This window comes from Chiloscyllium plagiosum, unplaced genomic scaffold (genome assembly GCF_037043375.1).
Source record: "Chiloscyllium plagiosum isolate Xiang-an unplaced genomic scaffold, Cpla_swu_hap1 HiC_scaffold_11, whole genome shotgun sequence".
In the NCBI taxonomy this organism is placed as follows: Eukaryota; Metazoa; Chordata; class Chondrichthyes; order Orectolobiformes; family Hemiscylliidae; genus Chiloscyllium; species Chiloscyllium plagiosum.
In genome coordinates, this window is record NW_028270149.1 from 40,064,171 (window position 1) to 40,136,259 (window position 72,089).

A 72,089-nucleotide genomic window follows, 5' to 3' on the forward strand; every position below is an offset into this window, starting at 1 on the left:
AGGAGGAGCTGGCCCATAAAGATAAAAACATGATCTAATTCAATAATTTTTCTGAAAATAAAAATCATTGAATGACAGTATTAACAAGATGTATTTTCACAGCATCTTTAAATAGAACTAAAAAACATTCAAGACACTTCACAGAAGGATTATGAATTTTGAACATGCTTGAAATGAGGCTTTGAGGTGCATCTTAAAAGGATGAAGGGGAGGTCCAGATTTAAGGAGAGGATTCATAAGTTATGGCATAGACAGTTGAAGACAAGTTTGCTATATAATTTGGGATTACTTGAGGGGCCAGAATGACAGAAATGTGATATTTGAAGGCTGTTGGAGACAGAGATTGAGGGGCAAATGCATCGAAAGATCAGAAAAAAGGTTAGAAATTGACATGTTTACAAATGAAGTCTCTAAAGATTTTTTAAAAAGTCAATAAAATTAAGACAGCAGCAAGAATAAATCTTGCCTTTCCAAATTCTGTGTGTTTTTGGAAGGAGCAAAATATGCAATACCCTTAGGTATCACCCATAGCAACCAAGAGTGTGGAAATAATGGAACAAACCCAGAAATTGGTGGAGAAACTCACCAGGTTGTGCAGCAACTATGGGAAGAAAGTAGAGTTAAAGCCTTGAGTCAGTTGACTCTTCATCAGAGCCTCTAATAGTGGGAGATGAGGCAGTAGGATGGAGAGAGGTTTGTTCAGCAGCCAGGTTCGGTGCAGATTTAGCCCAGGAGACAAGATATGGAAGGGGTGGGTAGATAAGGAGATAATGGAAAACAGGCCAGAAGAAAAGCCTTAAAAGAGACAAAAACTAAGTGCAAGAAAATGGGCTAGTGCAGCAAATATAATGTGACAACGGGCATAAGTATGTGAGAATGGTTACTTTTTACTCAGTTACTCAATGTCATAACATGACCAAATGGAAGGTGGGTAAAGAACAAGGAAGGCTCAAATCAGGCTCTAAATTTACCAAAACTACTGTTGACTCCTAAAGGCTGTAGGGACACTCACAGGTAGACAAACGAGATGTTCTTCAAACTTGCACTCGGGCACACTAGAAAACAGTAGCAGGCCTGTGAAACTACGCTGCTGTGGTTTGAAGTGGCAGGCACCTGGAAGCACAAGGTTATTTTTGTGGATACAGCATAGTTGTTCTGCAGATCAGTCACCCAATCTGCGTTCACTTCCCCATGTGGAGAAGACCGTATTGTGAACATTGAACACAGTAGACTAGATTGAATGAAGTACATATCAATCACTGCTTCGCTTAGTTGTTGTCTTGTGACTTGGATGGTAAGGAAGGTGGCATTACACCTTGAGAGATTGCTTGGGAAGGTGCCACGTGGATGTGAGGAGACATGGGCAGTAGAGGAGAAATGTGCCAGAATGTTCTGGAGGGACTGACCAGCATTCAGCACAGTTCACCCGTTTTGTCACTCGAAGCTCTTCCCATCTGTTTCAACATTTCCTCTGTCCTGGCCCTCCATCCACGATCTCCCTGTCTACCACATCTCTGTCTCAGCATCTTCTCTATCTGTAAGCCCAGGTCTCACCCACTCTGGCTTCAGCAGAAGCAACAATCTCTCCAAGCCACTGACAGCTCTGATGAAGAATCACCAGACCAGAGATGCTGTTCTATTTCCACTGAAGTTGCCAGACCTGCTGAGTTTCTCCAGCATTTTTCATGTGTTTCAGATCTCCAGCATCCACAGTTATTTGCTTCATTGTAAAATAATTGTCTCTTTTCTACATGGATATGATGCATCTTCAAATAGTGTGAGCAGAATGCAAAGAAAATTACCCCACCCAAAGGGCTGAAAGAAAACCAATAGGAAAAGATTGAAAGGCCAACTTCATAAAAATACATGAACAGGAGGGCTTGCATTATCTGCAGAGAAAAAGCATCTTTACAGGGCACTTATCTGTGCATCAATTGGGAAACCCCACAGCAGTTAACCATAAACCCATAAATCCAGGGCAGTAGGGATTTGGGCCTAATCTTTACATGGCATGCAGCATGGAGCAGCAGTCGGGAAATCGCACCCAGCAGTCACGAGGCGGGGATACAGTAACAGGAAGCAAATCTATTTTAGGCGTTGGTATAGTTGTGTTTGGTGCTCAATGCACAAAAGTGACTGCCAACTTGCAGGGAGACTGCCAAAGCTAGATGCTCTCCTATTTTCAGAGCCATAATGTGTTGGCAGTGGGTTAAAAACACTGACTAGTAACAAGTTTGTATTTCTTATGCTACAAGAATTAGGCGAGAAAAATCAATGGACTCTGCCTCTCTAGAACAAAGACCCATGCCAATCTACATGCTTTTATGAACCAGTAAAGATAAAGAAACAAAATTTTGGTTTCCCCAACAAGAATTATCGATATATTTGCATAAATTAAGGTCTTTTTAAAAAAAAGAGTAAAAAGCTGCTTCCTCAGAAACCAAGTAGGAAGAGAATTAAGTGGATGGTTCTGTAGTACAATCCCCTTCCTCGAATAAGTTTGGGATGAAACACCTCTTACTATTATTAAATACCGATCATTAAAGTAATTTCATCCATTTCCTTATGAAATTGGACTCAACATATAAATATTGCAATTTAGTACTCATGTCAGCAATGCAAATATGTTAATTGCATGTGTTAAGTTTCTGTAGCGGAAGCAGTAGGAGCTTCACTACAAACTGACCTGGAAGACAAAATGTTGATATGGATGCCCAAAATGGAAAGAACCCAAAAATAATGATAGTCACCTGTACAAGTCCAGCAATTTACAGTAAATATTCATGATATTGCATCAAAAATAACATACAGTTACCTTTTACTCAGTTATTGATTATACAGCAGTATTGATACAATGCTGGGGAATGGTAGCATGATTTCTTGTTCACGATATTTGTTTTGCAAAGATCGTAGTTTATTAAAATCCATATCTAATTCTTACGTTAAAGAAAATGAATGTGATGTGTGCATTAAATTTTATATAATGTATGAAAATAAAATAGCATCCTTAATTTTGATATTCCATCATACTGCAAACATCACCAGATATTTGCATATTGTCTCCTTGGTCTTGGTGAGAAGATTGTGAATTGAACAAACTGAAGCCCAACAATAGATTTCTTGAGCCACACCAGTGATCCAGAGAACTGCCACTTCAGTGCTGAATTTTTATTCCCATGATACAGAAAACAAAACATTTGACTAAAATTTAACTTCAGAAACAGGCATCCTTTCAGAGGCAACCATGAAGCCATGAAACTACTCAGTCACAACTTTGAATTCAAGCATTCTGAAAAATGTGTACATTTAGGGAAACTGTAGTTTCTTAGCATTTCATAGAGTTTAAATTCTCATAGTATAGGACATCTAATGGCCTATTCCTCAGCTGCAATGAACAGATTATTTGATTTTCATGTTTAAATGGTTGAAAGTAAATTCAAAACAAATGCCAGAAAAGATTAGTTGATGTAGAACAATATCACATCTTTTCAGTTCTGAAGTGGTTGTTTGAACGTCAATGGTGTATACAGTAGCGTAAGCTGTTGGCTCTTGCACTGCCATCTGCTTTCCCACTGAGGCCTTAAATTTTAATTGCAAAAAATGTTTCATAGATCAGACTTTGCTGTTAACTTATGAAAGCGCTCAAAAAATTCAGCTGCATTGTCCACCCATAAACCTGGCCCAATTAATTACAAAACTCAACCAGGGAGGCTGAGCAATGAGAAATACTAAATCCCATAACAAGCAGCATGGAGGATAAAGACAGGTAAACACAATCAAGGGAATTCCAAACAGGCTTTATAAAGACAGAAAGAGGTCAAACAATGCCAATTTTAACCAAAACATTAACTTGCACAGGGAGAAACACTAAATGGACAATGGTTCTTAATGAACACTCCACATCGGCTTTCAATGTATATAACGCAAACATTGTAGATAAAGGAATGTGAAATATAAAACTGATAAAGACTGGAAAAACTTAGAAAAGGGTATTTAGCATTCTTTAAACTGGATAAAATCACCAGGTTTCGGTGAAATATATCCCAGGTTTCTAGAGAAAGCAAAGGAAAAACAGCAAAAATGCCCATGAAATATTAATATCTTCTTTGTTGAAAGAGTAAAGGATAACTTGACCAAAGACAAGTCAGCCTAGCCTCAGTAGCAGGCAAATTATTAAATGAATTGAGACATCGTATAAATCTGAATTTAAAGATGCATGAATTAATCAAGGACAATCAACATAGATTTATTAAACGTACTGTCTGACTAGTAACTAAGTTTAAGTAATAAGAAAGGTGGAGGAGCAGATCATATTTTGTCTAGTAACCAGACTTCAGCTTTTATAAAAATATACAATTCATGTTAGGCACAAATTAAAACAAAAAGCTCTGAAGATCCAAAACAGGTTCATTAGCAGGATTTAAAATTCACAACGCTTTTGTGACTTTCAGGCTTGTTCCACAAAGTGGACTCCCATCAGACTCAACACTGGACCCCTTGTTGTTCACAGTCTAGATCAAAAACTTAGGATTAATTTAGGTGGAATGACTCAACTTTGAAGGTTATATAAAATTTGGCTACTTTTAGATGGCAAGAACAAAAGCTGTACATCTAGGGAAGTGTTCAACAGACTGATCAAGTGGACAGAAAATTTGCAAATGGAATTCAATCTCGAGAAGTGCTCAGTAATTGATTGGGTGAACACCTATCAGAAGTGTGTAAGACAGTAAGGGACTCAAGGCAGTATGTTGCTTTCCTTTACTGGTTGAGACCCAAAATATTAGCATTATTTTAATTGGTCAATATAAAACTCAAATCTAACAACTTCATTTGGGAGGCTTCAGGTGATCAGTCTGCCATTTAGTCTATAGAGGAGACATGGGCTTATGCCCAAAACGTCGATTCTCCTGCTCCTTTGATGCTGCCAGACCTGCTGCGCTTTTCCAGCAACAGATTTTTAAGCTTATAGAGGAGACATGCCTTCGTAAGGTGCAGAAATGTTTGTATCTCTCCACAAATGCCTAAGGGGCTTGTCACAAAATGTGTCAACAAGCGTGACTGCCTGAGGGCCTTAGCCTGTCTTGAGCCTGTAAAGCAAAAATCATTCTTACATGGTAGTTCAAAGCCTGCCAATAAACAGATGCAGTTTGTCAGAAGCAACTTCTTGCTTCCCATTCTTTGATTCAAAGAATGGTCGCTAGTATATCTTCCTCAGAAAGGCTGCACTATACAGGTTGTTGCAATGGGAGACAGGCAGTGGGTGTTTAACAAGATCACCATTAAGTGGTGAGACATTAGCAGCACAGATTATTTCAATTACTGTGTGTGTTTTTAATCAAATTGCAGATGTAGGGAGGTCTGATGGACAACAGCTTGGGAGGGAAGTTGAAAAGAGGATTCTAGTTACAATCTGCATCAATGGATTTAATATCAAAACTTGCGCATGTGTGAGAGAGAGAATGGGATGACAGGATAAGTGCTGAGGTCCAAGTGGCTATGATAGCTATGCCCCATGAAGATCCAGCAAGTTTGGCAAGTCAATAGTTTCTACTTTTAACCTTGTTGCTGTTTTCTTCAGATTTTCCAGGAAATACAAAGTCCTATCCAGTACCACAAGTATATCAGGTAGAAATCATTCTCTAGACTCTGGCCATCCATTTAAACATGTAATACCGTTCATAATGACAGTCTGGAGGTGTAACACACTGTCTATAATTTGGAGAAATGGAACCCAAGAGGCGATTACTACAAAGTTCCTGCAACTTGGTAAAATATTTGAGAATCTTGACATGGATGAAATGCAAATGATACAACAAATATCAGCACAGAATAAATTGCAGGACATGTTTCCTTGCAGGTCATTGATAGACGCCAAAAGTTAGAATTACCATTGGAGTCTGTTGGTCAGTTTATTTCCGGCACTACTTCTTGACCGAAGAGAAAGCTTTCACCATTTGAAAAACTAGTTGGGAAAACCCCCAATGCAGATTTGGAGTCAGCGATGTAATCTCCAAGGTAATGAAGTAGAAGAAGGCATTCGACAGAGGACTTTCAGCTAGTATGGCCAACAAATGGGCTCTTCTGCAACTTGAAACTATGTTCCATTCATTAATTTGTATAAAGAACTCAGATCTTGTTACTGGAGATTAACCCTTTCAAATACAATATTTTAGTAATAGCTAAAGCAAACAGTATTAACAAACAAATACAATTCGAGCAAAAGAAACATTTTCAAAACTCAGCAGGGAGGGAAAGAGGAAGAGGTTGGAGGAGAACTGTGGATAACATTTGTATTGTACAGCTCCAAATTTGATAATCATCCATTGAAGCAGTGTACTACACTCCTATTAAAAGCCATGTAGCAAAGTGAAATGTCCCTTCAAACAACTTGCCTTCAGGGACTTACTGACACCTGCAACCAATTTCAATCACCATAATTTGCAGTAGCTTTTAAAATTTGATTTATCATCAAACTTCAGATGCAAAATTTTGAAGGGACCAAGGAAATTACTCCAGGACAAGATCACAAATGAAAACGTGAAAAAACACAGGAATTCATAAGCGGCGTGGTTCAGTTACTTTGTGACAGTAAGGTCATTCACTGGACACTGACGTCAGGGCCAAATAAGACAAAGATGCAAACATTCAGATTTATCTTAAGAAGCTAGCAGAGAAAACACATTCAAAATTGATATTCGAGAGGGAAATCTGAAGAAGGTTGGTGATTTCTGCTGACAAGAGTAACAAGCATGAAGAAACCATATTTATTTTGACAGTGCTGGGTGGGAAAAGTCCTCAACAAGACAGCTTTACTAAGAATAGCATATAGAAGTCCAATGAAGGAGCAAGCAGAAGACATGGAATTAAGAATACAGCTAGCAGGTAAATCAAGCAGCGTATATAATAAATCTCTTCTGGGGGCAGATGGGGGGGGGAAGCAAAGCATGTGAATTCACTTGTGAATTCAGTTTTCCAACCACTTTAGCCCACGAAATACACTTCAAACATGGGTAGTAGTAGTCAACTTAGTCAACATAATGCACCCCAAATAAGATTTAAAAGTAGTGTTGTTTGAGGTAAATATTACAATACTAGCCTTTTTTTTAAATAATATGTGCACATCCAGTCGCAGTTGAGGCCTTGGTTTGATACATTTTCCAAAAATCAATCGAAGTTGACAAAGTTCAAGTTAGTTAATTCTGGATTTTGACTTTACCGTCAAAATTACAATCAAAACCGCCAAATTGTAGTAAAAGGTCACCTGATTCACTAATGTTGCTCACAGCAAGAAACCAGTCACTTTCACCTGGTCTACTCAATAAGTATCTCCAATCCTACAGAAGTACAGTTAACTCTTAACTGCATTAAAGTGACCACATGGTCACTTCTAGGGCAACTGCAAATGTGTGTTAACTGCTGGTTTAGTGACGATGTTTTGATCCAGATTTGTATTTCCAAAAGGCATTTGACAAGGTGCTATGAAAGGTTCTTAAGTAAAAGCTGATAAAGACAGAGTAAACCTATCAAGACGGATGCAGGATTGATTAGTTAACAGAAAACAAATAGTATGTATAAAATTAGTTGTTTGTAGGTTTGCAAGATTTAGCAAGTGAAATGCGACAGAGATCAGTGCTGGGATCTCAACTATTTATAACTGATCTTGATATTTTGGATGAAAGGACTGAATGATTGCTAAATTTGCTGATACAAAAAGGTAAGAAAGTAAGTTGTGAAGACATAAAAGCCTGCATATCCAGAATTAAAACTGGCAGTATAATGTGGAAAATGTGAATTTGCTCACATTGACAAAAAAACGCAAGAGTGTGTAGTGATCTAGTTATTGTAATAGAAGAATCACAAAAGGTTAATATGCAGCAAATGGTTAGAATGCATGTAGAATATTGTCATTTACTCTAATATTGAAATTTATTGAAACAGAAGCTTGCATATTTTGCTTCAGTTGGACAGACCATGCTTAGAGAATTCCAAATTCTTGTTATCCCCATGGAACAGCAGCACAGACCACCAACCATTTACAAAAAGACAGATGACTAAACAATTAAAATCCCAAAATACTGAAGTACCACATGATCAATCAGAGCAGGGGAAAAAAATTAGGTCTGGATACAACCTCATGAGTTTGCAGATCCACTATTTACAAGGAGTGAGTGTATTACGTACAATTTGCTCTCTTCATTTAAAAAAGGATATAAATCTTAAAAACAGTTCAAATGAGGTTGATTTTATCAACTGATTCCTGGGATTTGAGAGGGTTATACTATGAGAAAAGGCTGGACAGATTTGGCCTCTGTATGCTGGTGTTTAGAACAAGAGGCACTCTTAATGAAGCATAAGATCCTGTAGCTTCTTTACAGGATGGTCACTGAAAGGTTACTCTTGAGGAAGCAACTAGAACTGGGCAACAGAATTTAAAAATAAGCATTGCCCTTTTAAAATGGAGGAAAATAAAGTTTCCCTCAGAAGAACAATGTGCTTTTGGTATTCTCTTCAACCAGAGGGTAGTGGAGGTGGTGATCATTGAATATATTAAAAGATGGAGCAAGATAAAATTCTTGAACATGGTCAAAATTGATCAAATGCGCTTGAGGGGCCAAATAGCCTATTCTTGTTCCAAGTCCTATGTTTGTACGTAATTTTCCGTAAGAAATTCAGGAACATCACATTAGCTAAAACTTTTAAAACTTAATTTAAATGGTTAAGTTAACTGCAAAAAGAAGCAATACGCTTTAAAAGATGAACTGAATTCCAGAAGTCTCACCTCAGGAGCCCTTTCAGACTATGTGGGGACACAAGAAAAAAGCAGGGAAGGAGGAAAAAAAGGAAACTCTTAAAATAAGCAACAGATGAGGTGTACAACAGTCTACTCTAGATTGTTGTTAAATTTGCTTACACATGCAAATATTTTTCTTTGATGTTCCTGAATACTCAATCCTAATATTTAATCATATCTGCACGTACATATATTTGACCATATTTCAGCACATGTTGTACATTGCATTCCAAAGCAGCATTTCTTTTAAAGATTAAGCACGCAGTCTCCAAGGTTTCAAAACTGAGTAATTTCACAGACAGAAACTTTGAAATGACCATAATGACTTAAAGCTCCCACCCAACAGCTGGATATTTAATATCCAACACAAGTGACAATTAGTCAATTGACCCACATTCTCCAATTTTATTGTTTTTTCTGTCTCTAAAAACCAAATATGAGTACATTTCAAATATAAAAGCACATCACCAAATTAAAAGTTTTGTTTGCAAATGACATTACCATGAAAGGGCTCTATTTCCTTCTGTCTCTTCCTCTAGACAAAGAGATCAGGTTTGCAACTTAACTGATGATAACAGAAGTTCCACTGGATTTTGAATTCATGCTTTCCTTCTAATCTCGAGCAGCATCTGTGGAGATGAAGCAGAGTCAATATTTCTGGTCTAACAACCCTTCATCAGAACACTGATGGCACCCTGAAAGGTCACTAGACCAGAAATCTTTACACTACTTTTTTCCCTACAAATGCTGATAAACCTGTTGCGTTTCTCCACCAATTACAAATTTGTTTCCAGCATCTACGGTTCTTAGTTTTATTTCCTCCTTATATTTCAGCATATATGCAGTCAAAAATATTTTGTATCCATCAGTTTTCTTCAACTACAGCATTCTGGTAAGAACACATTTTCGATTTTGCATTACACATAATTAAAACCTTGTAGAAGTTAACTGTGCTTCCTAATGCAAACCCAAGTTTTAATGATAACATCTTCCAAAACCAAAATACACTTCATGGGCATGAGACAGCACATCACTTTGGTTCATAAAAACAGAAAGCTAAGCAAAGAAATTACTCTTTCAAAAAAAAGCATATCATTAGCCAATTAACTCAGCAAATATAAAATAATCTATAGGGAAGTACTTAAATTGACAAATAAAATGCCAAGTCACTTTATACTCAGTAAACACAAATGAATGCAGTCGGAGCACAAGTTAAGCAACGTGACAAAATGAGTTAATCTGCCTAGACAGTGGTAGACAAGTAAAATTTTTGACATCACCAAGATACATTTAACAGACAAGGGTAGAGTGTGGGGTGCTGGAAAAGCACGGGAGGTCACCATCTCCAGCATGTGCAGTCCTCACATTCTCTTATGTGTAACATTCAGGTAATTGCAGAAATTTAGATGCCGAAAGAAATATATCCTACATACGTATCACATCACTTGTTCCATTCCAACTCAATAGCACCAAACCAGAGGAACATCTGGCTGTATTCACAACTTAAGTGGCGAATATCCGGTAGGTTATCACCCAAATTGGAAACAACAGGAGAAGAAATCTGGTAGTCAACTATACAGGAAATGTGAAAAGGTGAACTAAGGAATTAAACTTCAGGGTTACGACTAGAACAGAAACGTGGAAAGCCAACCACTATAAAGAATTGTGAAAATGTAGTGAGGTGAATATTTCATTGGTTCTACTTAATAAATCGCATGAAGAACAAACATACGTGCAATGAACAATTCACAAGTGTAGGCACCAGCTTGTCACCACACAAATAGTTCCAAACAAGTCAAACAACTTAGAAGCAAATTAAGTCTGTCTGGAATAGGAAGCAATACGTCTGACTGTGATGAAGACCTTGTGGAAAGAATGAATTCTAGTCTAAAGTGCAAAAACTCACAGGAAGAAATTAAGCACTAGAGTAGTTAGGAAATCAAAACATATTTGTGATGATAGGGAGACCTAAGACCGAACTCATTGCATATTGTCATTCACTCTCTCAGAATTTTGAGTATGGCTGAAAGATTTTTTTAAAAGCTTTTTGTCTTGCTGCCATCAGGAACTGGTATTTTGCAAATGGTCATGGGAAACACCAACATTCATACTGGTCGAAGGTGTGAGTGCTAACTGATAGTGAATGCCCCCATTAATGCTGACTGACAGTTAAGTACTAACCTTTTAATTTTAAATCAGGCAGGTTGATTGATCAAGTAAATTATTATTCATGGTCAAAATATTGCCTTGAGAAAATGCCACCCAGTCTGTTAAACTGAAACAGGCAAGGTGTGTGTACCTGTGCAAATTATTTCTATCTGTAAAGGAAACGGTGCCTTGCATTAAATTACACTCAGGAGTTAGTACTTTCCATCAGTTCAAGAGTCAGTTTTCATCTCTAATTGATCTGGCAAATCGTCCCATTGAGTGCAAGGCAAAGATCTTTGTCAAAATGTAAAATTCTCATCCTTGCATGTGTGGACTCTGTTAACAATGTCCCATGCTGCATCAAATTCCACTCATTCATCACTACGATCCTGGTTGTACAGCACTCAATTTAAAAAGTATACTAATCTGGTTTTTCAATCCCTTCAAAACATCTTTCTTGCCTCCCTGCAACCTTGTTACTCAACTTGATCTCTTACCTCAAATTATGGGTTCTTGAGCATCTTCTTCCCCATCTCTCCCCTCATTGAGTCACAGCAGTCCTTGCAGGAACTACATATTGAAATCTCACCTTAAAACATGAATTACCACATCCTACTATTCCATTCATGCTTCAATCGAGTCCCTTGGAACTTATTCACTTACTAAGAATCACAACCCAAGTTAAAATAATTTCACATTTGCAGAATAGTTGGTCAAGTTCTAGGGCAGAGTAAGTTGAACCAAACACGTAGCACTCATGTCATCCAGCAAAAATAAATAAAGCGTGACAAATAAATGAGGAAGGGAAAGTTAACAGTACAATCACCTCATAAAAACAAAAATGTTCTGAAGAAAAGTTTTGAATTATTTTATGCAAACACAACAGTGAAGGACTAACTTTGTTAACAGCAGTGAATACCTAGTTATCAGCAGGTATAAAGCAATTTGAAAATTAAAAGGTAAAAAAAAATCTGCTTACATTATTCATGAGAGATGTAAATAAGGTTGGACAAAAAGTCAATTAAAGTTGAAACATAATGGGCTGAAAAATTGGCACTCAATATTGAGTCAGGATTGGAACAGAACAGAAAGATGGAAAAATATGCCATTTTGCTGACAAGCTCCAATGGAACAACGCAGGAAATCCTTGAACAGCTTCTGATCTAGTAACTAACATGACAAAATAGCTCAGAAGTGGCTGACTCGAATCAGTGTCAGAGACGTACAGCATGGAAACAGACCCTTCGGGTCCAACTCGTCCATGCCAACCAGATGTCCTAACCTAATCTAGTCCCGTTTGCCAGCACTTGGCCCATATCCCTCTAAGCCTTTCCCTATTTATATAGCCATCCAGATGCCTTTTAAATGTTGTAATGGTACCAACCTGCACCACTTCCTCTAGCAGCTCAATCCATACATGCACCACCCTCCACTTAAGAAGCTGTCTCTTAGATCCCTTACAAAAACTTTTCCCATCACCCTAAACCTATGCCCTCTAGTTCTGGACTCCCCCATCCAAGGGAAAAGACTTGTCTATTTACCCTATCCAATGCCCTCATTTTTACTGCACTCATTCATCCCTCAAGCTCCACTGATGAGGACTTCAGATCTAGCTATTAACTTATTTTCCTCAAGTTCACATTTTCTCAAAGTTATTGTTACAATGAAGCAGTTACACAATACTGAACATATTTTCTAATAATAACGAAAACTGTCTGCAAGAACCACAGTACCACAGAACCTAGTAACAGAACAAAAATAGTTAAAAAAAGGAAGAAATTATTGCTTTCCTTATTTAAAACAAATCTAAACATACCTTAATTTGATAAATGCAAACGAAACAAGAGTTGGGATTCATTTCTTGACGGAAGTCAACGATTATGGAAAACAAAGCTATCCAGGTTATCCAAAAGTAAATAACTTGTTGAATGAGACAATCTGAAGTTTGAAAAATCAACAGGTTTATTAAAGTTTAAAATAGCATCATGTTATAATACAGAATGAGGTTTTTCAGAATTGAAGGTGGTAATTCAACCCATTGTTGTATGCCCGAGAGATATTCAAAATCTATTTCCAATTCTCTTTTTCGCCATCCATTACCATTCATTTCAAATATTTAAAACATCACCTTTAAAATGCCACTGCGGCAAATCACGACATGGGTGGAACTTTCAAAAAAAAAAAAAGATTTTTTCAAAACCTTTCTAATAAAGGAAGTCTAAATCTGACCCCAATGCCAGCTCATCAATCAAAACAATAATGTGTTCCATTTAGGATGGCACTTCCAGTCATCATCCATTGAAGATTAGATTTCAAGTGTCCCCAAAATACAATTTCCCATCCCTCATGTATACACATTGACCAATGTTGATTCACTCTCCAGGTTAAATGTTTTGAGTTCAACCTGGTGGAACAGGGTGGGAGCACCCTGACTAAATGGAGAATGACTTGTGGCCTCAGCTCTGTGGATACTGGAATCTCCTCCCTGGTGACCAGTCATCGTAACAATGCAGTATGTATCAGTCATTGTGCGGTGTCAGCGCCTTTTCAGCTGGTCCACCAATATTTTTCACATTTTGAATAGATGTGTTGTTCTGATGCCCACTACATTGCACAGATTTTTTCTTCAAACACAGTCAGGTTCTGCTCATATGCAGCTTGCCATTTTACCATCACCTTTACATGCAATTCTTCCATATTGGAAGTTCCCAATACTACATGCAGATTTCTAACTCCAGCCTAATCATTGTATATGAAAACCTCAGCAGGTACAAAGACTATGAATCATATTGGAGTGTTTAGTTTTATCAAACTATTGTTTTTGGTGCCCTTCTTTTGGGTCTTGGGTGTTCATTCCTCCAAAAGCTTCAGCATGTAATTTCAATTCATTTTCTCAATCCTCAGAATACACCAGCTATTCAGCAGACATTCTAAAAAGCTCAAGTGATCCTCATTTGCTGAACTTTCATAGGTCTTAGCAATTGTCATATCATCCAAGCGCAAAGATCTAATTATATGGAGGGTTTTGTTTTTACAAAATGTATACTCAACTATAGCTCTTGCATTCAATATATTCAAACTAATTACAGTTGAAACACCTTTTAACCCTCAAACACTCTATCCAAATCAATTTCACATCCACATGAACTGCACACCAAAGTCCTTGAAACAAATATGGCCACAAAATTCAAGTAGATTAGATTAATCCTCTTGATATCTCTCCTTTTCAACGAGTGGCTACGAATGTGCTAAACCCAATTCAACAATATCAAATCTGCAATGGTTAGCCTCTATGATGTCATTTGACAAATGGTCAATTTAATCTCACATTTTTTGGCTTTGTCGACCATCAGAAATCTTATCGACCTCTTACTTCTTAAAGAGACATTGACTAGCTGCATTTCATGGTATGATTTGCACATTTTATTAAAATATCCCAAAAATATATTATTGCTTGCAATCCACAGGAATAGACAAGAACGTATGCAATCAGCACCCAGAGACTTTTCTACCTTGACTGCCAATTCAGACTAATTCCTTTCCTACACCGATTTCCAGCCATTATGCTTTCACCTTCACTACTATTTGGAAAAAACCCAGCCGAAATAAAGATATCAACCCTTTCATCTGTCATAACCCCTCTCAGCTCAGCCATTATATTTATTTTTCAGTGTAAAAAGCCAAATATTTCCACTTACCCCTATCGTGATTCCGATGATTTTGTGCAAGTATTTTGTCTCATGTGAAGGTTTCCTAGAGCACCAACTAAGTGCCATAACTTGTGAAGCCCGCCTATATCTTTATTTTTGAAAAGCGGATATGGCCTAATTTTAAGACCTGCTTGTCCTCTTTAAAATTTCTTGATTTTTAAAAACCATACTAAATAACTTAACTGCCCTCTTAGCTCTGCAGGCCTCCTCACCTCCCTCCCCACGTCAGAAGATATACATTACCTGGATCCCAGGAGACTTCAGGGTAGCCAAAATTCACAAAATCACAGATGTATGATACTGAAATAATTCTTCACATCAGCTGTCTCATGCAAAAAAAAACTGCAGACAAGCTCCTGTACTAATACATGTGTTAATTCATTTTCACAACGAAATGCAAAAATAAGGTAGAACATACGCTAGGCTGGGAGGCATTTTCCTCGACAGCTGGTGGAAACAAGTGGCAGTTTTGCTGAGTTAATCTTGTTCTGATATTTTAAAAATAAAAGTTTTGTTTGGAACAACAAATTTGATGACATCTCTTTTTACATTGATCACTGACAAGCGCGTCAGGTTGCAATTACCAAACATAAGCAGTATAGGTATTAGAAAGCACAAGTTTAGAAATAACAGGTCATGTCTAACAAGCTACTGGAAAAACAAGAGTGAAACATACCTGGTAGATCTCTTGGAATTTCAAAAATAGTGAAATTATTATACCAGATTTAGGTTCATAGCTTTGTTGACAAATTCAGTTGGCTGACAAACTTCAATTCAGTAACAAAAGCTAAGGCAATGAATAGAAAGTATAACCAACGAGAAAAAAAACCTGGTATTGCTTCAGAATAGTCACAATTTGTGAAGGCATAAAATGTCTGTAACATCAGCTTACACTTTCAGCAAGTTTGGTAGTTTGGGCAGGTTATGCTTAATGCCCTTAAAGAAACAACAGCCATGTTTGTAAAACAGGCACAGGTTTGGCACATGGATGTTAATGAAATGACAATTAAAGCGACAATATGATGTAGTCATCCATAAAAGGTTCACTGACCAAGGCAGAACAAGTCACAAGCAAGCAAGAAGCCAACTTTGGAGGGTAGGAGACAGTTTTAGTCAGCCCAGTTCTATTAAATATAAAAATGCACAGAGAAAAAAAAAGTAAATTTTCAAGCCTTGTTTAGAGAAACTTATGAAAAAAAGACTGAAGTGATAGAAGATGGAACTCAGCTCTTCAAAATATGTCAAGAATACAGATAAGCAAGATTAACTTGCAGATATTGGGCAACGTCCCACGTTCAAAATCCGTAACTTATTTAAGGCTGTGGATACATTGTTTGAGCAATTCTGATGAGTAAACTGACAATTTTTGCTTAATCATACTCTCAGCAAGAAAAATCCAATAGACAGCTGGAGGGAAAAAAATGCATAATGTTAAAAATTACAGCAAAGTTAAAAAGGGTCAAGATACTTGACTCTTGATGCAAGGTACTTGATGAAACAAACTTGATGAAACAAACAAAATCCAGGCTATCCTCCAAGCAGCAGTCCAGCCATTTGCTGGGAACTAAGTAGAATACTGCAAAATTAGAACTTTTAGAGTTCTAATTAATTATTTAATCACAGAAATAGGCCTTTCAAAGAGTCCACACCTGCTCCTTGTGAAAAAAAATCTAATCAGTCCCACACTCCTCCTTTAGCCAATGTAGCCCTGCAAGTTCCTTCAAATGCCCACCCTGATATAACTTTCCATAAATATTCCCCTAACATTTCCACAAGCTTACATGATGTTAAAATGCATTTATGCTCTTCCTCCTAATAATCGCTGTTATCAAAACAGAGGCCCAACAATAACAAACATATGCAACGGAAATGCCCTTAAATCATTTGACTGTTCTAATGCTGACACACAAGAAATACAGAGTGAAAGAGTGAGCATGTAAGAGGGAGGGAGAGAGAGAAGGTAGAAAGAAGTGAGAGAACAATGTAGAAGTGCCATTAAGCTACAAATCTTTCCTTTGTAACTACCAAAACAGTTTACTTGTTTGATTGGAGAATCTAACGACTGATTGAACAACCTAATATTAAACCATAAAGAAGAAATTAAAATCAACAAGTTGCTCAAAAGTTTGAATGGCTATGTTTTTAAGCCAAGAGCGTCAAAAGCTCTTTCTACCAAAACCTTAATTAGAAACTCAACAAATGTACCAATCTTGTTACCTCAACAACCCTTCCAAATTTGGTTACCTGTCTAGCTAAACAAAATGGTAAAGCAACTAAAATCAAGCATTATAATCTTAAAAAAAAAAAATTCAAAAAATGCCACTCAGAAATGAGCAACAGTACAAAGATACAATTAGGGTAGTAAATGAATACATTACAATAGAAAGAGTGCTGAGAACTTTATTTGCATTCTTTAGTGCGTATTGGAACGTATATGTAGCAAGTCAAAACAAACTAGAGGGCATCAAGCTCAAAAGGTGGGTTTATATTTGATTTACTTTTCCTGCAAGTTAGGCATGTTTTCCTGGGGCGATCAAATGTCCCATTCTAAAAATACAAATCACTCCAGTTTGACGTGGTCAATAGTTTCAAATATATCAATCTACCAAAAGCACAATACGCCATATCCTTAAAAGCGAACACAGCATGGTATTGTTATGAACCTGGAATCCACCTATTACATGTCCAAAACGTAAGTCCATTCCACATTCCAACATAAACTCAAATGCAAACCCACCTATTTCCTACATTGCTCCTACCTACTATATTTAAAAATACCAAATACATCAGCATAAAGCCTTCAGCAATAGAAAATAAAAACACATGAGCCATTTGAGATTCCAATTTTACTGTCTGTAATCACTTTAAAAAAAAACAAAATAATCACAAAATACGAAATTGTTCCAGAAGTCTGTTTCATTGGAAAGTCTGCTAGAGTAGCTAAACAAATATCAAAATAGTAACATCTCAATGAGAGTGTGTCCAAATTCTTTGCAACTTGTGCATTACATTATGTACATTGTGGATTACTGAAACATATCATGCACATTTACCAAATACATCCAACAGGAAATTAAAATAATATTTGAAACAGTAAATTACTAAAGACCTAAGTACTAAAGCTCATTACAATGATACAATCTGCAAAAATACTCGAGGCAATTTTAAGTGGAATGGCTAAAGGCTACTGTATTTTCAGGTCTGCAATTAGTATCTACGACGTTTGGCTGAACCATACTCTCCTTGATTTCCACGCGGAAACCCAGCAGGGCTGCCAACCATCGGTGTGCCCAAGTTATTTGCTTGACCATCCATATTTCCAGGAACAAATCGATCATTGGGCTATTAATTTAGTTAAAATATGTATGATTGGATATTAGTGTTCAGTGAAAGTCCCACGTAGATTTAGCAATAGGCAGGTTGAGAATCCCCCATTGGAACGATGAAAGTCAGCAGAATCCAGAAGTACCGATAAAAAAAGGGAAAGGGGTAATCATATTAGACTTACAAGTTAATAGCAAAGTTTGGGCAACAAATTAATACCTTCCTTTTGCCATGTGCACAAAGTATTTACTAGAACTGTCAAAATTAATTTATGTGAAATGAAAACAAACTTTTAAGAGAAAATCAAGAGAAAAACCAACCATCCTTTCAAACTCAAGTCAGACAGTCAAGTCACTTGTATACACACACACAGACATGCATAGGCTCTCTTCAAAATGTATCACTTTTACAGAATGATGTGCTACAATTTTACAAGTTCATTTCACTGAGCTATCAGAGTAACATACAAGTTTTGATGACTTTATAATTGGAGATAACACAGCTATACATCATAAGTTCAAGCTTATCCTTGTTTTGTGTATATATAGATCACTCAATTGTTTCTACAACTCTTTCTGGAAGTGCACATGATAGACTTCAATGCCTCAGTTCTCAAGTAAGTGCAAGAGTCAGAGTAAATTCTTGATAAACTATACAACAGCAGTCAATATCAAAAAGTGACCAAGTGAGAAAACTGGAATAAACTGTAAAATTATTCCAAGGATTGCTTGCATAATTCACTTTCAATGTAACATGATAAATACACAGAATGAACAATGACTACAACAGAATAGCTGCGTTCCAGTATATTTTAAAGAGATCGAATCATAAAGCTCTGACTGAAATTTTATCACTAAGATTACACTCTTCAAATAAAAAAAAATTGATTTCATTACAAGCTGCATGGATAGTTCCAGCTGACACTTCCACTTAGGAGAGGTTCAAAGATATTCATTACACATGATCTGAACGCCAATTCTGCTCCTGTCTACAAATGCTGCCTGATCTGATTTTTTTCCTTCATATTTTCCTTTCAAATTACCAGCATATGCAGTATTTTGGTACTGTGTCAGTTGTGATGTCCTGCATAATTTATTAATATTAAATGTTCAGGACACAGTAATGACATGATCAAAGAACTTCAAGGAGGGCTAAGAAAGAATGCATTAGCCAGTGCCACCAATGAAGAAATTTGAATGCCAACAGATTCAACAACACTTGGCTGAGAGGAGAAAGAATGTTAAGTATGTCAACCATTGAACATCCTGTACTTGAAGAAAAATAACCTGAAATCACAACTCAATTGGAGTTTTTTTTTGGGGGGGGGGGGGGGGGGGTGGAGGTGTAGCTGCACCTACACAAATATATTTGAGTTTGCTCTCAGCTTAGCTTCAGCACATTAAGCCAAATGCACAAAATTAACTTAAGCAAAAGCTCAACTTTCAACATTTTCAAACAACTGGAGTATATACTGCAGTCAAGATCTGAAGCTCGAATCATCTTAAGACAAGAACATGCCTTAAATTTTGCAAGTAACTAGAATGTGCGTAATTCCTTTTGAACACTACTGTGCTCCAATATTTTAAAGTAAGAAAACGAGAATAATCCCACAAACTACCATCAATGCTATAAAATGTAATTCCATCAAATCCGCAGCTTACTTCAACAGTGAACGCACTGATATGTTTTCTTTGACGAACAAAGACAAATATAAGTCTAGAGTTGGTAAATGTGTTATTCATCCTTATTTGATCATTTTGGACTGAAAATGGAAACAAGTATACGTAGAACACTTTGTAACAATGGTAAATTGTATAATGATATTTAAGAAGCAGGGTAAACTTAAAGAGGTAAAGTAATTCCAACTATGATCAACTTTTCAAACCCTGACAGAGGTCTGTATAGATGATGGGGATAAAGAGTAAAATCAAACTGTTGTGATACCCTTTCCCATATTTTATTTACTAAATCAACTAGGTTCAGTCATGGAATGGTCATTCATCTAAAAAAAAGAGATAAATGACACCCGAAGAACCATATTACAGTATCAAATTAAAAGGGCTGAATGGCCTAATGCAGCACCTATTTCCTATGTTTCTATTTTCAGGATTAGAAATAATAGTGAAAATTAAAAGGCAAGATAGAAAGTTGAAATAATTCATCCATGTCTTAAAAGCAAATGCTGTAATTGCAGACATAACAATTGAGATATCCTGTAAGTAATAACTTTGACATTGAAGAGAATGATTTGAGAAATAATTGCAACAACACTCAAACATGTTATTCAAATATGTTAATATGCGCCTGGGATCCTTTTGTAACACCATGAAATTGCTGACATACAATTTCCATTTATAGATGATTAAACTACCCATGTACAGTTGAATGCTAATTTCACTTCTCTCTACCCACACCACTTCCTTTTGAAACATCACCAGTTAAGCGACGAAAGCAGCAGGCACAAAATTTACTGCAATGTCTGAGCAAACTAGGAAAAATCAGATACCTAGAGCAACAACTAACATTCATTAATGTTTTTGAAATGCAAGACAAGGAATGTACAGTAATATTTTAAGCAATGTGCTTTGTCTGTACACCTACACTATCAGCCCAGACATGATACCACCCAGCCTGTTGATAGCCAGAAGGCAATCAGCAATATCTTTTATTCCGTACAAAGTCACTTAATAATACTGATCAAAATATTTGGCAGCACAAGCACCTGCAATGCTATCTGCACATTATGAACCACACACTGTTATTTTTTTCCACAAAACTACAAATCATCAGTATGAGAATGATATCATTGCTGCAGAAATGCAAGCACTTCCTAGCTTACAAAAATAAGTAAGGCTAGTATAAAACAAAAGTATGAAAATTTAAATGCACGAGTTGATCCAGATTTCTAGTTGGACCCACTTCTCCCAGAGATTTCAATGTTATCATATTACACTGACGGATTAAGATAAGTTCCATCAATATTAGGGAAGTAAAATCTGAAACAAATAAAAACACTTCTAGATCATATAGTCCAATACAACAAAAAAACTGTTACAAGTGTGCAACTATTAATGGTATAATTGCGTTATGTAAAACCAAGGAAAAAAATCAAGAGATCATAATGCAATACTTTGTAAATATTCAGGCTGGACCATTTCAATAACCCAGTCAACAACTGGACCTTGCCACACCAGTCTACTTCAAGTCACTAATGCCCACGTCACAGTGACTGCACAGAATTTCTTTTTCACTCCAGGAATACACTACCTGATATTCTTTAGGTAACCTTCAGTCTGCTCTCCCCAACATAACAATGACCATGTCACAATTAAGAGATCATATGCAAGCAAATTCCATCTAAAAATAACATTTCCTGCAGCTAACCTAATTTAAAAGAAACTGATTTTATAGCAATAATTTTAATAATTGAAGTTCATTTTCAACACTTATGAAAGATGGGGAATTAATCGAGTGCTGATTCATAAATGCTTCTATTCAGAAATAATTTCCAGAATGAGAAAGCACATACACCTGGCAAAAACTGTACAAAGCACAATAATGTTACTTTGGCTCCCCCCCCACCTCTGTCGTCTTCACAGAAATTCGCAAAATGTAACTTAATCTCAATTGGAAATACAAGTCAATTATGAAAACGATCACACAATTTAATGAAGAAGTGGGCTCACAAGGACAGATGAAAGTTTTTATAAACATGGATCGAGTGATCTGGTGAGAAGTTCGATAAGTGGGATCTTCTTTAAAAATTGACTGTTGGGCCAAACAAGCTTTTCAAGCTTCTAAAATATATTTTATTTTCACATGTTAACACGGTGCATTGGCACAAACACTATTACAACAGCACCATAAAAACTGATACAGATATCCATGTTCCAACTGTATCCTTCATTCCAGTACAGAATCTTGGGTTTTATTCACTGTATACACATGAGTAAATAGTTTGGCACATCCTTTGTTTAAGAACTTAAATGATATTGCTTTTGGAATGTGAGAAAATCAAATATGAGCATCTGCTTGCCAATTATGCATCTGCTATTCTAAATCAGCTTCCTGCAGCAATGGATACAGAGTTAACATCGAATGTAGTCTTCAAGTGAAGAGGAATATTTGGACTTGGGAGCATAGTTGTATTGCAGATCCCATTTGACATACTCTGCTTTTATCTCTTTCTATTATAAATTCCCATTTTCATATTCAAAATGGAAATGCCTAGAATGAACTTAGCACAACGTAATTACAACTTCTTTCCAGTGGTAGAGCTCTAACACCTTCACTGGTAGATAGCATGTAATTTCAATCTGATGAGTCATATAAAATTAGCATGACAAATCTGGACACAAATATAATGGAAAGAATCGACAGAAATTGCACACAATATTTTTGCTGTATTAAGATATATTCAGTAAGTCACAATTACAGACTTGAAGCAACAGTATGTACAATAACTGAAACACACTGTATTAAAGATTACAGAAGAAATAACTTGTTTCCAATATAACTGTGGAGACTTAAAACAGACAAGTCTACACACAACCAAATAAATGGAGTACAAAACTCAATTTAAGAATAATTCCCCAGAAGTTTGTTTTGAGATGTTGTCTTTCACTCATTTAAACTGTTATGTTTCTTCCTCAGCATTTTCCAGAAGTCTGTATTCATACCTTCCCCTTTAGGTTTTCTTGCACTTTGCTATCCATTCCTGCATCTCATTTTGACCACTGAATGTAAACCCAGTTCATTCTTTTACTGAACCTCCCGTGTTAACCAGTTACGCAGAAGTTGGTCCAGTAGGGAACTTGTCATAATTGATCCTGATCTACTCCAGAAAGCAAGTGGAGGTAAAGAGGTAAATTGAGAAATCAATTAGGAGCCTGAAATCTGATCAGCTGTCAATAAATATTAAAATAGAACTTTACCAAAAAAAACCATCAGCAAGGAAGCTGCTGGCAAGAAAATGCATTCAAATCACAAATACTTGTACTTTCTGAAAGAAAGTGCACCATTTTGACAGTGATTTGTTAAGTTCAAAAACTTTCGTAGTACATAATGGTTTGTTTGAAATAGGAAGATTTCACAGAAAATCATTCCAGTACACTTACTAATTTTACTGAATACCCAATACTGCTGTATGTGGCATTTGTCGGCTTAAAAAAAACTGGACTAAGCCCCCAAAAACGTTACTGTGCAATGCAGAACTTAAGTGGAGAGTGTAAAAATCCAAGTTATTAGTTTATATGGCATTCAGCATTACAAACATCATAGAATTTAGAATACTTAACTTGACAAGAAAATGGAAAAGACAACGGTATTCTGTCATTGCACGCTTTCAGAAATTACTGTTATAATATGCATTGTTATGTCAAGGACTTAACTGTCAAGTCGGAGTGGAGGAAAAGAAACTACCACATAAGCCAAATCATAAAATGGGAAAATCTCTAAAATTGATCAACACAATTCATATATTACAGTTAAAGGGGGGCATCCACAAAAGCAACTCTGCATGTGAATGAGTAAGATTCTCACTGCAATGAAACAAAACCAAAAGATGTACCCAAATTCAACACACATTTACAGTCTCTCCCCAGACCAGCATGCCAAAGATTAGAAGAAAATATGCTTACAACTTCAAATTCACAGTTCCCTCATCTGAATCTAGGCTAGTATTATATTTGTAAATATATTTTTAATACATTACCATTCCCATATTGTTTTCTGGCATTTGGCTTCCCAGGTTCCCAGGTGGTCCTTGTGGAGGTGGTGCGCTAGTATTCACAGTCGGCCTGTTCATTCCCATCAGTGGCTGTGGGACTTGGTTTGCAGAGGCTGACAAGTATAACATTTCAGTAAAATATTGGCTGATAGTTATCTTACACTTGCCATTCATTCACTTAAATACTTACCCCGGTTCCCCAAAACAAATAACTGTCCATCAACTCAACAAAAAGTGATAACTGGTCCCCCTTCCTATTTGAAATTATACACAACTTGCAATTTCAAGTGAAACGCAAGTGTCTCAGCTTACTCCTCGAAATTGCATTTTTCTTCTTTTCAGGGAGAGGTTTTCTACTACACAATACAATCACAGTTATGTACTCTGGATGTTGCAAACAAAGTAAATACCAAAACTTTTGCCAACAGTAACACTAATCAAATTGTTACAATCTGAAATTTCGTACCTGCTTTAAGATTTGTAAAATCAGCTGCAGTTAGACCCACTGAAATGAATAGAAACAGGAAATTTTCAGTTTCGCAAAAATTCTAAACAACGCCTTATCCAACAAACTGTAAAAAGCCTCTTCAGTAACAAACCTTCAGATATGGAGTATCGAGATTTCTTGAAAATTCAAATTAGCATGCCTAAACAAAAGCTAAACTGGAGTCAAGCAAATTTTTACTGTATGAGGCAAGAATTTTCAAAGTTGATTGGGAGAGGCTGTTTGCAGGTAAAGGGACAGTTGAAAAATGAGAGGCCTTTAAAAATGAGAGATGAGTCCAGAGGCAGTCTGTTCCTATTAGTGAGATTGGCAAGGCTAATAGGTGTAAAGAATGCGGGATGATTAAAGAAATTGAAGCTCTGGCCAAAAAGAGACGACATATGGTAGGTATAAAGAGGTAAGATCGAGTGAACCTCTCCAAAAGTATAAAAGCATGAGAATTATTAGCAGAAGGGCAAAAAGGGTAATAAGGGGACTCGAGATAGCTTTGGCAAATAGGATGAAGGAGAATCCAAAGTGATTCTACAAATGCATTAAGGGCAAAAGACTAACTAGGGAAAGGATCAACAAAGCTATCTATGTGTGGAATTGTAGGCGATGAAGGAGATTCTAAACAAGTATTTTGCATCAGTATTTGCTATAGAGAAGGATATGGAAGCTAGAGAACTTGGGAAATAAATATTGAAAACGTGAAAAGAGTCTAATTTTAGAGAGAAGGGGTGCTGGACATCTTAAAATGCTTCAAGGTGGATAAGGTGTCTCCCAGAACTAGTGTGGGAACCTAGGGAAGTGGTTGCCAGCACCATTGCTGAGATATTTGTATCATCAATAGGTACGGGTGAGATTCCAGAAGACCGGAGGTTTGCTAACATGGTGCCATTATTAAAGAAAGGTGCTTAGAAAAAAACCAGCAAACAGACCGGTGAGCCTGACGTCAGTGGCAGGCAAGTTGTTGGAGGGAATTCCGAGGGACAGGATCTATAATGTATTTGCAAAGGAAAGGACTGATTAGGAGTAGTCAACATGGCTCAGTGTGTGGGGAAAATTGTGTCTCCTTAACTTAATTGAGCTATCTGAAGAAATGACAAAGAAGATTGATGAGAGCAGAGCTGTGGATGTTGTCTATATGGACTTCAGCATGGCATTTGACAACGCTCCACATTGTAGACTAGTTAGCAAGGTCAGTTTACATGGAGTCCAGGGAAAGCTAGCTATTTGGATACAAAATTGGCTCGAAGGTAGGAAACAGTGAAGCTGCAGTGTTGGGATTTGCACCAGAGGCATGTGACCAGCAATATTCCACAAGGATCAGTGCTGGGTCCCCTACTTTTTGTCATTAATATAAATTATTTGGATGTAAATACAGGAGGATTCATTAATAAATTTGCAGATTACATCAAAATTGGTGTCAGAGTCGACAGTAAAGGTAATCGCAGAGTACAACTGGATCTTGATCAGATGTGCTGAGTGCTAGATGGGTGAATTTAGACAAATGTAACATGTTGCATTTTGCTAACGCAAATCAATGCAGGACTTATACACCTAATGGTAGGATCCAGGGGAGCGTTGCCAAATAGTAAAGTTGGTGTTCAGGTTCATCGTTCCTAGAAAATTGAGTCAGTCACACAGTGGTGAACACTGCATTTGGTACACTTGCCTTTACTGGTCAATATAGAAGCTGGGAGGTGATATTGCGATTGTACTGGACATTGGTTAGGCTTGGAATATTGCGTGTAATTCTGGCGTTCCTGCTATAACAAAAATGTTGTTAAACATGAAAGGGTTCAGGAAATAGATTTAAGCTAAGTAGAGCAAAATTTAAAAGGGACCGGAGGGGCAACATTTTCATGGAGAGGATGGTATGTGTATCAAACTGCCAGAGGTGGTGATGATACAGAAGGCATTTAAAAGGTCTCTGGATGGGCACATAAAGAGGAATGGTTTGGAGGGACATGGGCCAATGCTGGCAAATTGGACTAGATTTATTTAGGATATCTGGTCGGTGTGGTAGAGTTGGACCAAAAGGTATGCTGTACAACTCTATGACTTTGCATTGAGGAAGGGATCCCCTAATCACATTTACATTTTTATATTTTTAAAATAAAAAGGCAGTTCACTTTGTCATTCAATAAAAATGCTGCTGTGGCAGCACTTTCACATTAACTGTTCCGAAACTCACTTTCCTATGGAGGAAAATATATCAGTTTTCAGCCAAGGAGGGAACACTAAAATAGAATCAAAATGGAGACAGGATCAAGATTGCATAATGTATATAATTAGTTCCAATTTTAGCCTCACTTCTATTTCACTACTACAATGCTGCAAGGAGGCAGGGGTGGATGTGGGCACAATTACAACATTTAAAATACAGTTGAATATGTAACGTTTGGAGGGATATGGGACAGGAGCAGGCAGGTGGGACTCATTTAGTTTAGGATCATGTTCAGCATGGACTGGTTGGACCAAAGAGTCTGTTTCCGTACTGTATGACCCCATGATTCTATGACTACTTCAAACAGAAAAATTTTCAACGTCAACATTTCTCTTTTACTGAAATTATAGCATCAACGTTTGATGAAATTACCTTAAAAAAAAACACAACTTGAAATGTAATCACTCTTACAAATCACAGCCGAGACACGGTTGCATAAAAATAGGCTTTAACACCAACTAATTCAGCACACAACAGCTGAACAGCTATCATTCCAATCCACTACACATGTCAATAGCAGATAGGGTATCCTCATCTAAAACAAGGCTTGCAATATAGCCAAGTTTGCAAGGCCTTCCTGCAAGCATAAAAAAACTAAACTTCGGGGGTACAACATTCAGAATAATAAGACATTAAAGTAAACACAAAGCTCTAAGAGTGCTGGCATTAGAAGAAAAAAGTGACTCAGTACTGTTCACCATGGTTGCAAAAGGAGTAAATTTCAACCCCACAACAATTCTTACTATATCCCTATCACAAAACAAAAATCATGGCTTTTACAGAAACACAGACATGACCTCATTTTTATAAAATGACTGATCTTTGGAACACGTTTCAGACGAAGCAAGTCAAGTCTGTGAACGAGATAATTGGACCACTAACTTTATACTCCTTGTAACACACTTTCTACCTTACTTTTAGCCATTCCATGAAATATATTGATAATATTAAAGCATGCAGAAATTGGTACAGCAGAAATGGTTGGTATAAAACAGTCTCTCTGCAGTAAGGGTTAAACCGGGAGTCTTAAAATTCACTGGCACTAGAGCACCACCAGCTGGAAAGAAGAATCCCATTGCGACAAATATTGACTTGTAATTTGATATACAAGCAAAAATGCAACAGCGTTCAAGCTATTATAGACCAATGTAAGTAGTCTGTTCCAATTTCCAAAAAAGATTTTTGTGTCCCATTCACACTAATTACATTAAGTTATACAACTGCAAATCATTAACATCTAGAATGCAGCATGCACTAAGTTCTAAAATCATTTAACTCAGCCTGATCTGGAAATACGTACAAATGCTTGCGTGGTAAAACCTTTGTCTGCACCAAAAATTAAGAATTCAACTCAATGATTCCACCATGAGGCCATTTCAGCCACTGCATTGTATTGGCTCTCTTGCAAAAGCAATTCAGTTACCCCTAGACCCCTGTCGACATTAACTTATAGCAACAAGCACTGACCCTTCAAGGGCTTCAATTATTTCCTACAAGTCAAAGTCACCACTATGTATGAAGAGCACTGGTCCAAGAAACAAACCTGAAGCACTCACCATGCACCTTCTGCAAGTGCAGTAAAATTCACTATGACTGTTAAGGTCACACAATTAACTTTGTTTTCAGTGCCACAGCCCCTTTCATTCCTTGGGCTTGAATCATGCTGGCAAGCCAATGGCACAGCACAGAACAAAAGATCTTCTGGAAATCCATGTATGCCTTCAGTTTTGAATCTTTTGATAATACAATCAGATTTGTTAAAGAAATACAAGCTGGCTTTCTTCAATTAATCCAAATTTTATCCAAGAAACTGAATTTGGTCTCAAATTGTTGTTCAAAAACCTTCCCACTGACATTGAACAGCTAGCATAATTTTTGGGTTTTTATTCTTGCGCTCTTTTGAATAAGAATTGAGCACTGGCGATTCTCCTGTCATTTGGCACTACCCCAAATACCTGAGAGGGAATGAAAAAATACCTCTAAATTTCCACTCTACTTCCATAATTTACCATACACCCCATGTCTGGTGACCTCTCCTTTCAAGTTTAGTCAGCCTTACTATTACTCCTTCCAAATACTTTAGACCAACCTGTATCTCACCTACATATTGTGGCTTTCGCAGTTTCTTCCTTGGTAAAGACAGATATACTAATTTAGTTTTTCCAATATGTATGATGCTACATGCATGGATTTCTATTTTGGTCCCCGATTGAACCATCCTTCCTCCAGCCATGCTTTCACTGTTGAAATGCCTTTGGAAGATATTTTGATTCCCATTTCCTTCAGCTGGTCTCAAGTTTCTAAATTCAGCCTGGTTCCTACATTTGTTAACAGGCAGCATTCATGATATGCACTCTAACCCTGAGTATTTTCTCTGCTTCCATAGTTAATGACAGTTTCTCTGAACCGCTTCCAATGCAAGCATACCCTCCATAAAGTCAAAACAGTTGGTAGCACCGTTAAGTCCAACGTTACTAAATTGTTGCAAAGAGCTGAAGAAAGGCTTCCGACTTTTGCAAAAAGCTTATCATCCTTAGCCCTCTAATTAATTGCTATACCTAAATTCTAACTTCTTGTTTCAAAAGCAAAGTCAACCAGATCCCGCCCATAACACCAAATTCTCAACTCTATTTAAACATTTCATAATTTTATTGCAAAATTTGACAACTTCAATTCCCAACATAACACTTGTGCCACATTTTGGTCCAGAAATGTAACTAATCCATTTGCAGCTTCATTGGTGTTTTCCTCACAAGTAGCTTCGCTATGCATTTCTGCATTAAAAACAATTTTGGCAAAACTAAAGTTCTTCATCCAAGTCAACAATATAAGCTATACATCGTGGGGTCCCTGCACTGATCGTTACAACCAACATTTGTGGCTTGGATTTGCTTTCTCTTTCAACGGTGACTCATCTTATGCAGCACATACACAGCAACACCATGAGCTACAAGTTCCACCCCTAGCAAGATGCCATTGAGATTTGCAACTATATTTGCATTCTTTCACTATGACAGAATCAAATCTTGGAAGTCCTTTTGCAACAGGACAGGCCTACCACCAGTCAATGGCAATTCGCTCATGGAAGGTGGGCACTGATGGCCTAGCCAGCAATCACTGTTTATCCCCAAAGGCGGCAGTGAGTTGCTTTCTTAAACTGCTGCAGTAATTGGGCTATGCAAACCCTATAGTCCTTTAGGAAAAGAGTTTCAGAATGTTGACCCAGTGACAGCCAAGGAACAGCAATGTAACTTCAAAGGTAGAATGATGTGTGGCTTAAGAAGTGAACCTGCAAGTTGTGGCATTCCCATTTATCTGCTGACCTTGACCTTCCAGGTAGCAGAGGTTACAAGTTCAGTAGTTGCTGTCAAAGTTGCCTTGCTACAGTGCATCTTTAGATGGTATACACTCTTGTTATTCTGAATCAACAGTGAAGGGAGTGAAGGTTGAAGACAATTAGCGCAGTGCCATTCAAGGGAGCTGCTTTAGCCTGAATGGTCTGATTTCTTGAGTATTGTTTAAGCAACACCAATTCAGCGAAGCTTTCCCACCCAGAATAGCTGACCTAGCCAGCAATGTCCACATCCCTTAAAACTAGAAAAAAATATGAGATGCAAGAAAATTATTTATCATTTAAATTCAAAATGTTATGTGCGCATCTTACCTGGCATGGTCATTCCACTCCGCTGGGCAATTTCTTCCATCCTCATATTTTCCCTCTAAACATAAATTAAATTCACATGCACAATTAAAATTACAGCCGATGTTCTCACCCACTTCAGAAAATGTTATGATATGCCTCGGTTATATGCCATGACTCAGCTATTTCTATAGTCAGTGAATTGCCCTAAAAAGTTGAAATATTTAAAGAAACACAAAAGGGGTGACCTAATTACCTTTATCTAACATATTGGTCAGCATACATTGCATCTGCAGACTTTGTGGTGTTTACACAACTGATGCACAAATGCAGCATTCCTGGTTAGTTCTATCGTGTTAGTGTCGTGACCACAATGGCTTACAAATTTATTAGGTTTTTAATTTCAAAATCTCTGTAAAAGCCTTCAAGCCAAAACAGGTGTCTTTCTCACAATGCCTTAAAGAAAACAAGCACACTGACATTTCTAACTCAAGCCAAATTAAGTTAGGTGCAACAGATGACTATCCTCCATTTAGTAAGTAATCACCAAAAATTAAAAGAAACAAATGCAAGAAAACTCATTTAATTCCATTCTTGTGGTTTAGATTCTTGATCCAGAAAACTTTTTTACCCATGTATTCCACCTACAGAATTGTCCATTCTATTTATTAATGTATACTTATTTCAATTTGAAGGGACAATATTTTGTTTGCACCTGTGTTTTGCTGCTGTGAAAGGAGCAGTTTATTGTTCTGTTGTTAATTGATGAAATCTGGTGTTATTTTTTTTCCCATTAGAGTGGTCAGTCAAGCAAGTTAACTGCCTTTAGGACTTAATTTGGTTTTAATGTATACATTTGTGACAATTTGTGGCACAGTGGGCTCGACACCAACACCCTTGCTGCCTTTGAAGAGAGGTTGGCACTGCAAGGTGACACAACCCTACACACTTCTCAGGAGGCCATCTAGTGCAGACACATTTCTGCTTATCCTTCCGGGGTATACAAAACGTGAGCTTCAACCTTGGTCTGTGCATGTTTCCGCCTGAATTTGTAGGCTCTGGACCAGTGTGCACAGAAGATAAAGGAAGGAAAAGACATTGAATTCTGCCACGCAGTTACCAAAATTCAATTTTAACAAATCAACCAGCAACGGTAGGAATCTCAAACGAACATTCCAGTACCAAAGTCAACGTTATTGGTAACATCACATGATGGCCACATTATTTTATGTACTTCTCATACACGAGTGACTTATCAGTTTTTAAAAGATGTTGCTTGGATGAGCAGTGTGGGGGTATGGTATGTTATTACTTTTTTCTCTTGTTTAATAACATCAACTTAGCCTTTTCTTAACTCTGAAAAGCCTGGGTAAATTGATTCATTTCAAGGCAAGATAAGATTATCCATAAAGGGAAGGGACCTTTCAGAACTTGATCCTGTTTCAGCCAATGAAGTGGATGGCTGAATAAAGGGAAGCCGAACTATCCTTGCTCACCGAGGAGAACAATTTGGGTTATCTCGAACATGAACAAATTGGGGAACTTTCCTTGACTATTTGACATTAGTTACAAATCCTAATCATTTCCACTAATGTACTGATTGCCTTTAATATTCTTCTAAGCTACCCAATGTACCTTTGCTCAATGATATTAATATTTCAGAACACCTACGTTTTCAGTGAAGTTTCCTCGGAATCCCTCCTGTTGTCTTCTCATCATTTCTTCTTTCTCACGTTGACGCAAAAGCATTTCTTCCTCACGTCTTCTGCGTTCCTCTTCTTGCCTGAGAAATGTTTAAAATTTAGGATTTTTTAAGCTTCTGTTGCAATCCTTTACCAACCAATACTTAAATACTTCATCTATATGCAACATTAGATAAAGCCAACACTGGAATAAAATTGCACTTCGGATTTCCACCACGACATCCCCAGTCCATGGAAACTTCATTTTGCTTAATAGGAGCTCAAGCAATTTTGTATTTGGGGACTTTGGTGGATGGTACTTGTGTTTTTTCCACAATTCCCTCATACATTTAGAGAACTACAGCAAATAAAGACATCTAACCGAAGCCTGAGTTTGCCCTTAATATTGAAATCTTGTCTTGCTCTATATTTCCCCCAGGTTTTATGAAAGTCATCCAATTCTTATTAAAAGACTCATTTCCTTTGCTTCAGTTATTCTCAAACTTTTTTTTGCATAGCACAGTTTAAGAAAGCAATGTGCAACCAGCTTCAAGGGTGATTAAAAATAATAATAAATACAGCCTATGACACAAAAAGCCAGTTGACAAATAAAAAAGAACTCCATTACAAATAAATGAATAAGTGATTCCCTACTGAAATTACATGAAATAATGCTCAATATTGAAGTGCTGGATGGCAAAGAGCACTTAATATTTTAATTTTGCATGTAATCAACAATAGTACAGTCAGACAGTGCCACTGACCTCATCGTGAGTTTTGAGAAGATTTGTAGCTCAGGTTAAGGTTCTGGATGTAGGTTTGCTCACTGAGCTGGAAGGTTCATTTCCAGATGATGTTTTGTCATCATATTCGTAACATCTTCAGTGGGCCTCCGAGCAAAGCGCTGTTCATGATTCCTGCTTTCTATTTATGTTTGGGCTTCTTTGGGTTGGGGGTGTCATTTCCTGTTCTTTTTCTCAAGGTGTGGTAGATGGGGATCTATCTAACATCGAGTTAGACCTCATCTACCACGCCTTGAGAAAAAGAACACAAAATTACATCACCAACCCAAAGAAACCGAAACACAAACAGAAAGCATGTATCAAGAACAGTGCTTCGCCTGGAGGCCCACTGAAGATACCACCTAGTAGGGTGATGAAACATTTGGAAACGAACCTTGCAGCTCAGCAAGCAAACCTCCATCCAGAACTGACCGCATTGTTGTTTGCGCAACTTTACTGCCATCACTCAGCACCCAACCGCCGTCCAGTGTTTACTCATTGACAAGAATTTTGTCAACTAAATTTCACTGTGAATGAAGTCTATTTGACACAACCTACATTCTTCTAGTTAGTCCGCCACCTTAGTGTGCCAATTTTAAATGTGAGAATTATAGTCAAGATTTGTTTGACGCGCGTTTACGCATTTTTAGGAACAGAGAAAATGACAACACAGAAGATAATTCCTCCATCATACCAGTGAGACAGACATTCCTATCTTCCAACTGTGTGCAAACAGACAGTTTTTGTTTTAATTCATTCATGGGACATGGACATCACTGGCTGGCCAACATTTTACTGGTATTCAGAGTTGCCCTTGAGAAGGTGGTAGTGAGCTGCTTTCCTAAACTGCTGCAGTTGTAGTGTGATTTCCATGATTTTGACCCAGCGACAGTGAAGGGATGGCGATATATTTCCAAGTCAGGGTGGTGAATGACTTGCAACGTGAACTTGCAGTTGCTGATGCTTCCTATGTATCTGCTGACCTTGTCTTTCAAGGTGGAAGTGGTCACAGCTTGGAAGGACATCAGTAAACTTCTGCAGTGCATCTTGTATGTAGTGTACACTGCTACTACTTCAGTAATGGAGGTAGCAAAAGCTTGAGGATACGGTACCAATGAAGCAAGCTTTTTCCTGGATGGTGTTAAGTTTGAGTGTTGTTGGGCTGCACCCATCCAAGCAAATATGGATTTCCCACGACATTCCTGACTTGTGCCTTGCAGATGATGGACAGGCCTTGGAGAATCAATGGGCGAGACAACCAGTGTTCCTAGTTTCTTGGAGGAGCAAGTTAATGCAGCAAGTCAGCTAAGCTTCTGAATAATGGTAACTCCAAGAACGTCGATAGTAGACTAACACTAATGAATGTCAAGGCACAGGGAACACATTGTTCAAATTCATCATTTGTCCAAGGCAAACCCCTGGAGAAAAATTGTAATCTTGCATTTCCACCTTTTAATTCTGCACTTCTGCTAGGTCTGTAATCATCCATGGAGACGAACACCTAGAATTTTTGTTTTTACAAGAGCATGAAAATTGCTCATCAGTGAACCTACCTGCTTGTGTCACCCCTATCTCACAAATGAAATGATAGGAATTTGCGCATCAAAATACTAGTCAAAAAGGAAACGAGGGAATTATAGACAAATCAGCCAAACATTTCTTATCAAAAATATTGCCAGTGTCTACAACTAAGCACAGTCAGTAGGGATAACCTACCAGTCTGTGTGCATTGCTTGACCATGGCTATCTCAACTCAGCTACTGCTCATCTATAGCTTTCGTTACCTCCCAGCTCGAGTATTACAATTGGCACATGCAAAGTTTGCACATTCAATGTCCAAAAAAAAATCTGACACTACTCAAAACTCTGCTGCCTGTGTGTTAACTTGCAATAAGATCCACTAAACAACACTATGACCCCCAACTACACCAAAATCCAAATACTGGCTTTCAAATGTGTCCATGACCTTGCCCTGCCCCTCCATAAACTCAACTAACCCTACAAGGCTCCAAAGAAAAATGTGAACTCCTCCAACACTGGCCTCTTGTGCATTCCCAAATCATTTGATGCCCAAACGTTCAGCTACCCAGATCCCAAGCTCTGGAATTCTCTTCTGACAGTTCCCAATTTTGCTCTTTTTCTTTGCACCATCAAAAATGCCCTAAGAGGTAGAAGTACAGAATTGCAAAAAACTGACATCAAGTAAATTTGCCAGTTTTGCTAAATGCAGGTAAATATGATGTTATCCATTTGAATGCAAAAATAGGATCAAGAGAACTTTCAAAATAACAGAAACCCAGAGACAAGGGCAATCCAAGGGAGAATTACTGATACAAGTCCACAGATCATTAAAATGGCTAAATTCAAATACAACGTTTCAAAAATAAAGGACAAAAACAGACTATCAAAAAAAAAGGCCAAAACGTAAATGGGCTAAAATCATTCCACATTTATATGAAGCACAGGCCTCAAGTATTATGAGCAACTGTGCGTTAGAACATAAAGGCCTTAGATGAAATACAGGATTTCTGAACCAGAATGTCTCTCCTAAAGGGGAAGTTAAAAGGAAAGAAAAATTAGTATTATACTTGAAATAAATTTCAAGTTTAGAAATAGCTTAAAAATCCAATCAAATGTACTGAAATGGAAGATTGTTAACACACTCAATGTCCCTAATATGATACCGATTATCTGCCAGAATATGCAATGTGCAGAAACTTAACAGCATCGTGTAAGACAGTACATCTTCTTTACCTCAGTTCTATTTGTTTACGCTTTTGCAGTTCTTGATTGTGCAATTCTTCCATGCGCCTCAATTCCTCTTGACGTCTCATTAAATCTGGTGACAAAAAGGACTTGTTTTAGTACACGTTTTTAAGAGAAAATTTAGTTTTACACACAATTCCACATATTCCAAAAATTGAAATAAGAAATTGTGACATCTTTAAAGAGCACAAGTTGCAGCTCGACCTAGTTTCACTTTCAAGAATTTCCAAAATGGGTGAATGGACAATGATTCATGCCCAGAACACACATGTAACAGTGCATTTGCAATATTGCTGTGCAAATATCAGGCTTGGCAAACATATGCGTTCTAAACAAGCGTCAGTAGGCTCAAACGTTTAATTGGGGAGAAAGTGAGGTCTGCAGATGCTGGAGATCAGAGCTGGAAATGTGTTGCTGGAAAAGCGCAGGAGGTCAGGGAGAATCATTCCTGAAGAAGGGCTTATGCCCGAAACGTCGATTCTCCTGTTCCCTGGATGCTGCCTGACCTGCTTTTCCAGCAACACATTTCCAGCTCAAACGTTTAATTGCTTTTTCTCCAGACTACTGCCAGAGGAGTTTCTCCAACAGTTTGAGCGAAATCAAACATCAACTAGCCAGAAAAAGACATGATCCGCTCTCACTAATACCCTCACAAACGGATGAGGAAGGACACCACTTCGACTGGGACAACACATCCATCCCAGGACAAGCCAAACAAAGTCACGCATGAGAATTCCTCGAAGCATGGCATTCCAACCGGAACTCTATCATCAAACACATCGAGTTAGACTCCATCTACCACCCCCTGAGAAAAGGAGCAGGAAGAGACCTCACCACAGGAAATAACATCACAGGAAATGACATCAACCCAAACATATAAATAGAAAGCAGGAATTTTCAGCATTGCTTCGCATGAGGTCCACTGAAAAAGTTATCTACTAAGGTAACAAAACGTCTGGAAATGAACCTTTCAGCTCAGCAAGCAAACCTACATCCAAAACCATCAATTTCTGTTTTGAGTGTTTCAGATCTCCAACATCTAGTTCTTTTAATTACAGCAAAATATCTTGGCTTGTTATCTATCTCCCATGAAAATTTTAATCCAAAAGAAACAGCAAGTAAATGATACAATTTCCAAGGGAGCATAGGAACATATGGCCACAGTTTTAGCTGCACAAAATTTGATCTAATGTTTAAGAAAAACAATAAACCAGCAGAAAAGATCACTGATTTTATGAGGAGTGGTGTACAAAACCAAAATCCTTTCACCATTTTATTGGAAGTTTTATGAAACAGTGGTTATGCAGTGGTCAATTCTGACAAGACATTTTAGGCAAGGCCTTACTGAAAGAGTAGATTTCACAGGAACTGCACCACCAGACTATAAGTTCATAGAGAAAATGAAGAAATTTGGATAATTCTCCTTTCAGAAAGGACGTGCATGATCTCTATCTCAAAAGTAAATGCCTTCAGACATGCAGCAGAAATAAAAACCATATTCTTCTCAACCTACCCTGTCTCATTAGCATGACTTGGTGCTCATGACGGGCAGCTTCCAGTTCTACTTCCAGTTTCTCGCGTGCTTCCTTCACATTTCTATCTACTTGCTCCTGTTGCTGTTTCTCCATTTCAAGCAGAGCCTTCCACCTCATGGCATATTCATATTCGAATGACCCATGCTGTGCAAATCTGGGTGGCTGTTCTCGTTCCCTGAAAAATCATACAACAGCAAGTAAGTAGGAGGATTGAAGGCAAGAAACTAATGCATCCTCCAGTGCACTTCCTATGTAAAATAGTCAGAATAAATGTCAATATATTATTCAAGTAAAATGTCCTACCCAATTGGTGATAAGGTTCATGGTTAACAGTGAAAGAATACTGATGTGGCAAGCTTAAAAGGTAGCTCCCAAAGTGGTTTGGTCTACTCAGGTTGCCAACTGTTCAGCAATTTAAGTCCAATGTTCAAGTTAGCATACGATACAAAAAACCAATTATGACCATAAACAAAAGGTAGAGGTGGCAGGGTGAAATGTGAGGAGGATGATAGGAGAATACAGGGTGACCTGGACAGGCTAGGTGAGTGGACGGATACATGGCAGATGCAGTTTAATGTGGATAAATGTGTGGTTATCCACTTTGGTGGCAAGAACAGGAAGGCAGATTACTACCTAAATGGAGTCAAGTTAGGTAAAGGGGCAGTACAACAAGATCTAGGTGTTCTTGTACATCAGTCAATGAAAGCAAGCATGTAGGTACAGCCAGCAGTGAAGAAAGCTAATAGCATGCTAGCCTTCATAACAAGAGGAATTGAATATAGAAGCAAAGAGGTCCTTCTTGCAGCTGTACAGGGCCCTGGAGAGACCGCAACTGGAATACTGTGCACAGTTTTGGTCTCTTAATTTGAGGAAAGACATTCTGGCTATTGAGGGAGTGCAGCGTAGGTCCACAAAGTCAATTCCCGGAATGGCCGGACTATCTTACACTAAAAGATTGCAGCGATTGCAGGCTTGTATATGCTTAAGTTTAGAAGGCTGAGGGGGGGGATCTGATTGAGACATATAAGATTATTAAACGATTGGACACTCTCGAGGCAGGAAGCACGTTTCCGTTGACGGGTGAGTCCCGAACCAGAAGACACAGTTTAAAAATAAGGGGTAGGCCATTTAGAACAGAGTTGAGGAGAAACATCTTCACCCAGAGTGGTGGGTGTATGGAATGCTCTGCCCCAGAAGGCTGTGGAGGCCAAGTCTCTGGATACTTTCAAGAAAGAGTTGGATAGCACTCTTAAGGATAGTGGATTCAAGGGTTACATGGATAAGGCAGGAACAGGACACTGATGGAGGTTGATCAGCCATGATCATAATGAATGGTGGCGCTGGCTCGAAGGGCAGAATGGCCTACTCCTGCATCTATTGTCTATAAATGTCTTTTACCCTGACAGGTTATTCTCAACCATGGGAATAACTGGGTCACCAACTCAAAAACTAAAAAAAAAACCCTTGATGAGCTCTCCACCTTTCTGTGGTTAACCAAGAACTAACACTATGGACCAGACATTTTATCATATTCCTCCAGAAATTAATTGCATTAAGATTTTGACAAGATTATTTTGATAACATTAAAGCTTAATAAAGACCTCTTTCTGCACTACCTCTCCAACAACTTACTGAGCATTTTTTTGTAGCAGACCATAGTGAACGTAGTTCAACTGGGCTTTTTCTTGGTCACCAAATGTCAAACAGAAGTTACAATTACAAAGGCCAAGTGTTTAGACTCAGAGTCAACAGGAAAAACTCGAGTGATGACAAGCTGTTGGCTGTTAGGACTTTAAAGGCCAGATACAAACATGTCTAACTGCCAAAATTGCCAATACAATTAACTCATTTTCAGTGACAAGCTGTTTTGATAGTAAGCAACAGGCAAGCACTATTCGTATAATAAAGACAGAGGATTCTTAAGTGATTTATCAGGGTAAACAGGGAGGGCGCTTCTCATCCGAGGAGAACGCAGAACAAGATGGCAGTGCCTCAGAATGAAGGGGTACCAGTTTAAGACTGAGACGATGATTCAACCCCCACAAAGAAATGGCATTCTGAATGTACCATCACCAAATGGATTACAGCAGTTCAGCGCCCCAACTTCAAGGGAAACTAGAGATGGGCAATAAATGCTGGTTCAGGCAGCAGTGCCGACATTCTACTAGCAAATTTCAAAAAATACCAATGTCCATTACAGGGAGTTAATCTGTGGTAACAAGTTTGTTTAGCACATTAAATCATTCACCTGTTTCCATTTTACTAAGTATTCTATCACTGCAAGTTCACTTTTAATTGGCTTTAGAACAATCTAACCAGAGAAATTTTTAAAACAGGGAAAGAACAGGAATGTGAATGTTTAAAAAGAAACCAGTCAATGCATACTTGTGATAATGCTGATTTTTCTGGACCAATTTTTCTTGAAGTCCATCTTCATCATCATACTGATCAAAAGGTTCAACAGTCACAGGCCTTGGAAAACTAGAAAAAGTGGAAAACGTCCATGACTAAACAGTCGTAACAGCCAGTTTTGAACAAACAGAACATTTTACAAAGTAATACATCGCACCAATTTTATCAAGTCCAAATGTTCCACTTCACTGTGCATTAATTATGTAGCTCCAAGCCTGTGGGAAGACATGGCCTTAATCTATTAAAGAGCCATCACCAGGGGACATGTAGTATTTTAGAGTTGAAAATTAAATCAAAATTTACGGACGAGAACAGCAGCTCCATCCCCGAAGGCTAAAACCAGTTTTGCGCAGTAACACTTGTAACTGAGGGTACAATATCACAAGAACAGTTATGGTGCGTGGGGTCGAGCAGGAGGCAGAGAAGGAATCTTTTACAAATTTAAAACTTTGAGAGGATGTGATTGGCCACCACCAATGTATCAGAGCCATGGAAAAGAAATCTTCAACACAACTGAAGAAAATGGGAAAGCTCACCTTGACAGAAACAATGTACTTTCAAATGTTTAAGAATCTTTGAATTAAAGAAAATTTCAGAATTGCTCTGACCCAAAAACAATATACGAACATCTGCTCGGAATTCTCTCATTTCCACTGATAACTTCAGAAAAGTGTTTTAAGACTTGTTCAAAATCCTCTCAACTTTATACATGAAAACAGTAGCTTTACAGAAACAGGATGGACCTCCTTCAAACTTTCAGGTAAAGAAAAGCTAGAATCTTAAATAATAATGACCCAATTACATTAATCAGTAAAACCATCTGTGAGCCAAATTTCGATGAAAAGCAACCAAAACTTAGGACACATTAACCAAGGGAAACACTGTATTATCAGCTCTGCATTTCACTTTCCAAAACTTTCTGGTGCATCTACTATTTTCAAAACTTGTTCACATTCAAAACTTAAATTTGCAGATTTTCATCATACTCAGATCACACAAGTGATCTCATACCACCTATGGATAGCAGTTGAGACATCAACATATTTGCATCATAGATGTTTCAAAATGCAATAATAAAAAAACAAATTAAAATAGATAATATTCAAGTTTAAGATAAATATTTCTGCCTGCAACTTCACCACAATAATCAATCTTTATACTCATTACTCACGCTGTCAATAAGAATGCACCATCCGTGCATCTGTCCAGAGCCTTGCGAGCAGCAGGTTTTGCTGCAAACTCTACAATGCCTTTGCCAGTTGGTTTTCCACGGTCATCTACAATCACCACTGCTCTCTCCACAGGTCCAAAGATCGAGAATGCCTCCTCCAACAGCTCATTTGATACAAACTGAGGAAGATTCTTGACTGTAAGAGCAGCACCGTGTGTTGCAAATCGAATTCTTATCTGTCTTCCTCTTAGGGTAGTATCATCAAGTTCTGCCTTTGCAATTTCAGCCAGGGTTCTAGTTTCCTATGATCAAAGTAAGTACATTAACATGGAGGTATACAACAATTAAATTTTACTCAACAAAATAAACCTCACAACCCCTCTAATCTCACTAGAAATATCTAGCCTTAAGATTTGCCTCAGTTTTAAAATGAAAAACAATGAATCATGTCTCCCTCTGACCCCACAAAAGTAGCTTGGAAGTTATTATATGTCCTAGTCACATTTCTTCCCATTCCCACTACGCAATCAAACAGCTGTATCTTGATTAAACTAAGAGCAGAATTGGAAAACTTTTGAAATGATCATAGGAAACCAAGAGCCTGATGGTATCTGGTACTGCCTATTTACAGCTTTACTTAAATACAACTTAACTTTGCACCAGAGCACACCAACCCGCAGACAAATCTAACTATAAATCGGTCCTGAAAGGTTCTACACCGCAACTAGAAATAAGGATTTTGTATACCTAGTTTGGAATGCGAGAAAATTATTCAGTTATATGTCGCAATGGTCATCGGCATACCCAAGTGTCAATTTCGGAACTGTACGTCAGAAATTCTCCATTGACCTTTTGGAAATGCAGCATCAAATTGACCAAAATTACAGTTGGTCTTAAAAAAAGTTAAATGATAACAGTTGGCCCAAAATGTATATTTCAAGCTAACAGAAGCACAAGTCCAAGGAATGATCTATAAAAATAACAGGATTAAATACAGTATAATTTCCCATGGTGGGGCAATCCAAAAGAGGGTATGATTTTTTTTCAAAAACAGCTGAGTCATTCAGAAGCTAAGAGTATGTATCCCCACAAAGGCTAAAGTAAACCTCATACTCTGAACAGTCAATCAACTTAAGCTTAATAATTTAAAAAGTTTGATTGGAGTTACAGGTCAGGCATAACTAATCACATTAGACCAAACCAAAGGACTTATTAGCTTTCATATTTTAAATTCTCATGGAACAAATCAAACAACAAAGCCTCTAAGCCTCCACAGTTAAAGCTGAGGAATCATGCTTAGGCATCCACTCTCCCACAACCACAGTCCAGGGCTTCAAAAGTGCTATTTCAAGATTCTGTGCCAAAGACAGCACTCAACTTTATTGTAACTGGCCATTCCAGGAGCAGCCCCACACTCTGTCCATAGCAAAAACATGAAAACATTTGTTGCCTTAAAAATGTGGATTGGCTGTTGGACGCATGTACAAAGTTAACATTTAACCCAAAACAAAGCAAATAATTCGATATCTGGAAAGAGGGTCACATCATTGCTCATTTTGCAGTGAAATGACTTGGAAGATATTGGGTGGCAAAATAAACAGACCTCGTCAAAAACCTGAATTTTTCTATTTCAATCCATTTTGTATTGTGCAGTTGCTTACATAAAACTAACTTTACTTGGCTTGCCACTTGATTCAGCCAAGGTGAGAATAATCAAAATATGTTACAAATCAAAACCAAAAGAACTGTGGATGCTGTAAATCAGAACCAAAAGCAGAAATCTCTAGAAAAGCTGAAAGGTCTGGCAGCATTTGTGGTGAGAAATCAAAGTTAATGTTTTGGGTCAAGTAACATTCCCTCTGAACAGTTGAGGAAGAAAAGTTAACTCAGAGATCTTTCCACAGTTGTTGCCAGATCTACTGAGCTTTTCCAGTGATTTCTGTTTTTATTTTTGCATGACAGATCTCCTAATAGAGATCTTGGAGCACCTCTTCACCTTCATTTGAATTTGAGTTTCCAGATTCATCATTTCACACTGAAGATTCTTGTCTCAAGTATCGAGCATTTTGGCTGCAGTCTAAGGTGCTGCAAGAATGCAAAGGATAGGTAATTGTCTGCAAAATCAGCATTAAAAGGGTACCAGCAAGTGGCAGAGCAGTTAATTCTGATATGCCTGCAAAATGATCCAAAATTATACGTCACTCATTAGATTCCTCAACTTTGAATGAGTAGGTATTCATTATCAAGTCCTTATTAAATAGTGGTTTATGTGAATTTGAAAAGTGGCAAGTCTCTTTTCAATAAATAATCCCACAGGACAAAAATGCTGTTCATTTGTATTGTAATACAGGGTGAGGCGAGTACTTCCAGGAGACGTGAGCGTTTACAGTCAGAAATACTGTTCAGCACAACTTTTTTTTATATAAGCAAACAAATGATCTGGCTTTTTTTTTAATTATTTCAAGGACATAAAAGTTGCATTTTAATTAGTTATTCATGAAGTGACCATGAGATGCCTTGTGCTGAAAGGTACTATTCTTTTTCTTCAGCAAACAATTAGTGCTCTTATCTGTAGAGTTATCATTGGCGAGAAAATAATTAATTAATGATTGACCCAAAAGCACCAAATCACCCAATTTGAAACTGAACCAGTGATCCTCAGGTTAAACTGCGCCATCATCCACCAACAGAGCTAGCTAGCTGAGTTATTACAAAAACTTCCTGCACAAAGCTTTTAAATTTAACAACTTGTTGAAACATATTTTCACTAATAAACACATCACATAACTATTAAACTTGTAGTCAAACTGGCCATTTCGCAGTTTTAAACTGGCTGGAGAGCAAAATGGCACCTTCCCTGCCATCCCACTGAGAGGACCTGTGCAAATGTACAACTGCTTCCTAATGTTTCACACTTGGGAGCAAGTTACAAGGAAATTGAAACTATACAGAACAAAAAGTACATTATCAGGACATCTGGCTCCAACTAAATCAGAGTTAATATTCATACCACATGTGGGTTTCCTCTCCTCCCATATCAAACTTTGAACTAATCATAGTATTCCCTTTAGAGTCAAAGTCATAACAGCTTCACAGCACAAAGAAAGACTCTTTGGCCCATGCTGTCCATGCCCATCAAACACTTGCCTACCCTAGTCACATTCTTCTTTTTAAGAAATCACAGAAGTAGATCAAACCCCTGAAACTGCACAGCCGTCCAGGAGAATCACAGATGATCTTCTGCCCCAACTGGATTTTCCTGCCTTTTCACACATCCTTGATTCTGAGATTAAAACATTCAGCCCAACTAATTTATTCAACAAGGGAGAATCCACAACTCTCCCAATTAGAGATTTTCAAAGATTCACAACCTTTTGATCAACCCTCGTCTCAGTTCTAAATTAAGAAACCAAGCTAGAGGAAAATAATCTCAGTGACTATCAAAGTCCCTTTAGAATTTGAGGATTCAACGAGATGACTTTCCATTGTTTTTCCAGCTCCGGAAACACAGACCGAATTTACTCAGCCTGTCATCATGAGGCCAACACACACATCCCAGGATGAGATTGTGTTTGACCCGATTGCAGCCTCACCTCCAATCTTCTATACCCTGAGAAATTAACACTGGCACGTGGTTGACATCATTAATTGCATCCTGAACCCACATTACTGGTCTCACTTCTTCAAACCATGGTCTTTGCCTTACATTATTTTGTTGAGTATTGGCTCTTTATGTCATACTTCCAGCAGCAGCGCTCAATAAAACCACTTTTTATATTATTTGCCTCAACTTGGAAAGTAAGAAAGTTGCAAACAACACCAAGATAATCAGCACGCTGGAGATTTCATTCAAAACTACCAAAGTCCTCATGTCGGTCAACAACATTCACCACTGATTCTTCACTATTTTCAATGTCATGTACAAAAAGTTGCCAAAACATGACCCAACATTGGAAATTCCATTACCAAACAATTGTCAGAGGCTGACCAAGACAGTTCAGAACCACTGCATCCCATTTAAGCTGCAATGAAGCACCCAAGCTGATATGCAAATCTTTCAGACAAAACCACTTGGAACAGTGGTTTGACAACCACTATCTAAGTCCTTAATCAATGCTTTAGTTAGGTATCATCTCCAGGCATTCCATCCTCAAGTTGCACTGGACAAATGCCAACCAAGGCTTGCCTCATTTTCGCTGACCCATCCAATGCTTAGGGAATTACACTAGCTCTGGGTCCGGCAGAACTTGCATTTAAAAATCTCAATTTTGTGTCACAAATCCCCCCCACCATGATCTCACCCCTCATCTCGATACTACTCAAAAGTGTGACCTGCCTAATTTTCATACTCGAGCACAAATGGCAGTGCCTGCAGCTATGCACATCCTGGAACTACCTCACCTTCAACACTGCGACATTTACCAAGACAGACAGTTCATCATTGAAGCACCTCGTCAAATGCTTTACGAAAGTCCACATACACAACATCCACTGCCCTCCCCACATCAATCTTTGTCACTTTCTCAAAAAAACTCAATTAAAGTTTGTGAGGCAACACGTCCCTTGCATAAAGCCCATTCTTCTCCAAATGCAAGAAAATCCCTAAGATTCTTCTCCAATAACTTCCCTAGCACTGGTGTAAGGTTCAGTGGCTTACCATTTCCTGAATTATCCCATTGACTTTCTTAAAACAAAGGAACTGTGGCTATTCTCTAGTCTTCTGGGTCCTCACATGTGGCTGAAGAGGAGATAAAGACCTCTATCAAGGCCTCAGCAATTCCCTCCCTTGACTCCTTCAGGATCCTGGTATCGATCCCATCTGGTTTTGGAGAGTTATCGACTTTAATGTTTTTCAAGGTACCCAACACTGCCTCCTCCTTAATAGTGACATGCTGGTGACAACCTAGCCCTCTCTAATCTTACCATCATCCAAGTCTTTTCCTTGATGAGGACAGATGCAAAATACTCACCAACTTCCTCTGGTCCCATGCCTCAATTCCATCCTTTAGCGTCAAGTTAACCTTTCCTTGGCCTAGTTACCCTCTTGTTCCTAATATTCTTAATCCTACAAGTCAAGGACATTTCATGACCCCTTCTGTCCTTCATTTGTTTCAGCTCGTTCTGCCTCCATTATACTCAAGAGCCTTATCCTAAACGATGCATAAGCATCTTTTGTCTTTCTGATGAAATTTTCAATATCTCATGTCAACCAATGTTCCTGAATTTTGCCATTCTTATATTTAATCCTCACAGGAGCATACCAGTCCCGAACTTTGATCAGCTGACCTTTAAAAGGCACTCATGTCGGATATGGATTTACCTTCCAATAGCTGTCCCCATTCTAATGTCTCCAGTTCCAGCCTAATATATTTTGCAATTAGCATTCCCCAATTTAGCATTTTCACCCTAAGACCAGTCTTACCCTTATGCATAACTTCTTAAAACATGCAGAATTATAATCACGGGTCCCAAATTTGCCCACATTTAAATTGGCCAGTACAAGGTCTAATACACCCTGTCCAAGCTGGACTTTTTTTCCCCCAAGAAACCCTCCTGGATGCACCGTACAAATTATGCCAGGGTCTTAGATAGGACATAATTGGTATGGTGCATCCAGGAGGGTTTCTTGAAAAAGAAAATCCAGCTTGGGACAGGGCGTATTAGACCTTGTACTGGGGGTGGGGGGGGGGGGGGGGGGGGTGAATCTGGCCAATTTAAATTTGGGACCCATGATTGACTGGAACTTCTTTATGCCAAGGTCTTAGATAGGATATAAAGAAGTTCCAGTCAACACTGAGCAAATTAAAATCACCCATTACAGCAACTGTGTTTTTACATCTTTCCATGCTATGTTTACATAGCTGTTCCTATATTTCCTGCTGGCTAAATATAAACCCATCATTGTGACTGCACTGTTCTGTCCGTACTGCCTTGCTAGATGCGCCCTCCAAGATGTCCTCTCTTTGTCACATTCCTAATATTCTTCTTAATCAGTAATGCAACCCCACTCCCCCCCCTTTCCTTTTTCTATCCCTCTCCATCACACCTGAAACATTGGGCTGTCAGTCCTGTGTTTCTCTAAACTAAGTTTCTGGAATGGCATAGAGTCTGGGTTAGTACCAGGAACTAAGCTCATCTGCCTTACCTCCCTGCATTAAAATAAATACATTGCAGATAGTCAGTACTGCTGTGTTCAATCTTGCCCAAGCAAATGAAAAGCACTGCGAACCTGAAAAGAATCTTTTTTCCATTGTAATGCCTTGCACACAGTCTGATTGTTTAGGAAGTACTGTCCAACAATGGAATCAGTTCTGGCGTGAGGCACTACTCTTAGAATTTTGCAAGCACAGACTGATTGAACACTGTGTGGAGTCCACTGCAAATCTCGAGTTTGCCAGTCTTCAAGACACACGAGCTTTATCCCTGGCATTTAATCAGCACTCAATTCATAACACCACATTACCTCTACATGTTAGGAAGTAGCCCCTCAGGTGGAGAATATCAGCTGCACACTTACCGCGAGCGAGTAGCAAAGGCAGCAAACTTCATCTCATGAATTGCTCTGCTTTCAGGAATAAGTGGGGACAATACTGAGTGAACTTTATAGCAGATAATCAAATGTAATACCGCAATATCTATAGAATAAAGCTCTGAACATGCAGTTCTATTTCACTCAACTGATTTTTTTGTTCTCCTAAATATGAAAAACAAAAGACATTTTAACCTAGACTGACAAAGACAAACATCACAAATGCCTAAACTACCCTATTTACCCACCTTCAAGAATTTGTGGACAAGCACCCCAAGAGTCAGAATCAGAGTGTCCTGCCACTTATTGGATCCTTCTGTCATTCTTCAAAAGTACATCACCTCACACTTATCAAGGTTGAATTCCATCGGTCACTAATCTGGCCAATCCTGTAACCAAAGACTTCTTCTGCACTATCAAACACCCAACCAACCCTCATGTCATCCAAAAACTTGCTCATCACCATTCGCCCCCACCCCCAACATTGTCATCTACAATATCACTTCTAGCCCAAGCACAGAGTTATATTGGATTGAGACCACAGATTTCTGGAATACAAATATCCAATGCCAAGCCTTAACATGCACATTTCTAGGTAAAGAAGGGAGTAAAAAATTGGCTTTAAAGCAAAAGAATTCTGCTAGGTAGTTTTACAACCTTCAATTGAGTTTAACAATTTCAAAACATGAACACCTTCTTCATTACCTTGCCATCCTAAGTCTTACTTTTCAGGACTGTACAGAGCACAGGCAATATATTTTCAACTGTTTAGATTTCTCATTTGCACCACACCTAGCAATTAATTATTGCTCTCAGCTTCTCTTTTGCAATCTCCTTTTGTCCTTTCTCATTCTATCTCTTTGGACACCCTCTCCACATACCTTAATGTGCTGCTCCTCCCTAGCTATCTTTAATGCTGACAAAGGGTGACTGGACTCAAAATGCTAACTATTTTTCTCTCTGCAGATGCTGCTAAATCTGCCATGCTTCTCCAGTATTTCTTTTGGAAGATGCCTAATTACAGTTTATCCAAGACAACTTGTAAAGTTATTTAAATTATATATTAAAGATGTCATTTCAACAATATATAAAGCATATAGCAAGACGGTTGGCCAAAACAAAATAGTAGAGAGAGAGGATTACAGATGCTGGAGATCAGATAAAAAACAAACGTGGCACTGGAAAAGCACAGCAAGTCAGGCAGCATCCAAGGAGCAGGAAAGTCTACGTATCGGACATAAATCCTTCATCAGGAATGCTGGGGGGGGGGGGGGGGGGGGGGGGAGACAGTAGAGCTAATTATTTTTAGCCAACTCACAATACACTATAACTTAAATGCCACCCTTGAACAACTTGTATTGGTTAAAAAGTGAAGATTCAAGAAGTGTTAAAACCGTAAATTAGAATTCAGATGGTTATGATCCACAATGTTACTATACAAGGTCCCAATAAAGAGTTCATCCATTAAAAAACCTAGCAAAGCACTGAATTAAGGGCTAAAGTGCCAATACACGTAGTCCAGATTTTTGTTTATCGTTGGCAATGTGCATTTGTTAATAGTGGTCCAATATGCTGAGGTAGTCAATTTTGGAGATAAAAACCCTCTTTTAAGAACAAAATATGCATTTAGCGTTCCAATACAGTTCACACATAAGCTAACTTTGTTAGATAAGTGCACTGCATAGAAAATGAACAACAGCCCCCAAAGAATCAGAATGATTTTGGTTGAAGTTCCAATTTCGAGACAGGAAATAGATAAATTGGCTGACGGTTTAACGCTTGACAAACTATGAGAAAATGAGGACCGCAGATGCTGGAGATCAACGCCAAAGAACGTTGTACTGGAAAGGCACAGCCGATCAGGCGGCATCCAAGGAGCAGAAGAGTTGACATTTCAAGCATAAGCTCTTCATCAGGGGTAATGGTGGTAAGTCAAAGAGGAGGGTGGAGCTATAGGTGGGATGGTAGATGGACAGGTAGGACAGTTCAAGAGAGCACTGCTGTGTTGGAAGGTTGGATTGGGATTTGGGGGGCTGGGATAAGAAAACTGGTGAAATCCACGTTGATCCCATATGATTAGAGAGTCCTAAGGCAGAAGATGAGATATTATTCCTCCAGACGTCAGGTGGCTAGAATTTGGTGTGGAGGCAGCCCTGAACTTGCATGTCCTTGGCGGGGAGGAGTTAAAAAGTGTTCGCCAACAGGGTGGTGAGGTTGCTTAGTGTGTTTGGCCTAGATGTTCTGTGAAACATTCAGTAAATTGGCAGTCTCCCCAATGTAAAGGAGATAACATTGAGAGCAGTGGATCCTGAATGCATGTGTTCCAGATGTTCTCTGAAACATTCCACAAGTTGGCATCCAGACTCCCCAACATACAGGAGACCACATCAAGAGCAACCAAATGCACACACTTCATCTACTGTGCTCATCATCCTCTGCCATTTCTACCACCTACAAACAGACCCCACCACCAGGGATATATTTCCTGCCCACCCCTATCTGCGCTCCAGAGACCATACCCTCCGCAAGTCCCTTGTTAGGTCCACCCCACCCACCAACCAACCCACCCTCCACTCCCAGCACATTCCCCTGCCACCACAAGTGCAAAACCTGTGCCCACACCTCCATCCAAGGTCCCAAAAGATCTTTCACATCCACTAGATATTTACCTGTACTTCCACACATCTCATCTGCTGCATCAGCTGCTCTCGATAGGCTCTCCACTACATTGTGGAAACTGGACGCCAACTTGCTAAACATTTCAGAGAACACCTCTGGGACACATGCACGAAGCAACCCCGTCACAATACGGGCGAACACTAACCCCCACTCCTATTGCGCCAAGGACACACAAGTCCTGGGCCTTCTCCACCACCAAACTCTAGCCACCAGACGCCTGGAGGAAGAATACCTCATCTTCCGCCTTGGGGCCCTCCAACCACAGAATAATGTTCATTTCACCAGTTTCCTCAAATCCTTCTCTTGCCCCCCCCGGACACCTTATCCCAGATCCAACCTTCCAACTTGGCACCACCCTCTTGAGCGGTCTTACCTGTTCATCTTTCTTCCACCTATCCACGCTACACTATTCTCCAACCTATCACCTTCATCCCCATCTTTCATCTACCTATCGCAATCCCAGCGATCTTTCCCCCAGCCGCACCCCCGCCTCCCATTTTTCTCTCAGCCCCTTTTGGCCTACCCCTCATTCCTGATGAAGAGCTTATGCTCCAAATGTTGACTCGCCTGCTCCTTAGATGCTGCCTGACCGGTTCTACTTTTCCACCACCACACTCTTCAACTTGACAAACTCCAACCCTCAAATTAACAGCTTAAAGATTCCAAGGAAACTTGTAAAGAGAAACGTAATTGAAAACAATTGCCAACGTGTCCAATTTTCCAGTTATTGAAAACATATACTGCATGAAATCTCCATTTTGAAAATCGAAAAAAACCCAGATTTGCAACAGCAATTAACCAAATTCATAATTCCTCCACCCTTAAATTACACTGCTCAAAATAAGCATCCTGTGCGGGGAAAAAGAAACCGACTGACTCTCCCTTGGCTAGGGGGAAGGACTTAAACCAGTTTCAAACGTGGAAAACGGTAAGAAAAAGAACGGTCACCAGTACCATACATTTTGGGACTGGACAACATCAAACTCTCAGGAGCCGACCAGTTCTTTTGAAAGGGAAATTTTTTAAAAAAGGTTAAAATAACATTAAACTCATTGCAAGATCTGCGATACGCATAAGATCTGTGGTAGGAATCCGACAAGAATAGCTGGTTAAATGCAAGAAATGGTGTGTGTGAGTGAGTGCGCGCTTGGGTGGGGAGGGGCAGAGAACAAAGACCCGGAGAGAGGCCACTCACCAGCCTGATGAAGCCGAACCCTTTATCCTTGTTGATGAAGATCTCGGACGGCTCTCCGTACTTTTCGAACATTTTCTTGAACTCATCGTCGCTCACGTCGTTGGGCAGGTTGCCGACGAACAGGCGGCAGCGCTGCGTGTAGGTTTTCTCGCCGGGTTTGCGGAAATTGGTCATGTCGACGGTGATGCCGGCGGACTCGGCTCGGTCGCCGCCATGTCGGGAGGCCGCCTGGTGATGGTGGTTGTTGGCGGCAGCACCGCCGGGCCCGGAGCCCGGATCCTGGCGGTAATCCCTCTTACGCGGGCTGTTGTTGTCGTTGCGGTTCCTGCCGCCGGATTTCTGGATGTGGTCTTGCATGATTCTGAGCTTCAACGACAAAATAAAATCTAAACTCAAAAGGTTAAAGAAAATGGAAAAATAAATTGCCGCCGCCGCCCGCTCGATTTTTCCTTCCTGAAGGACCCTACTTTTGATGCGTATTTTACAAGGCTTTTACACGCGGTTATAAAATGTGCGTTGACTAATTTTGACTAAAATCGAAGAATTTTTTGTTGTTAAATTTGTTCTTTTTTTACCTCACAATCTCAGGTCACTGCGACTGAAGAACAAACCAAAACCGCGAGGGAAAGGCGCCGGAAAAAAAAGTCCCTGCACTTCAACCAAGCATGGAAACTGTGACTGGGGTGGTACCTCCGAGTTCTCGATAGCTGACTGGTGAATTCTGTCGGATTCATGACGACAGTTTGAGGCGTCACAATGGAAAGCGCCAATATCTTACTGCCCATTGGTCATCATAGTCGTCAATCATTCACCGGGCCTAGCGCTATCATGTTCGTATGAGCGGAAGGTCAGCATGTGCTCAGCGTCTGTGTTGTTCCGGGTGCGGGCGGAGACTACAAGAATTATTATACAGGACGCTTTTTAAACTCAGGTTGAAAGTATAGGCACAAACAAAAAGCACAATCAAACATAGTTAAAAATTGGTTCCGTACTCCCTGGATTGAATGTGAGTTTTGAGGATTTTGGAGATTACAACATTGAGATTTAGTCGAATCAAAATAATTCATAGTTTTACAATTGCTAATATTTTGTTATTTCTCGTGAGGGAGGGTTTACTATTTTTCAACAAAGAGTAGGCCAAGGAGAATGTTGGTCACCTATTGTTTTACGAATGAAGAACTACGGATATGTCCTGTATAGAGTAATAAAAGGTATACTTAAAGCACTTTTTTCTCAAAAAGTACCTTTCGTGTTTTGCTCAAGGTTTTGCTGAGCAACATTTTTATTATACAAGTAATGCCTTGACGTAGAGACCCGAAAATCTCTGCATCGAAACGAGAAGATTGACTGAGTACTGATTTTTTAGTTAATTTCTGCTCATTCTTTCCTATTAAACAGTAGGATGTAGGAGCAGGAATAAGCTATCCAGCTCATAAGCTTGTTCTGCTATTTTATGAGATGATGGCTTACGTCGATGCTCAACTCCACTTTCCTGCCTTTTCCCCTGATTTCCTTACTGATTAAAAATCTATCCCAGCCTTCAATATATTATCAATCCAGCCTCTGGAGTCCTCTGTGGTAAAGATTTCAACAGATCCACTATCCTGTGAGAGAAGAAACTTCTCATCAAGGTAGACAATTCCCCAACGAATACTGTGGAAGGCTAGGGAAGAAAATGCTGGAGCCGTTGTATCCTCTTTCGTCACAGGAGAGATAACAGTAAATTGGAAAGTTGTCAATGTTGTTTGTTTAAGGAAGGCTAATCCAGAAAAGTAAAGGCTAGTCAGCTTTACAAAAGTCGTAGGGGAAATTATTGGATAGGATTTTTAAGGTCAGGATTTATTCATATTTGGAAAAGTATGATTTTATTAGCAATAAGTAACATAACTTTTTGCAGGACGGTTATGTCTCTCAAACTTGATTGAGCATTTTGAGGAAGTGATAATGATGATTGAGGGCTGCATCGTGGCTCCTGTGGTTAGCAAGACTGCCTCACAGCGCCAGGGATTCAACTTTGATTCCAGCCTTGGGTAACTGACTATGCAGAGTCTACACATTCTCCTCGTTTCTGCATGGGTTTCGACTGGGTGATCCAGTTTCCTCCCACAGTCCAAAGCTGTGCAGGTTCAGTGGATTGGCTATGCTTTGCTATGCTAAACTATCCATAGTGTCTCGGGATACACGGGCTGGGTTAATGCGGGGCAACAGGGAGGGGTCTGGGTGGAATTCTCTTTGGAAGGTCGTGCAGACTCGATGGGCTGAATGGCCTCTGTCTCAGTAGTTATTCTGTGAGGGCAGGGCAGTGGATGTGGGACTTTAGCAAGGCTTTTGACAAGGACTGTAGTAGCAGGGTAATACAGTAGTTTAAGTTATGTGGGATCGACGATAAGGTGGATACAGAATTAACTTGGTCGTAGTCAACAAAGAGTAGTGCTGGAAGGGTCTGTTCCTGACTGGAGATCTGTGACCAATGGTGTTCCACAGGGATCAGTGCTGGAACCCCAATTTTTTGCAATATATAGATATGATTTGGAGGAGATTGAAGGTGATCTGATTAAGTATGCAGCAAACACTGGTGGAGCTGCAGATCGTGAGGGGGATTACGAGAGGATACAGCAGCATGTAGACAGGTGGAGGATGGCACAGATAAATGGCAGATGAAATTTAATCCTGACAAATGTGAGGTGATGCATTTTGGTATGCCTAATGCAAGAAGGAACATACAGTAAATGGCAGAACGCTGAGAAGCATTAACATACAGAGGGATCTAGGTGTTCATAGTTCCCCGAAACTCATAATGCAAGTGATAAGCTGGTCAAGAAGGAATATGGTAAGCCCTTATCAGTCAAGACATAGCATATGAAATTTGCCAAGTCCTGCTTCAACTGTGTAGAACTTTAGTTAGGCCACATTTCAAATAATGTTTACAGTTCTGGTCATCATACTACCAGAATAACATGAAAGCTTTGGAAAGGGTACAGAAAAGGTTTACCAGGATGTTGTCTCTGCTACGAGTAGGGATTGGCCAAACCTGGTTTGTTTTCTGTTGGATGTCAGAGGCTGAGAGACTATCTGATAGAAGTTTACAAAGTTACTGGAGGCTTGAATAGAATGGATAGATGGTCTTTTTTTCCCCAGGATAGGAATTTATGGGCGGTACGGTGGCACAGTGGTTAGCACTGCTGCCTCACAGCCCCAGAGACCCAGGTTCAATTCCCGCCTCAGGCGACTCTCTGTGTGAAGTTTGCACGTTCTCCCTGTGTCTGTGTGGGTTTCCTCCCACAATCCAAAAATGTGCAGGTTAGGTGAATTGGCTATGCTAAATTGCCCATAGTGTTAGATAAAGGGGTAAATGTAGGGGAATGGGTCTGGGTGGGTTGCACTTTGGTGGGTCGGTGTGGACTTGTTGGGCCGAAGGGCCTGTTTACACACTGTATTTAATCTAATCTAATTCCCATTACTAAGGGACATGGGTTTAAGGTAAAAAAGGGAAAGTTTAAAAGGAGATGTGAGAAGTAAGTTTTCTTTTCCCCCACAGAGAGTGTTAAGTGCCTGGAATGTGCTACCAGGTAGATGGTAGAAGTAAATACACGAGCAGTGCTTAAGAGGTATCTTGGCAGATTCATGAATAGGCAGGAATAGAGGCAAAAGTTTACAGTTTAGAAAGGCATCATCTGTCGGTGCAGTCTTGATGGGCTGCAGAGCCTGTTCCTGTCCTGTACTGTCCTTTGTAAAACAAAAGGTAGCCATAGAAGAATGAGGAGTAGAGCTCCTCCCCTGTATGCCAGGTATAGCATTTATATGCAGGATATCAAGAATTGTGAAACTGTGTTGAGGTACATCAGTGGGGAACTTGCTGTGTGGAGAAAAGTTGAATTGTACTGCACTCCTGAGCATAATCAGTTTAGTGTTTAACCCTCAGGCTGCATGCTTGACGTGGAATGTACAGGGGACCCAACCCCTAACCTGAATTTTTTTTCTGTTGGGATTGAACTAAAAAAAATCAAGAAATTATGCCATACTTGTATGAATTCTTAATTAGACTACACTTGGGATTCTGTATACAATTGTAGCTAACTTATTTGATAAAAGATATAAAGGTATTTGGGAACATGCAAAAACTTACAATTATAATACCACAAACGAGAGTTTGTATTTTTAAATGATGATCGAGCTTTCCTTTCAGGACCAGTGGCAGCAAAGCTCCTCCAGAGAATAGGACGGCCTCATTGGAGGCAGCAGACTCTTCAAGGTGGTGGCGCCGACAAGACAACATTTGCAGCTGAAGGAGGGCTAGTAGCTCAGTGCTGGCCTGGCCTGGCAGTGGAGCCAGGGACTCCTGGTTGCAGGATGAGTGTGAGTTCAGCAGTGTTAGCAAATTGGGCCCAGTGGCAAAGTCTTCAGCTTACAAAGGGGCAATGTTCTGACAACTTGTAATTTTCAAATGAATCTGTTGGGACTATAACCTGGTGTCTGATTTCTGACCTTGTCCACCACAGCTCAACCCCGGCATCTCCACATCAAAATTAACATAGGAGGCATAGTTAATAAGTTTGCAGATGAAACCAAACGAATGATGTAGTGGACAATGAAGATGATCATTTCAGAGTACAATGGAATCTTACTTAAATGGGCCAATGGGCTGAAGAGTGGTAGGTGGAGTTTAATTTAGGTAAATGTGAGGTTTTGTACCTTGGTAAGGTAGACCAGTGCAGGATTACCTGCACAGTTAATAGGAGGGCCCTGGCGAGTGTTGCCAAAAAGAGAGACCCGGGGCGCATGTGCATAGTTCCTTGAAAGTGGAGTCATGGGTAGACAGGGTGGTAACTTGGGCATTTGGCACACTTGCTTTCATTGATTAAAACTGAGTATAAGAGAGGAGCCATCATGATGTACCTGTACAGGACATTGGTGAGACTACTTTTAGAATACTACGTACAGTTCTGTTCACCCTCTATAGGAAGGAAGGTTAAACTTGAGAGGGTGCAGTAAACATTTTCCAGGATGTTCCCAGGACTGGAGGGTTTGAATTAAAGGGAGAGGCTGAATAGGCTGGGGCTTTTTTCAGAGGCTGAGGGGTGACCTTATAGACATTTATAAAATCATGAGAGACATGAATAGGGTGAATAGCCAAGGTCTTTTTTCAAGGGTGGGAGAGTCCAAAACTACAGGGCATAGGTTTAAGGCACCAGGGAAAGATTTTAAAAAGGTCTTGAGGAGTAATATTTTCCTACAGCTGGTGGAGGCAGATACAAATACAAGGCATTTGGAGGCATATGTGAATAGGAAGAGGGATATGGGCCAAATGTTGGTAAATGAGATGTAGTCAGTTTCGGATGCCTGGTTGGCACAGACAAGTTGAATCGAAGGGTTTGTTTCTGTGCTGTATGACTATGACATCTGTGAACCAGTTTTTAATGTCAAGCAATCATAATTTCATGATTACACTTACATACCATGAGCTGCCACACTGGAGTTTGAACCTACATCCCTTTGCCTGAGCATCTGTTGATATTGCCACTGTGCTACCAAATCTCTTAAGTAGTTGCTGATGGCAGTTATTTCTAATGATCTTCCAAGTGTTATTCAGTCTGTGAATGTGTGTTTCAGTAAACCTTTCAAGTATAATGTCCAAAAGATACTGAACAATTGAATATCAAAAAAACAAGAAGGCATTCTCTTTTGGCAGAAATATGTGAACACCCTCACTGGCCACATTGTGTTGATGGGTTGTAGCTGCACGGAATATACTTCACCCCAATATTGTTAAAAAATCATTTCTAAAGTATAAAATACCAAATGTGATTAATGGCATTAATAACACTTGTTGAAGGAGGACTCTGAAATAACATGATGAAGAAGATTCATACAAAGATCTTTTACAATGATATGATTGGAACAAGTTATTCAATGCTTCAGATGGTGATCAGAGGAATTGCAAAGGATTTTAACATGAAGAATTGTCGCTAATTTTGATATGTATGTTTCTTTAAATGAAATTTATATAGTTCATAATGTTATAAAATGAAAAATGTTAGAGCATTAATGTTTTTGGCTTTCACTTTATTCCATTCTGACATCCATTTGATTTTATTCCAAATCAAGCACGGGTTGATCTTGCAAAACATCACCCCTGCAACAGTCAACAAGAAGGTAGATGTGCAGTACTCACCATGTTGAAGCCATGCTCTTGGTTCTTCTATCGTGTCACCTTGCCACTGTCTCATTTCATGAACCATCTCACATTACAGTTTGTAAACCCCAAAGCAGGTGTGGTATGCAGGACTTAATTTAACAGTGCAAAGAGATTATTGACTCTTTTGCAACACTCCACCCACAATCAAGGGATGACTTAACTTCTCAGCTAAGTTCTTTCAACTTCTTAAAAGAAGGCATTTCTTTTTCCTAGAAGAGAAGCTGCAGGGACAGAAAGGGATGGCTAACCTGTGGGGCTACCCAGTGTCTTCCCTCTGCAATGGTGGCAGCAGGCTCCTAATCAGGTCGTGTCTCCTGTGGAGCGGTGCAGGGGTCTTTACATTGAGTGGAGTGGTAATCAATTCCAGTTCACAGGTGCAGGGATCTTCACATTTGCTAAAAGGCTGACAATGTTGCTGAAGCAGTATGAAGAGTAGATAAAGTGTGGCGCTAGAAAAAGCACAGCAGATCAGGCAGCACCTGAGGAGCAGAAGAGTCGACATTTCAGGTAGGACCCTTCATCAAGACTGTGGAGGGAGAAGGGAGCTGAGAAATAAATAGAGGAAGCGAGGTGGGGCTGGTGGAAAGGGAGGTGGTATGACGATAGTGGATGCAGGTAAGAGGTGATTATCATAGGCCAGTGGGATGGGTGGGAAGGAAGATGGAAAGGTAGGTCAGGTCAGGACGGCAATGCCGAGTTGGAGGGTTGGATCTGGGATGAGGTGGGGGTTAGGGAGATTTCAGAACTGGTGAATTCAATGTTGAAGCCGTGTGATTGGAGGCACCCAAGGTGGAAGATGAGTAGTTGTTCTTCCAGCTTGTGGTTGGCCTTGTTTAGGCAGTGGAGGAGACTTAGAATGGATATGTCATTGGGGGGAGTGGGAGGGGAGTATTGCAATGGATGACCACTGGATGGGATTAGTTGGTGCATACGAACCAGAGTGTTCCCCAAACCATTTCGCTGACTGACCTGATGTGCTTTTCTCAGCACCACACTATCTACTCTGACTCTACAGCATCTGCAATCCTCACTATCTCCTAGAAGCAGTAAGGCAGCACAATATGCAGGGCTGGCAGCCCATGACATATAGCACCAGTACCTCTAAGTCATGTTTTTCTGTGAGTAAGTCAATGATCTGCCAATAAGTCTTCTCTCTGCTACCTTACACTCATGCTATCTCTATTGCTCCACCCACCTCCCACCACTACCATTCTCGCTATTTCCGTCAAAATCTTTCTCACCTCAACCCTTGACACCACTAAAACTTACATGACCTCTGTGCTGCTTACTCATGTGCTTGGGACATTTCCCCGCTTGCACCAAATGTAACAGCTATGGCAATCATATTAATCTCCTTTAATACATGCCTTTCTTTCGTATTTTGGAGGTGCCAGTGTTGGACGGGTGTACAAAGTTAAAAATCACACACACCAGGTTATAGTCCAACAAGTTTAATTGGAAGCACCAGCTTTCGGAGAGCCGCTCCTTCGTCAGGTGGTTGTGGAATATAAGATTGTAAGAAACAGAATTTATAGCAAAAAAGTTTACAGTGTCATGCAACTGAAATTATATATTGAAAAAGACCTTGTTTGTTAAGTCTCTCATCTGTTAGAATGACCATGTAAGTTTCACTTCTTTCATATGTAAATCGCAAAACTTTCTTTAAAAGTTACATTCTCAAGTGAACTTTAACAATTGGTGTCAGCCCAGACATTCTAACAGATGAGAGACTTAACAAACAATCAAGGTATTTTTCAATGCATAATTTCAGTTACATCATACTGTAAACTTTTGCTATAAATTCTACGTCTTACAATTGTGTACTCCACAACCACCTGATGAAGGAGCAGCACTCCAAAAGCTAGTGCTTCCAATTAAACCTGTTGGACCATAACCTGGTGTTGTGTGATTTTTAACTTTCTTTCATAAGGGGAGGAAAACAACTCCCCATTAGGCAGAAAGACAAAACAAATTATTTCTGACATTCAATCCTCACCCCTTATGTGGAGAGCATCCTTACTGAACACTGAGTGGCTGACTGACCCTGGAATGATATTAGAAGCTGCCTTTGAGTTACCATCAAGAGGCCCAAATGAAGGCTATCCTTCATGACTTGACTGAGGCCTGCTAACAACCTTGCTTTGTATCTATGCTAAATGGCAAGGCAAGAGTAAAGTAATGTGAGCTTGGTATCTCTTGCTGAAGGGGCAAGACAATGCAAGGCAAGGACGCTGAGCATCCAAGTCTGCTCAGAATAAGTTAGCATGATAATCATGAGCAAAGAGCCTGGAGATGCAGCCTGATCCAGCCCATAGGAATTAAATTTAGGTAAGTGTGAGATGCTGCACTTTGGAAAGGCAAACCAGGGCAGAACTTATACTTAATGTTAAGGTCCTGGGGAGTGTTGCTGAACAAAGAGACCTTGCAGTGCGGGTGCAAAGTTTTGAAAGTGGAGTAGCAGGAAGACAGGATAGTGAAGAAGCCGTTTGGTATGCTTGCCTTGATTGGTCCGTACATTGAGCTCAGGAGTTGGGAGATCATGTTGTGGCTGTACAGGACATGGGTTAGATACTTTTGGAATACTGCATGCAACTCTGGTCTCCCTGCTATAGAAAGGATGTTGTGAAACTTGAAAGAGTTCAGAAAAGATTTAGAAGAATATTGTCAGGGTTGGAGGGCTTGAGCTATAGGGAGAGGCTGAATAGGCTGGAGCTATTTTCCCTGGAGTGTTGGAGGTTGAGGGGTGATTTTACAGAGGTTTAAAAAATCATGAAGAGCTTGGGTAGGGTGAATGGCCAAGTCTTTTCCCCAGGATAAGGTAGTCCAAAAGGTGAGGGGAAAGATTTAAAAGGGATGTTTTTGCACACAGATTGGTGCATGTATAAACTGAGCTGCCAGAGGAAGTGGTGAAGGCTGGTACAATGACAACATTTAAAAGACATCTGGATACATATATGAATAGGAAGGGATTAGGGTCACATGGGCCAAATGTTTCAAATGGGAGTAAATCAGTTTAGGATATCTGGTCAACATGGATGATTTGGACTGAAGAGTCTGCTTCCATGCTATGCATCTCTATGACATTAAAACCTGGGTGCATGCCTCTGACGAGACAGTTGCCTTGTTGCAGCATTTCAATGATAGTTGCCAATGCAGCACTGAAGTGCAGAAACATCCTATACATGGATTGGAGATGTGCTATGTGAGTTCTTAGAGGTTGCTACATAGCTGATCTCAATATCCATGGATGTGGGTTGTATGTGGCTGGTGACCATGCACTGTGCCCTGAAAAGTAAGCACCTTGTATCTAGCATGATGGTCCTTTGGAGCAGGTGAATTCGCCAAATACCCACTTTTTTGCCATTTCAAGTTATCTCAACAACCAGCTTGTTAGGCAAGACAGAAAGCTGAATACTAATGAGCTGACTTGGTATGTCAACAAGGTATTTAACAAGCGATAAACCCCTTGAATTAGCAACTCACACTCCCAAGCAATGAAAAGCATAAAAGATGTAGCAAGATGTTCCCGATATCAAGATCGGCATTGTTGGAATTCTCTTCTGATTTTGCCACAAACCTCACTATCGTCTATGTAGTTTAGACTCGTATATGATTGCACCCAATGTATTAGAGTATCTGAGATCTTGCAGAGTGTATTTAAGAAGCCAGCAATGAGAGCAGTGTAAATATAGCAAGACCAAAGTAATGAAGGTATCAGCTAATGTTTCAGAAGCAATGACAGTTAAGAATAATAATCAATATTTTAGATTTTGAATACTGAAGTTCAAAACATGTTCCTCAAGTCCATGACAGTTACTAGTATAAGTGCTATAAACCTGAAAATAAGGTTGTGCATCCTTGTTATTCCTCAGTGACTGTGATGACCTGCATATGCAGCATTCAGACTTTAATTTATGTCAACATTTAAGGGAGGGAATTTTTCTGGAGAAGGTATTAGCGAAAAACACACCTTGCTACGTAATAAAAAATAATCATGATATGAAAGCACTTTATGCCAAAAGAGGGAAAGATTATTGAGAGAGGCATATAGCAGATACATTAGTTGAAGGAATAAATGGCATCCTGTGTGATTGTAGCTGTGATAAACTATTCCACTCCATCCTTCTAGTTTGTTGATTTTTGACCAATCTATTGGCATTGTTTGAGGAATTAAATGTGCTGTGGTTAAAGAGAACTGGTGAGTGTACTTTACATAGATTTCCAGAAGGTAGTTGATGAAGTGCCACAAAAGGTTATTATTATTAGTTATTATTATGAGAAACAAAAGCTACCATGTAAGGAATACTATATTGACGTGGAGAGAAGATTGGCTGACTAACAGAAAGCACAGAATAGGCATAAACGCACCTTTTTCAGATGTAACAAATGTGTCAAGGGAACGTTACCCTTCACTTATACAAGGTATCTGATACACTTCAATCAAGTCAGCCTTCATTTTTCGCAACTCGAGGTAACAAGATTAGCTTGTCTCACGTGAACTCAAAGTCAACCAACATATTCCAGTTACCAATCTAGTAAACCTCCCTGTCTTCAATGCATTTACATCATTTGTTTAAATATAAAAGAACAAAACTGCACATACTATTCAAGATATGTTCCAAAATATAATGTGCTTACTTATACAAAAACAAAATACTGCAGATACGGAAATCTGTTGAAAGCAAAATGAACAAGACACAAACATGATCTAGCCATGGTGAGGTGGGGTTAAGGGGGAATGTATTAAAACTAGTACTTGGGCCCTCACCCACACTATTTCTCCATTATATGGATGGTGTCATCACTGCTGCTTCCGTCCAAAATTAGGAAAATAAATCAGTTCTGCTTCTTATTTATATCCTCTCATCTTCACCTGGTCAATTTCTGACCCTTCCTTTACCTTTCTGTTCCCATTTCTAGGGATAATCCATCTATTACAAACTAACTAATAACACTGTTACATCAACTAGACCATCACATCCTGCATCTGCAAGGATTCCATTCCATTCACCCAGTTTCTCAGTCTCTTTCATATCTGACCTGATGTGCCTCCAACATGATCTTTTTTTTCCTCACACAAGGACTTCCTACCCCCATTGTGGTTGAGGACTTGCAGTCAAGTCTAGCCCATCTCCCATACTTATGTCCTCACCCCTTCCCTCCTGCCCAGAACAACAATAGGGTTTCCCTTGTCCTCACTTTCCACCCCACTAATCTCTGCATTCAGAGGATCATCCTCTAACATTTCCACCAACTCCAGCAGATGCCATCACCAGGCACAGCTTACCTCCACAGCCACTGTCAGCATTCCACAAAGCCCCTTCCATCCATGATACTCTGGTCCATTCTTCAATCACATATGACACTTCCTTATTTCCCCCATGGCACCTTGCTTTCCAAATGCAGATGCTGTAACATTTGCCCACTCACTTCCTTTCTCCACAACATACATGGCCTCAAACAATCTTTGAGGTGAAACAGTGTTTTACTTGGACTTCTTTCAATCTAGTCCACAGCATTTGCTACTCACAGTGCAGTTTCCTCTACAATGGCAAGGCCAAACTTTGCAAGACACCTCCACTCTTGTCTCTCAGATTGACCCTACCTTCCAGTTGCTTACCATTTCAGTAACCACCTTGCTCTCATACTAACATTTCAATCATGGGCCTGCTGTAACATTCCAACAAAGCATAACACAAGCTCAAAGACATTTTCAATAAAGCTTATTTTCAACTTGGGCACTCCATTTTGAATTCCATAATTTCAAGTCTGACTGCATGATGCCTGCAGTGATTGAAACCAGGTGGATCTCATTAACCATGGGATACTTGATTGGAGTTGTTGACCTTGGCCAATCAGGACAGCCCTGGCTGACCAATATTATCAGGGGATCTAAAATGGTTGAACGGTAGGGTTCGGGGCCTAGCTTTGCTGCTCCTCTTCCTTGTAAAACTGCTGTCTTTTGTGTACAGCTGTCAATGTTTTTTGTAAACTGTTTTGTAATTTGTTTAATAAAATATATATTATCAGGGGATCTAAAATGGTTGAACGGTAGGGTTCGGGGCCTAGCTTTGCTGCTCCTCTCCCTTGTAAAACTGCTGTCTTTTGTGTACAGCTGTCAATGTTTTTTGTAAACTGTTTTGTAATTTGTTTAATAAAAAAAAAATATTATCAGGGGATCTACAGCCCTGATCTTTGGGCACCCTGTGCAGAGGAAGGAGGATAGGTCAGAGGACGGCCCCTTATGGCTGATTGCCTGCCCCTCTTCTGTGGGCATATCAGAGCCTGGCTATCCCTGGAGAAGGAGAACATGGTGTCCACCAACACCCTTGAGCTTTTCAGGGAAAGGTGGGCACCACAGGGAATGGAGTGTATTATTTCCCTCTCCATCTCTATTGTGATTTAATCCCTGCCCTCCCCTTCACTCTTTGATCATACAGCAATGCCCTCTGAGAAGGGCACTGTTTGTCACTGGCCACTTGGGTGTTTCCTTTCTTCCTGGTGATGGAAATTGAATTAAAAAAGGAAAAAAAATATATTAACAGGGGATTTAGTATCTCCTCAGTGTAGGGGACTGATTCTAATCTGGCTGACCAGAGCTCGTGTACTGTGCACATTTAAATAAAGGGTGACTTGGTGATGTCATACTGATCTCTGCTGTTATTTAAGTGGTGACAGGAGAAAACAATATGTACCTAAGAACATTTGCTCACCATACTCATCTTGGAGTTAGGGTAACCATTTGTAGCATCATGCCTTAATTTGAGAAGCTTGACTTGTTTGATCCTGCTGTCAACGACTGTGTCCAATAAGTGGAAAGAATGTAATATTTTTACCAGGCAAATCACATTGGGGCAGATGAAAAACAATAAGTAATCCTTCTGAATGCTTGCAGACCCACAGTATTTAGGGCTTAACCAATTCTAATTCTGAGATGCTATCAGGTTTATTTGGCTGTTAGAGAACTAGGGGAATCCATATCAGGATATTTGAGGTTAAGACAACTGGCAAAAGCAGGTGATTTTGGGTTAACCCTGAATGAGATGCTGACACACCATTTGTTATGTGGGATTAATGGCATAACCATGCAGAAGTTCCTGCTAGCTGAAGTTCAATTGGACTTTAAACAGGCACTACAACTGGCTTTGTCGTTAGAAATGCAGCAAATGGAGTATGAGAGCTACAGGCATCCCAATGGAAGTGGATACCCTCACCTGTCCATTTGAGCTTGGGAAACATCACTTAAGGGTAGGCAATCACAGAGCCTCACACAGGGCATATCCTGAGCAGAGGAACCCCAGGCTAGCCCACAGCGGAACCCCACAACAAAGCCAAGTGACTAAAAACTTCTTAGGATCTGGGCTGTCAAGCCATTGTAGTTGCTGCCAGTATGCGGAACTGAGACAGCAAAGGAATCCTACAAAGCCTGACTTGAGTAAGAAAACACATTGGCCAGTACCCAGGAGAGTGCACACCCTGGAAAGTCCCTCTACATATGGGTTGGAACAATTAAATTGCTTCGCAACATTCAAATCGATTAAAATTAATGTTTGGTTAAATAGCCTCCCCTTTTCCCATGGAGGTAAATACCAGCGCAGATGTATCTGGGGTTGCAGAATCTGTCTATAACAAGTTGGTTACTTGCGACTCCAACTTTACTTTTGTACAAGACCTCAGCCAGACTGAGAGCATACATTGGGGAACTGTTAAAGATTAAGGGTACGTCTTCGGTTCTGGTCTCCTGTGAGAAGCAGTTGGTGCAGTTACCACTGATGGCAGGAAGAGGCTTGGACCCAAGCCTATTGGAGTGGAATTGGTTGAGAAAGATTCACCTAGATTGGCTCAACATTTTTCAATTAGAAAATGACTGCCTTAGTGAAGTCCTAGTAATGCATAAAAGGTGGATAAATCCCCAGGACCTGATCAGGGGTATCCAAGAACTCTGTGAGAAGTTAGGGAAGTGATTGCTGGACTCCTTGCTGAGATATTTGGGTCATCAATAGCCACAGGGGAGGTGCCAGAAGATGGTAGCTTGGTTATTGTAGTGCCACTATTTAAGAAAGGTCATAAGGAAAAGCCAGGGAACTACAGACCAGTGAGCCTGACATCAGTGGTGAGCACGTTGTTGGAGAGAACCTCGAGGGACAGGATTTACATATATTTGGATAGACAAGGACTAATTAGGGATAGTTAATGTGGCTTTGTGCATGGGAAATCATGTCTGACTAACTTGATTGAATGTTTTGAAGAAGTAGTAAAGAGGATTGATGAGGGCAGAGCAGTGGTCGTGATCTATATGGACTTCAGTAAGGTGTTCAATAAGGTTCCTCACAGGAGACTGGTTAGCAAAGTTAGATCTCATGGAAAAAAGGGAGAACTAGCCATTTGGCTACAGAAGTGGCTCAAAGGTAGAAGACAGGGTGGTGGCGGAGGGTTGCTTTTCAGACAGGAGGCCTGTGACCAGTGGAGTGCCACAAGGATCACTGCTGGGGGTCCACTGCTTTTCGTCATTTATATAAATGATTTGGATGTGAACATAGGAACTATAGTTAGTAAATTTGCAGAGGACACCAAAATTGAGGTGTAGTGGACAGCGAAGAAGGTTGCCTCAGAGTACAACGGGATCTTGATCAAATGGGCCAATAGACCGAGGAATGGCAGATGGAAAAAGATTTTTTAAAATATTACAGCAAACACAAAACAAGATAATTCAAAATAGTACAAAGAAAGCGCACGGATCTACACTTGTGTATAAATGCATATATAATATATAATTAAAAAAGAAAAGAACCCACTAAATACATAAATAATTAAATAACTTACAACTAACAAAAAGTAATAATAATAATACAGGTCAGTGAAAGAAACCATCAACCACCGAGACCATAAATTTATACATCTTTATATATTTATAATTCTTTCTCTCTGGATATTAGATTTGGTAAACGCAATCTTTCTGGCTATATAAAAGGCCTTATGAGTGTGGCAGACCAATCTGTGTCCCGGTAATCCAAAAAGGGCTGCCATGTCATATAATAATTCTCAGTTTTATAGTGCACCATACTTCTGAGAAAATCCAAAGATTAGCTAACGCCAGCCTGACAACCCTGTGGGATTTTCAGACACCTCCCTAGCAGAATGTTCTTTCTTGCACAAAAAATGAGGATACTGAAAAGCTATTTTTTTTGTGCGTGTCTAAAGGAAGTACACTAGTCAGGCCAAGAAGAAGAGATACTGGGTCCATCTCCACCTCTGTCCCCACAGCCTACCACAGCACTCCGGTATGTCCGGAGCTTGTGGCAGGACCAGAGTATGCTTGAGAGTACCCATACTCATGTTGGAGGTACACCCACTTTAAATTTAGAGAGACAGTCCAGAGCCAAGTGGACCTTGTGGAGAATCTTCAATTACAAGGCATAGGTCTTATTGCAAATTGAAATCCTTCTTGCATTTCCCCAGACATCCTCCCATGTCACAGAGGAGGTCTCAATGCTAGTTCCGTCTCTCATACCTTACAAAGTTGCTTGGTCTCATCTGAGGGGCCCTCTCCCAACAGGTGATAGAGATTGCTGACAGAAAATGTATTCTTAGCATTAAGCACCCTCTTCTCTGTGTCAGATCTATAGGAATCAGTTAAAAGTGTAGCTTTTTTTTGAATGAATCCCTAATTTGAAAAATACGGGAGAGGTCCCTACCGGGCAACTCGTATTTCTGAGCTATCTGGTCAAAAGACATCAATGTGTCCCCCTGAAATAGGTCACCCAGGTCAGACACACCCGTAGCTGCCCATAGTTTAAACCCTGAGTCCATCATTCCTGGTTGAAAACACGGCCAACGAACTATGAGTGTAAGAAATTTTGGCAATATTGCCTTTACTCTGCTGCATTGCCCTCCATGCTTTAACAGTATTAATAACTACAGAGGAAACTCAATTATCCAAATGCCAATTATCCGAAAATCAGATTATCCGAAGGAGATCTCGAGGTCCCAATAGAAACATTACATCAAAGACGTGTTTCCAGCCGTGATGCACCTTTTGTTTACAGTGATTAAACAGGCACCGTCTCCAAATGATGACCTCTTGCCCTCTCTCTCTCCCCACACATTCCCTGGAGTTCTACAGAGGGGCGTACACAGTAAAAAGTTGTATGTGTGTCTGTGTGCTATTTGCAGACTTACCCCACAAAGGTAGCTGCAGCAGCAGCAGTCTTGTTGGTGTGCAGTGCGGATACCCCGGAGAGAGGGGCGGGGGGGATCACGCTCTTTGTGCTGCGGTGTGAGGTTGGACCCGGTTGGGGGGGTGGGGGAAGGTCGGGGTTGGACCGGGTTGGGGGTGAGAGCTCGGATACTTTATGCTGGGGGGGGGGGCGGGGGCAGGAGCGATGCTGGACCGAGTTGGGGAGCGGTGTTGGACCGGGGGGTGGAGTGAACACGAGAGGAGGCGATGTTGGGGGCGAGGTCTCGCGCGCTGTGTACTGCTGCAGTCTCCAGAACAGGGAGCAGACTTTAAAACTCCGAGCTCCAGAGGAAAGGCATTTAATTGATTTTCCGAATAATCGATTATCCAAACGAAATAGTGCCCGCCCATCATGTTTGGATAATCGAGTTTCCACTGTATTGGGTTACAGCAATATTCCTTAACTGTCCTCATTTGGTCCAAGAACAGTAAGCTCGTAAGGGGGTACCCTGCCTGAGAAGCTTTAATGTTTAACCATAGTGAGAGAGGGTCCCCACGGGTCCAGTCACTCACGTAAGATAAAAACAAGCTTAATTGATAGTTTTTAATATCCAGGAAGTCCACTCTTCCAAATCTGTGGGGTAGCTGTAATTTAATTAATAAGGGGTCACTTGTAATGCCAGATGAAAGAACTGAACCAGTGGTTCAGTCTCCTGAATGTTTGCTGAGTAAAGATCAAAGGGAGCATTCACACAGGGTACAACAGGCAGGAGAGACTGTTCATTTTAATGAGGGCTATCTAACCTAACCAAGAAATCGGAAGCGCCTCCAATCTTCAAAGGTCTTGTTTGATTCTGTCAAATAAATGGGCAAAATTGGCTTCAAAAACGGGAGTAATGAATATACCTGAGAAAAGACCCTCCCTCCCCGTGACAATTTAAAGGGAAATCGAGATTCATTCTCATAACCAGGCACTTTCGAGAGACCACCCATAGGCATGGCCTCCGATTTCGTGAAGTTGATCTTGTAACCTCTCACCCTCGGAACGCGCAGCCCTCCACTCCCTCCGTTGCAACCCCAACCTCACTATCAAACCAGCAGACAAGGGAGGTGCGGTAGTAGTTTGGCGCAACTACCTTTACACCGCTGAGGCCAAACGCCAGCTCGCAGATACCTCCTCCTACTGCCCCCTTGACCATGACCCCACCCCCCACTACCAAACCATCATCTCCCAGACCATCCATAACCTCATCACCTCGGGGGATCTCCCATCCACCGCCTCCAACCTCATAGTCCCACAACCCCGCACTGCCCGCTTCTACCTCCTGCCCAAAATCCACAAACCTGACTGCCCCGGCCAACCCTTTGTCTCCGCCTGCTCCTGCCCCACCGAACTCATCTCCGCATACCTTGACCTGGTCCTGTCCCCCCTAGTCCAAGAACTCCCCACCTACGTTCGGGACACCACCCATGTCCTCCACCTCCTCCATGATTTTCGCTTCCCCGGTCCTCAACGCCTTATCTTCACCATGGACATCCAGTCCTGTAAACCTCCATCCCCCCTTCACGAAGGACTCAAAGCCCTCTGCTTATTCCTTTCCCGCTGTACCAACCAGTACCCTTCCACGGACACCCTCCTTCGACTGACTGAACTGGTCCTCACCCTGAACAACTTCTCTTTCCAATCCTCCCACTTCCTCCAAACGAAAGGAGTAGCCATGGGCACCCGCATGGGCCCCAGCTATGCCTGCCTCTTCGTAGGATATGTGGAACAATCCATCTTCCGCAACTACACTGGCCCCAACCCCCACCTTTTCCTCCGCTACATCGATGACTGTATTGGAGCCGCCTCGTGCTCCCACAAGGAGGTTGAACAGTTCATCCACTTCACCAACACCTTCCACCCCGACCTCAAATTCACCTGGACAGTCTCAGATTCCTCCCTCCCCTTCCTAGACCTTTCTATTTCTATCTCAGGCGACCGAATCAACACGGACATCTACTACAAACCGACCGACTCCCACAGCTACCTGGACTACACCTCCTCCCACCCTGCCCCCTGTAAAAACACCATCCCATTCTCCCAATTCCTTCGTCTCCGCCGCATCTGCTCCCAGGAGGACCAGTTCCAAAAACGTACAACCCAAATGGCCTCCTTTTTCAAGGACCGCAATTTCGCCCCCGATGTGGTCGACGATGCCCTCCACCGCATCTCTTCCACTTCCCGCTCCTCCGCCCTTGAGCCCCGCCCCTCCAACCGCCACCAGGACAGATCCCCACTGGTCCTCACCTACCACCCCACCAATCTCCATGTACAGCGCATCATCCACCGTCATTTTCGCCAACTCCAAACGGACCCCACCACCAAGGATATATTTCCCTCCCCTCCCCTATCAGCATTCCGTAAAGACTACTCCCTCCGTGACTCCCTCGTCAGATCCACACCCCCCACCAACGCAACCTCCACTCCCGGCACCTTCCCCTGCAACCTCAGGAGGTGCAAGACTTGCGCCCACACCTCCCCCCTCACCTCCCTCCAAGGCCCCAAAGAAAACTTCCATATCCGCCACAGATTCACCTGCACCTCCACACACATCATCTATTGCATCCTCTGCACCCGATGTGGCCTCCTCTATATTGGGGAGACAGGCTGCCTACTTGCGGAGCGTTTCAGAGAACACCTCTGGGACACCCAGACCAACCAACCCAACCACCCCGTGGCTCAACACTTCAACTCCCCCTCCCACTCCACCAAGGATATGCAGGTCTTTGGACTCCTCCATCTCCAGACCACAACAACACGACGGTTGGAGGAAGAGCGCCTCATCTTCCACCTAGGAACCCTCCAACCACAAGGGATGAACTCGGATTTCACCAATTTCCCCTCCCCCCACCTTGTCTCAGTCAAATCCATCGAACTCAGCACCGCCTTCCTAACCTGCAATCTTCTTCCTGACCTCTCCGCCCCCACCCCAGTCTGACCTATCACCCTCACCTTGACCTCTTTCCACCTTTCGCATTTCCGACGCCCCTCCCCCAAGTCCCTCCTCCCTACTTTTATCTTAGCCTGCTGGACAAACTTTCCTCATTCCTGAAGAAGGGCTTATGCCCGAAACGTCGATTCTCCTGTTCCCTGGATGCTGCCTGACCTGCTGCGCTTTTCCAGCAACACATTTTCAACTCTAACCAGAAAAAAAGCCAAACGAATTAATGCATTGTATCAGATGTGGTAACGAAACTGTTGGGTTTGACAAAAAGATAAGAACATCATCTGCATACAATGTGACTTTGTCCCCACTTCTGGAGCAGATATAGTGGGATCCCTACGTATGACTTCCACCAGCGGTTCAATCACCAATGTGAAAAGCAACAGCAATAGATGTCAGCCCTGTCGACTGTCCCTAAAGATTTAAAAATTGCTTGACCACACACCATTGGTGAGAACGGTGGCCAGAGAATCACTATTATGAATCTTTACCACCTGATAAAGACTTCACTCAAGTCAAACTGCTCTCAAGAATAAAAAAGGTATGGCTGCTCAGCCCGTTCAAATGCCTTCTCTGCGTCTAGAGAAATCACTAATCCCTGTACTGATCGTTGTTGACATGCTTGGATCACAGTGAGTAACCTCCAGACGATCTACAGCCCTTTATCAAGTCCACCTGGTCCTCCTTAATAATGAAAGGCAGTACAGTTTCTAGCCTTAATGCAAGAGTCTTAGACAAGATTTTGAAATCGACATTCAAAGTGAGATGGGCCTTTCGGAACCACAATCCTCCGGGACCTTCCCTTTTTTAAGGATATGCAAGATATTAACCTCTCTTAAAGATGGCGGGAGGAGGCCATGACTGTGTGAATTATTGAACATGCTAAGCATCGGTCTTGACAGTATGTTTATAAATTCCTTATAAAATTCACTGGAAAGTCCATCAGGACCAGACATCTTTCCGCTCTGGAGTTGCCTCACAGCCTTCTGCGCCTCTTGCACTGATAATGGGGCATTAAGGAAAGACTCTTGTTCGGAGGTTACACCAGGACATCCAAATTCTTGAAACAGGACTCCATCCTAGCCCGCCTATCCTCACAACTTTCAGACTGGTATAATTCGGAGTAACATCTCCGAAAAGTGTTAACGCAGCATTTAGAATCGTAGATTAGGTTTCCAGTACCTTCCCTGATTGAGGTGATGTCTTGAGGGACACTCTTTTTCCTGGCAAGATACACTAAGTACTTGTCCGCTTTTTCATCTTGCTCAAACAATTTTTGGTTTGCAAAAGTAAGCTCCTTCTTAGCTGTCTGTGAAAGCATGGGGTTCAGTGTGGACTGAAGCACTGTGATCCTCTGTAATTTAGCCAGCGAGGGCCTATCAAAGTATGCCTTCTCGGCTGCCTTCAACCGTGCTTTAAGCAAACATTGCTGCTCACCATTATGCCGTTCCTTATTGGCAGAATTGGAAATAACTAACCCCCGGCATTGACTTTAGCAGTTTCCCAGAGAATGGATGAATTAACGGCCAAGCCTGAATTAATGACTAAGAAAGCCCTGAATTCATTGCAAAAGTACTCGATAAACTTGGTATCCTTAAGGATGAATGGATCCAGTCGCCAGTGCCCCAAACGTACTATAGTGTTCTTACTCTTGATCATTAGGTACACTGGGGCATGATCAGAAATAGTAATATTGCCAATTGTACAGGACACCACTGAGCCCAAGTGTGCTGCAGGAGTCAAAAAGAGATCAATCCTGGCATGACATTTGTGTGGATTGGAAAAACATAAAATCCCTGCCTGTAGGGTAGAAATGCCTCCAGACGTCCACCAGCCCTAGTTCAACACACAAATTCCTTAGTTGCTTAGATCATAAAGAAAATATCGGGGGCCCTTTGGGCAATCCGTCTACCATAGGAT

The 72,089-nt window shown here is 40.1% G+C and overlaps 1 protein-coding gene and 1 long non-coding RNA gene across 5 annotated transcripts; one reads left to right on the plus strand and one right to left on the minus strand.

The window, feature by feature from the left end:
- Positions 1–9,182: 9,182 nt before the first annotated feature.
- Positions 9,183–51,503, minus strand: LOC122557285 (non-POU domain-containing octamer-binding protein-like). 4 transcript variants are annotated; one of them, XM_043704828.2, is made up of 11 exons: positions 51,385–51,503; positions 50,810–51,175; positions 40,407–40,708; positions 39,209–39,304; positions 36,802–36,998; positions 35,277–35,361; positions 31,730–31,841; positions 30,083–30,137; positions 24,168–24,206; positions 23,687–23,814; positions 9,183–9,420 (listed from the first exon to the last, which is right to left on the minus strand). In XM_043704828.2, the coding sequence occupies exons 2-11, from the start codon at positions 51,164–51,166 to the stop codon at positions 9,391–9,393; spliced, it is 1,401 nt and encodes a 466-aa protein (XP_043560763.1). In that variant the 5' UTR covers positions 51,167–51,175; positions 51,385–51,503; the 3' UTR covers positions 9,183–9,390. The 4 variants fall into 4 exon arrangements, with proteins under 4 accessions (XP_043560763.1, XP_043560759.1, XP_043560760.1 ...); XM_043704824.2 differs by lacking the exon at positions 9,183–9,420 and adding an exon at positions 17,036–17,991; XM_043704825.2 differs by lacking the exon at positions 9,183–9,420 and adding an exon at positions 17,036–17,991 and having other exon boundaries at positions 50,810–51,170; positions 51,385–51,467.
- On the plus strand, positions 50,547–57,179 carry LOC148148783 (uncharacterized). The gene is made up of 3 exons (XR_015758644.1): positions 50,547–50,698; positions 51,398–52,020; positions 54,996–57,179. It is a non-coding gene; the product is annotated as an uncharacterized LOC148148783 (long non-coding RNA).
- Positions 57,180–72,089: the final 14,910 nt, after the last annotated feature.

Coding starts and splice junctions, on each gene's coding strand:
- LOC122557285 (XM_043704824.2), bottom strand. CDS start 51,166: ATGCAAGACCACATCCAGAAATCCGGCGGCAGGAACCGCAACGACAAC. Junction 39,305..40,406: donor GGTGCATTCTTATTGACAGC/GTGAGTAATGAG, acceptor CACTTTTTCTAG/TTTTCCAAGGCCTGTGACTG. Junction 30,138..31,729: donor GAGGAAACTTCACTGAAAAC/GTAGGTGTTCTG, acceptor ATTTATGTTTAG/AGGGAAAATATGAGGATGGA.